Source organism: Salmo trutta, chromosome 24, assembly GCF_901001165.1.
Source record: "Salmo trutta chromosome 24, fSalTru1.1, whole genome shotgun sequence".
Lineage (NCBI taxonomy): Eukaryota > Metazoa > Chordata > Actinopteri > Salmoniformes > Salmonidae > Salmo > Salmo trutta.
In genome coordinates, this window is record NC_042980.1 from 3,570,122 (window position 1) to 3,640,509 (window position 70,388).

The 70,388-nt window shown below is 49.1% G+C and overlaps 12 non-coding genes and 8 pseudogenes across 12 annotated transcripts; all 20 read right to left on the reverse strand.

Annotated features, from left to right (window-relative positions):
* Positions 1-3,829: 3,829 nt before the first annotated feature.
* On the reverse strand, positions 3,830-3,946 carry LOC115161664 (U5 spliceosomal RNA). Its single transcript, XR_003869360.1, has one exon. It is a non-coding gene; the product is annotated as a U5 spliceosomal RNA (small nuclear RNA).
* A 672-nt stretch (positions 3,947-4,618) lies between these two features.
* On the reverse strand, positions 4,619-4,801 carry LOC115161582 (U2 spliceosomal RNA). Its single transcript, XR_003869297.1, has one exon. It is a non-coding gene; the product is annotated as a U2 spliceosomal RNA (small nuclear RNA).
* Positions 4,802-7,118: 2,317 nt separating this feature from the next.
* Positions 7,119-7,235, reverse strand: LOC115161665 (U5 spliceosomal RNA). Its single transcript, XR_003869361.1, has one exon. It is a non-coding gene; the product is annotated as a U5 spliceosomal RNA (small nuclear RNA).
* Positions 7,236-7,901: 666 nt separating this feature from the next.
* On the reverse strand, positions 7,902-8,081 carry LOC115161737 (uncharacterized; annotated as a pseudogene).
* Positions 8,082-13,811: 5,730 nt separating this feature from the next.
* LOC115161675 (U5 spliceosomal RNA) lies at positions 13,812-13,928 on the reverse strand. Its single transcript, XR_003869369.1, has one exon. It is a non-coding gene; the product is annotated as a U5 spliceosomal RNA (small nuclear RNA).
* Positions 13,929-14,584: 656 nt separating this feature from the next.
* Positions 14,585-14,767, reverse strand: LOC115161583 (U2 spliceosomal RNA). Its single transcript, XR_003869298.1, has one exon. It is a non-coding gene; the product is annotated as a U2 spliceosomal RNA (small nuclear RNA).
* Positions 14,768-17,082: 2,315 nt separating this feature from the next.
* On the reverse strand, positions 17,083-17,199 carry LOC115161666 (U5 spliceosomal RNA). Its single transcript, XR_003869362.1, has one exon. It is a non-coding gene; the product is annotated as a U5 spliceosomal RNA (small nuclear RNA).
* Positions 17,200-17,838: 639 nt separating this feature from the next.
* On the reverse strand, positions 17,839-18,015 carry LOC115161562 (uncharacterized; annotated as a pseudogene).
* A 5,688-nt stretch (positions 18,016-23,703) lies between these two features.
* Positions 23,704-23,820, reverse strand: LOC115161618 (U5 spliceosomal RNA). The gene has a single exon (XR_003869315.1). It is a non-coding gene; the product is annotated as a U5 spliceosomal RNA (small nuclear RNA).
* A 1,120-nt stretch (positions 23,821-24,940) lies between these two features.
* LOC115161569 (uncharacterized) lies at positions 24,941-25,119 on the reverse strand (annotated as a pseudogene).
* A 2,439-nt stretch (positions 25,120-27,558) lies between these two features.
* LOC115161667 (U5 spliceosomal RNA) lies at positions 27,559-27,675 on the reverse strand. The gene has a single exon (XR_003869363.1). It is a non-coding gene; the product is annotated as a U5 spliceosomal RNA (small nuclear RNA).
* A 671-nt stretch (positions 27,676-28,346) lies between these two features.
* Positions 28,347-28,527, reverse strand: LOC115161580 (uncharacterized; annotated as a pseudogene).
* A 5,742-nt stretch (positions 28,528-34,269) lies between these two features.
* Positions 34,270-34,386, reverse strand: LOC115161668 (U5 spliceosomal RNA). Its single transcript, XR_003869364.1, has one exon. It is a non-coding gene; the product is annotated as a U5 spliceosomal RNA (small nuclear RNA).
* A 578-nt stretch (positions 34,387-34,964) lies between these two features.
* LOC115161611 (uncharacterized) lies at positions 34,965-35,130 on the reverse strand (annotated as a pseudogene).
* Positions 35,131-39,326: 4,196 nt separating this feature from the next.
* On the reverse strand, positions 39,327-39,443 carry LOC115161617 (U5 spliceosomal RNA). Its single transcript, XR_003869314.1, has one exon. It is a non-coding gene; the product is annotated as a U5 spliceosomal RNA (small nuclear RNA).
* A 528-nt stretch (positions 39,444-39,971) lies between these two features.
* On the reverse strand, positions 39,972-40,151 carry LOC115161587 (uncharacterized; annotated as a pseudogene).
* Positions 40,152-42,564: 2,413 nt separating this feature from the next.
* On the reverse strand, positions 42,565-42,681 carry LOC115161669 (U5 spliceosomal RNA). Its single transcript, XR_003869365.1, has one exon. It is a non-coding gene; the product is annotated as a U5 spliceosomal RNA (small nuclear RNA).
* Positions 42,682-43,201: 520 nt separating this feature from the next.
* Positions 43,202-43,371, reverse strand: LOC115161575 (uncharacterized; annotated as a pseudogene).
* A 2,498-nt stretch (positions 43,372-45,869) lies between these two features.
* LOC115161670 (U5 spliceosomal RNA) lies at positions 45,870-45,986 on the reverse strand. The gene has a single exon (XR_003869366.1). It is a non-coding gene; the product is annotated as a U5 spliceosomal RNA (small nuclear RNA).
* Positions 45,987-46,573: 587 nt separating this feature from the next.
* Positions 46,574-46,748, reverse strand: LOC115161565 (uncharacterized; annotated as a pseudogene).
* Between the last annotated feature and the right edge of the window lie 23,640 nt (positions 46,749-70,388).

The window sequence follows — 70,388 nt, forward strand, 5'->3', positions numbered from 1 at the left end:
CCCCGCACGTCTGATCCTCATGGACGACGTAGGGAAGGGCTGTGCGCAACCGGTCTGCTAAAACCTTTGCAAGTAGCTTGTAATCTACGCACAGCATGGTCAACGGCCGCCAGTTGCCAAGGTCAGTTGCGTCCCCCTTCTTATAAAGAAGTGACAGCACCCCGACAACCATTGATCCCCCCGGGACCCCCGTCTCAAGGATGGCCTTCAAGACTTCGAGGACCACTGGTCCAAGTATACCCCAAAACTTGAGGTAAAACTCGGCCGGCAGCCCATCCATCCCAGGCACCTTCCCTTTTCCCATCCTCCTGAGAGCGCTCTCAACCTCCTCGAGGGAGATCTGAGCCTCCATCACATCTCTAATGTCCTCCGGCAATCGCCGGGACAAGTGTTCTAAAAACACATTTCCCTGCTCTACATCTATTACCCTCTCTTTAAATAAACCTCGGTAATGATCAGTTGTTACCCTGACCATTTCCTCCGGTTTTCTAACTATGCTACCATCTTCTTTCCTCACCCCATGCATTATCTTCCTACTCTGTCTGCCCTTAACCGACTTAAAGAACATAGCGGAACAAGTCTCATTATGTTCTAGAAAGCCATTATGCGCCCGCTCCAGGAAAGCTCGAGCCTTCCGCTCCTGCAGCTCCCTGAGCTGCGCCTTCAGGTCAGTGGATCTCTCCCAGTCAATCGACCCGCCAAGGTTGCCTGCCTCGTACTCGAGTTCGAGCAACCTTTGGATACGATCCACCTCCCTCCTTTCCTCCCTTTTTTTCCTCCTGCAATATCCTATTATAAAGGCCCTAATCCTTACCTTAACTAAATCCCACCACTCTAACACCCCCTCACACATGGACCGGAGGCCTTCAAGCCCCCGAAAGAAACCAAAAAAGGTGTCAACGAAAGCTTGCTCCTCCAGCACATCCCGATCTAATTTCCAGTACCCCCTACCGAAGAGGCAGACTGGCGACCCCACCTGCAGGAGCACCCCGTCGTGATCTGAAAAGAACACAGGCAACAGCCGCCCAGACAACTGACCCAAAGACCTGGATACAAAAATGTAGTCGAGCCTCCGCGCAACCCCCCGGGAGTTGCGCCATGTGGGACCAGCCATTGTCGGAGTAGTGTGCAGGCCTCCATCAACCAGACCATGGCAAGCCATTAGCCCGGTGATGGAGCCTGCACTACTATCCCTCACTAACCCTAAATCTATGTTAAAATCCCCACCTATCACCAAGTGCCTATTTGTAACACACAGGGGCGCCAGACAGTCCACCATCTCCCTCCTGGCTGCCGCCACCTGTGGCCCATACACCACCACTAACCTATACCTACTATCCCTAAAAGTGACATCCACCCCCAACACCCTCCCCTGCATTACAACAAAAGATCCCTCCACCTTCACCTCCCTATTCCCAAACAAAATCCCCACCCCTGTAGAATGCACCCCACCTATACCCCAAACTGACTCCCCCTTATCCCACTCCCTACTAAACCTGATGACATCCCCTCCATCCCTCAGGTGAACCTCCTGTAAAAAGCAAACATCAAAACCCACCCCCTCCAAAAAACTAAAAACCGCCCTCCTCTTAACAAAATCCCTCAAACCCCTTACATTTAAACTAAAAATATTAACAGAAAATGTCATTTAAAATTAAAAAACCCTACATCAACGACTTGAAAACCCCAAAATAACAAAACAACAGGAGACTCACCCGATGCTCCCCTGCTTCTTCTCATCCGGCGGGGACGTCTTCTCCTCTCCTGACGTCCCCCCGTCCTCCTCCATCTCTCCAACCCAGGATGCAGGCATGGTGTTAGGCCTTGGAGTGCCCTGCATCCTGGGTTCCCCACCAACACCCTCCGTTCCTCTCTCCCTGTAGGCTTCTGGACTGAGGTCGAGAGCAGGGGACCCCATCTCCCCAAGCAGGAGTTGAGATCCCCCCTCAGACTCCCAGCCCAGCGCCACGCCCTGGGAGTCACCCTCCACCAGACGTTGAGGGGCCGAGGAAAACAGCGAGGACAAGGCCTTTCCTCCCTCCCCCATCACACGCTTGGCCATCCCCTCCACACCCCCCTCCCTCTCACTGCATTCCGGGCCCCCCCTCTTCCCTTTCTTCTTTGGCGTTGGAGGCAGCGGAGAGACACCACTCCCCCTCTCCGCTAGCTCCTCCACCATTCCCCTCAACTCTTCAACGAGGGCGCTCGACATGCTGTCCCCCCACTCCTTCCCTCCTTCTGCTCCTTCTTCTGGTCCCGTCTTCACTTCTCCCTCCATTTCTGCCACCTTTCCCTCCTCCACCTCCTCTCTCTCCACCGTCCCAGTCTCCTTCTTCTCCGCTCCTCCACCTCCTTCCACCTCCTCTCCTTTTGTTCCGGCCTTCTCGGCTCCTCGCCTCTCTCCTCTCGTAGCCTCCTTCCTCCCGTCCTCTTTCTGTGCCATCCTTTCCCCTGTGCCATTACTGTCATCCGCTCCCTTTCGTTCTCTCCTCCCTCCATCCCCCGTTCCCCCTCCAGCTGCAGAGGCGTATGACCTTTGACGAGCCGGGCAATCACGCCACAGGTGTGCTGATGAACCACACCCGTGGCAAGCCTTGGGCTCGTCACAATCCTTGGCCTCGTGCTCTCCCGACCCACAGAACCTGCACTTTCTGGTGTTGCACGAGGCCAGGATATGACCGTAGGCCATACACCTCCTGCAGAATGGAGGCTGACGGGCATAAAACAATGTCCCCCTGTCAGCCCCCAGGGAGAACATTGCCGGGGGATGGAGGTAGCCACCCAATCCCTTCGGGTCCTCCCTGAGAAGGACCTGGAACCCTCTCCTTCCGTTCCAGAATCCCAGGGAGTCCCTGAGGTGCCTCGCTGAGGAGACGTTGTCAGCGTACCTCCCCAGAAAGGCCCTCACCTCCTCATCCTTCACATGCGGATTGTACATATTTACGGTGACCACCCTGAAATTGTTCTTAGCCAGGCTGGTCACCTCGTAATGGCACAGGGGCTTCTCTTTCCCAATCTCTCTCGCCTTCTTCAGTACTTCTTCGTGCTTCTCCTCCTTCTGCAGCGTCACGTCGTACGCTCCCTCCATTGGATTCGCTTGGAGGCATAGCACGTCCTTCACCTCCAACTTCAGGATCCCCATAAGAATGGTTCTCCCAAAAGTCTCTCTTTCAAACTGCTCCATCTCTTTGTTCCTCCAAGCGAATCGCACTGTGTTTGCCAAACCAATTCCTGGCATCCCCTTGCTAGAAGAGTTGCGTGCCATTTCCACCCTGGACAATGACACGCTTCTCAAAATCAAAAACAAAAAAACTCTCTTTTTAAAGAAGCCAAAAAAACCGGGACTGAGATGGAAAAGGATTTTCCCACTCCAAAAATGTTTTTTTACCGCTCTCTGTCTTCGACCTTCTGACTCAGCGAGCTCTGGGGCACCTCGGTACCAAGCTTGATCTGAGCCAAAAGGCCGAGAAGCGATAACCCACAAATTGACCCCTGCACCCGCCGGGCCCCCGGGGGTCTCGGCAGACCTCAGCGGTTTGGCAAAAGTTGTCTCCTCCCCACCCGACGCTTCCCTGGTGACAGGCGGGTGTTTTTTTTAACAAGTCGCTAATGCGTCTTTAAGTCACTAGCTCTTTAAGCCTAGTGCGACTATTTGTTCAAAGCCCGGAAAACACGTCAGTCGTCGTCGGGCTTGAACTCAATTGCCCGAGCGACTACTTTGAGTGGAAAAATACGCCGGTCGGTCGGTCGGTCAGCCGGCTTCAAGTCAAACGCCTGAGCAAAAAGTCTCGGCGTCATCTCTGTCAATTTCTCTTGAAACAAGATACCGGGCTCTGCCAGAAGCAAAGCCCTTCCAAAAATATGTTGAACTCGTAAGTGTTCCTCTCCACGGAAGTCTTTAGTAAAAGGCGAAAGGCTTGTGCGTAATGAAGAGAAACCAGAGTCGTATGGAAGTCAGAGGTCGGGGCCCGAGACACACACTGTGCACTCTAGGCCGGGTGCCCGCGGGTGGTTCCCGAACCCACTCTTCCAAGTTTGAGGGCTGTGGGTAAAAATTCACAGACAGACAGACAATCCTGGTGAAGTGATTGTATTTTTTGGGGGGGTCAAAAACAGAGACAGACAGACAGACAGACAGACAGACAGACAATCCTGGTGAAGTGATTGTATTTTTTGGGGGGTCAAAAACAGAGAGAGACAGACAGACAGACAGACAATCCTGGTGAAGTGATTGTATTTTTTGGGGGGTCAAAAACAGAGAGAGACAGACAGACAGACAGACAGACAGACAGACAGACAGACAGACAGACAGACAGACAATCCTGGTGAAGTGATTGTATTTTTTGGGGGGGTCAAAAACAGAGACAGACAGACAGACACACACACACACAGAGACACACACACACACACACACACACACACACACACACACACACACACAATCCTGGCCAATGTTTTTTTTTTTTTTTAAGTAAAATGGCGGGAAAACGGGGGACCCCATGAAGGGGGCTTCGCCCTTGTTTCAGTTTGGATGATTCTTCTTTTTTCATTCCTTCTCTTCTTCTGCTAGCTGTTTTACATAGCTTTGTGTATTTCTTTTTCCTTGACAATGAGAGAAAAGTGTTGCACCGTTCCCGGAGGTACTGCAATACCGGGTCGATGCGTGGAGCGGATGGAGCAAGCCCCATTTCCGACTCCCTGTTCGAAAAATCCATTTAATATGTAGTCCCCCGATGGGGGACATATCAGATATTAAACTGATAAGAACAGATTTAACAAAATATATTTATTACGTTCCAAACCAACCAAAATTTTCCACAAATCAATCAGTTCAAACACAAGTTCCAATAAACACAAAAATAGACATTTCAAAACTATTCACCAATAACCAAACCCAATACCCATATCAAATAACCAAAAAAAAACACTCACCCTTTACTCCCGACCGACGGGGACGCCTCCTCCACTCCTGACGCTCCACCGTCGGCCACCATCCCCTCTCCCCTGGAAACAAAAACACTACCCGGCACACCCACACTCTGTGCCTTGTGCCCCCCACTCAAATCCACCACTCCCCCCTCCTCCCGACTCCGGCCCGGGGACCCCCCGCCCCCAAACAGGGAGCTTAAGCCTCCCTCCATCACCCAATCCTGGGCCATGCTTGTTAGGTCCAGCTCCGACAGGGGTGTAAAGGAGAAGGAAGAGGGAGCCCACGAGGGCCCTGTAACCTCCCCCTCCCCTCCCCCCTGATCTGCCCTCCCCTCTTTTTTTCCACCCGTCCTCCTCGAGCGTTCCCCTTTTTTCGACCTTTTGGTTGGTGGAGTAAAAGGCAAAATGTTTTCATAAATTGCCTCTTTCTCCACCTCCACCTGTGCTCCCACCACTTCACAGTCCCCCCACTCCTTCACCCCCTCTCCCTCTAGTCTCGCCTCCGATGCCTTCTCTGTCTCCTTCCTCTCCGATGCCTTCTCATTCTCCATCTTCTCCGATTCCTTCTCTGTCTTCCTCTCTGATGCCTTCTCTATCTTCTTCTCTGCTGCCTTCTCTATCTTCCTCTCTGATGCCATCTCTGTCTCTCTCCTCTTCGATGTCTTCTTTGTCTCCTTCCTCTCCGTAGCCTTCTCTGTCTCCTTCCTCTCCACCGCTGTCTTCTCTGGTCCCTCCACACTCCTGACTCCTTCCTCCTCCTCTCCTTTGGCCTCCTGTGCTTCTGGTTGCACTATGACCATTTCTTCTTTGTCTTTTCTTTCTCCTGCTGCCGCTTTTTTCTCCTCTCCCCGTTGTGTGTCCGCTCCCTCCGTGCCTGTTTTCAGTTTTGGGTCTCCTCTTCTTCCCCCATCCCCGGCTCTCGCTCCCCCCCCAGCTGCAGATGCGTATGACCTCTGACGCTCCGGACATTCGCGCCACAGGTGCGTTAGCATACCACACCCGTGGCATGCCTTCGGCGCGTCACAGTCCCTCGCCTCGTGCTCCGCAGATCCACAATACCTGCACTTCTTTATGCTGCACGAGGCGAGGATGTGGCCGTAGGCCATACACCGCCTGCAGAACGGAGGCTGACGGGCATAATGCAACGTCCCCCGGTCAGCCCCCAGGGAGAACATAGCCGGAGGATGGAGGTAGCCTCCCAGGCCCCCTGGTTCTTCTCTAAGAAGGGCCTGATACCCTCTCTTCCCAGTCCAAAACCCGAGTGAGTCTTTGAGGAGCCTTCCTGAGGAGATGTTGTCCATATACCTCCCCAGGAAAGTCCTCACCTCTTCTTCCTTCACGTGAGGGTTGTACATAGTGACCGTCACAACTCTAAAATTGGTCTTCGCCAAGCTCGTCACAGCATAGTGGCACATAGGTCGTACGTTCACCAAATCCCTCACCTTCTGCATTGTCTCCTCATGCTGCTTCTCCGTATAGAACGTGACATCATACGCGCCCTCTAATGGATTCTCCTGGAGGCAGAAGACGTCCTTTACCCCAAGCTTGAGCAAACCCATCAGGATAGTTCTCCCGAACGTTTCCCTCCCGAATTGCTCCACCTCCTTATCTTTCCACGCAAATCTTGCCGTGTTGGCCAATCCAACCCCCGGAACAGACCTGTTCGGGATATCCTCCTCCATGTTCTTCGATTAAGAAAAAACTCTCTTCAAAAAAGAAGCCGCTCAAAATTAAAAAACTTTCCTCCCTCCTGCCTTCCTTCGACCTTCTGACTCAGCGGGCTTTGGGGCACCTCGGTACCAAGCTTGATCTGAGCCAAAAGGCCGAGAAGCGATAACCCACAAATTGACCCCTGCACCCGCCGGGCCCCCGGGGGTCTCGGCAGACCTCAGCGGTTTGGCAAAAGTTGTCTCCTCCCCACCCGACGCTTCCCTGGTGACAGGCGGGTGTTTTTTTTAACAAGTCGCTAATGCGTCTTTAAGTCACTAGCTCTTTAAGCCTAGTGCGACTATTTGTTCAAAGCCCGGAAAACACGTCAGTCGTCGTCGGGCTTGAACTCAATTGCCCGAGCGACTACTTTGAGTGGAAAAATACGCCGGTCGGTCGGTCGGTCAGCCGGCTTCAAGTCAAACGCCTGAGCAAAAAGTCTCGGCGTCATCTCTGTCAATTTCTCTTGAAACAAGATACCGGGCTCTGCCAGAAGCAAAGCCCTTCCAAAAATATGTTGAACTCGTAAGTGTTCCTCTCCACGGAAGTCTTTAGTAAAAGGCGAAAGGCTTGTGCGTAATGAAGAGAAACCAGAGTCGTATGGAAGTCAGAGGTCGGGGCCCGAGACACACACTGTGCACTCTAGGCCGGGTGCCCGCGGGTGGTTCCCGAACCCACTCTTCCAAGTTTGAGGGCTGTGGGTAAAAATTCACAGACAGACAGACAATCCTGGTGAAGTGATTGTATTTTTTGGGGGGGTCAAAAACAGAGACAGACAGACAGACAGACAGACAGACAGACAGACAGACAGACAGACAGACAGACAATCCTGGTGAAGTGATTGTATTTTTTGGGGGGTCAAAAACAGAGAGAGACAGACAGACAGACAGACAATCCTGGTGAAGTGATTGTATTTTTTGGGGGGTCAAAAACAGAGAGAGACAGACAGACAGACAGACAGACAGACAGACAGACAGACAGACAATCCTGGTGAAGTGATTGTATTTTTTGGGGGGGTCAAAAACAGAGACAGACAGACAGACACACACACACACAGAGACACACACACACACACACACACACACACAATCCTGGCCAATGTTTTTTTTTTTTTTAAAGTAAAATGGCGGGAAAACGGGGGACCCCATGAAGGGGGCTTCGCCCTTGTTTCAGTTTGGATGATTCTTCTTTTTTCATTCCTTCTCTTCTTCTGCTAGCTGTTTTACATAGCTTTGTGTATTTCTTTTTCCTTGACAATGAGAGAAAAGTGTTGCACCGTTCCCGGAGGTACTGCAATACCGGGTCGATGCGTGGAGCGGATGGAGCAAGCCCCATTTCCGACTCCCTGTTCGAAAAATCCATTTAATATGTAGTCCCCCGATGGGGGACATATCAGATATTAAACTGATAAGAACAGATTTTTTTTTTTTTTTAGAAAAAATAATTTATTACGTTCAATACCAATCATACTTTACAAAATCATATTTTCCTTTCAAACTCAAATAATGGTATTTTGATTTATAAAACACAACAAAAACCCCAAAACAAAACTCAGGGGAGCATCATCCCTCCCCGTCATCCTACACTCTAACTTTCCCTATCTCCCCGTCCCTAATCTAAAATAACCCCAGCCCTAATCCCCCCTTCCATCTCTCCCGGGCAGCATGCTGCCCCCACTTCCTCTCCTCCCTCTTCATCCTCCCCCTCAGATCTCCTTCCACCCTCCTCACTATGCCTTCCACCCCACAATCTCTCCCTGTCTTAACCATGTTCTGCCTGGCTTCCCACAGCCCCCGCTTAAAGAGGCTCATGAGAAGCCAGAGCAGAAACCTATCCCTATCCGTCCCCCTCGCTCTCCCTACTCCTCTCTCTAGCCTAGCCCATGTCAATACGAAATCACCTCTAACCCTTCCTAACAACACCCGTGCCTTCGCCCATACTACTCCGGCAATGGCACAGTCCCAAAAGACATGACGCACAGTCTCCTCCCTGCCACAAGAAGGTCTTGGGCAGGTGGGGGATCGCGCCAAGCTATGCCGGTACATGGTGGAGCGCACCGGCAAACACTTGTGGAGGCTCAACCAATTCAGGTCCTTGAGCCTGTTGTCCAGACCCCGCGCCTGCACTCCCTCCCAGACCACCGCCGGGATGCCCACTACAGGTGCTGGACTTACTGCCCGTCTGACCTCCTCGTACAGGTGCCTGTGATCTAAACCTACTCGGGCGACTTCAACCTCGGGGTGCGCACGCAGCCACTTGGCCGCATGGCCAAAGTGCCACGGCAGCTGTTCCGCCCGAGGACCCGTGTTAGACCACACCATTACGCTTCTCGCCTGATACGAGAAGAACACCCGCAGGAGGTAACCGGACGGGTGTAGTACTGGCTGAGCAAGCTCCGTCAACAGAAACGAAACAAAAATGGCGTCCAGCTTGAGGGGGAGATGTGGTACCCCCCTACCTCCCTCCCCGATGGGACAGATCATGCGTGCCCTGGCGACCCACTCGTACCTGCCACCCCACATGAACTGAAACACCAGCCTCACTAGATGCCTCCTCAAACAAGCCGGCAATGGATAGATGTACGCCAAGTACAATAGAGATGGCAATACATCCACCTTGAGAACCAGGACCTTGCCTAAAAAGGACAACGACCTAGCCCTCCACATCGCTAGCTTCTTCTGTACCACTGCGATGCCCATGTTCCAGTTCAGCGTCGCTGAGCCGGAGGTCTCAAAATGGACCCCGAGTATCCTCAGGGCCCCGTTACAGAGAGATAACCCTCCGGGCACATCCGTCCTACCACTCCATCTTCCGAAAAACTTAACGGAAGACTTCGCGTGGTTAAGAACCGCCCCCGACGCTCGGGTGAAGTCCCCAATAATGGCAAGGGACCTTGTCAGGCACGAGTCCTTGCAAAGCAGCAAGGATGTGTCGTCGGCGTACTGTGTCAACTTGACACGGAGACCGCCACTTCCAGGGATCAGCAAGCCCTCCACCCCTGTGTCTGCCCTAATGGCAGCCCCCAGAGGCTCCATGTACAGAACGAATAGGAGAGCTGAGAGCGGGCATCCCTGCCTGACCCCAGACGAGAGGTCAAAAACTTCACCTAAGTGACTGTTTACGCTAACTCGGCACCCCGCTCCGACATATAATGTACGGATCCATCCTATAAACTTCTCCCCAAATCCTAATCTACCTAACACCCTGAATAGAAAGGATCTATTCACGCGATCAAAGGCTTTCGCCTGATCAAGCGCTGCTACCATTAAAGGCAGCCCCCTATCTTCTACCCAAGCGATGGAGTCCCTGATCAACTGTAGGTTCCATCTGATCGAGCGACCCTCTACCCCGCACGTCTGATCCTCATGGACGACGTAGGGAAGGGCTGTGCGCAACCGGTCTGCTAAAACCTTTGCAAGTAGCTTGTAATCTACGCACAGCATGGTCAACGGCCGCCAGTTGCCAAGGTCAGTTGCTTCCCCCTTCTTATAAAGAAGTGACAGCACACCGACAACCATTGATCCCCCCGGGACCCCCGTCTCAAGGATGGCCTTCAAGACTTCGAGGACCACTGGTCCAAGTATACCCCAAAACTTGAGGTAAAACTCGGCCGGCAGCCCATCCATCCCAGGCACCTTCCCTTTTCCCATCCTCCTGAGAGCGCTCTCAACCTCCTCGAGGGAGATCTGAGCCTCCATCACATCTCTAATGTCCTCCGGCAATCGCCGGGACAAGTGTTCTAAAAACACATCTCCCTGCTCTACATCTATTACCCTCTCTTTAAATAAACCTCGGTAATGATCAGTTGTTACCCTGACCATTTCCTCCGGTTTTCTAACTATGCTACCATCTTCTTTCCTCACCCCATGCATTATCTTCCTACTCTGTCTGCCCTTAACCGACTTAAAGAACATAGCGGAACAAGTCTCATTATGTTCTAGAAAGCCATTATGCGCCCGCTCCAGGAAAGCTCGAGCCTTCCGCTCCTGCAGCTCCCTGAGCTGCGCCTTCAGGTCAGTGGATCTCTCCCAGTCAATCGACCCGCCGAGGTTGCCTGCCTCGTACTCGAGTTCGAGCAACCTTTGGATATGATCCACCTCCCTCCTTTCCTCCCTTTTTTTCCTCCTGCAATATCCTATTATAAAGGCCCTAATCCTTACCTTAACTAAATCCCACCACTCTAACACCCCCTTACACATGGACCGGAGGCCTTCAAGCCCCCGAAAGAAACCAAAAAAGGTGTCAACGAAAGCTTGCTCCTCCAGCACATCCCGATCTAATTTCCAGTACCCCCTACCGAAGAGGCAGACTGGCGACCCCACCTGCAGGAGCACCCCGTCGTGATCTGAAAAGAACACAGGCAACAGCCGCCCAGACAACTGACCCAAAGACCTGGATACAAAAATGTAGTCGAGCCTCCGCGCAACCCCCCGGGAGTTGCGCCATGTGGGACCAGCCATTGTCGGAGTAGTGTGCAGGCCTCCATCAACCAGACCATGGCAAGCCATTAGCCCGGTGATGGAGCCTGCACTACTATCCCTCACTAACCCTAAATCTATGTTAAAATCCCCACCTATCACCAAGTGCCTATTTGTAACACACAGGGGCGCCAGACAGTCCACCATCTCCCTCCTGTCTGCCGCCACCTGTGGCCCATACACCACCACTAACCTATACCTACTATCCCTAAAAGTGACATCCACCCCCAACACCCTCCCCTGCATTACAACAAAAGATCCCTCCACCTTCACCTCCCTATTCCCAAACAAAATCCCCACCCCTGTAGAATGCACCCCACCTATACCCCAAACTGACTCCCCCTTATCCCACTCCTTACTAAACCTGATGACATCCCCTCCATCCCTCAGGTGAACCTCCTGTAAAAAGCAAACATCAAAACCCACCCCCTCCAAAAAACTAAAAACCGCCCTCCTCTTAACAAAATCCCTCAAACCCCTTACATTTAAACTAAAAATATTAACAGAAAATGTCATTTAAAATTAAAACCCTACATCAACGAATTGAAACCCCAAAATAACAAAACAACAGGAGACTCACCCGATGCTCCCCTGCTTCTTCTCATCCGGCGGGGACGTCTTCTCCTCTCCTGACGTCCCCCCGTCCTCCATCTCTCCAACCCAGGATGCAGGCATGGTGTTAGGCCTTGGAGTGCCCTGCATCCTGGGTTCCCCACCAACACCCTCCGTTCCTCTCTCCCTGTAGGCTTCTGGACTGAGGTCGAGAGCAGGGGACCCCATCTCCCCAAGCAGGAGTTGAGATCCCCCCTCAGACTCCCAGCCCAGCGCCACGTCCTGGGAGTCACCCTCCACCAGACGTTGAGGGGCCGAGGAAAACAGCGAGGACAAGGCCTTTCCTCCCTCCCCCATCACACGCTTGGCCATCCCCTCCACACCCCCCTCCCTCTCACTGCATTCCGGGCCCCCCCTCTTCCCTTTCTTCTTTGTCGTTGGAGGCGTTGAAGGCAGCGGAGAGACACCACTCCCCCTCCCCGCCAGCTCCTCCACCATCCCCCTCATCTCTTCAATGAGGGCGCTCGACATACAGTCCCCCCACTCCTTCACTCCTCCTCTCTTCTCTGCTCCTTCTTCTGGTCCCATCTCCTCCATTTCCGTCACCGTTCCCTCCTCCACCTCCGCTCTCTCTACTGTCCCAGTCTCCTTCTTCTCCTCTCCTTCACCTCCTTCCACCTCCTTCCCCTCCTCTCCTTCTGTTCCGATCTTCTCTTCCGCTTTCCTCTCTCCTCTCGCAGCCTCCTTCCTCACCTCCTCTTCCCGTGCATCCTTTTCCCCTGTGCCATCACTTTCTTCCGGTCCCTTTCTTTCTCTTCTTCCCCCATCCCCCGTTCCCCCTCCAGCTGCAGACGCGTATGACCTTTGACGAGCCGGGCAATCACGCCACAGGTGTGTTGACGATCCACACCCGTGGCAAGCCTTGGGCTCGTCACAATCCTTGGCCTCGTGCTCTCCCGACCCACAGAACTTGCATTTTCTGGTGTTGCACGAGGCCAGGATATGACCGTAGGCCATACAACGCCTGCAGAACGGGGGCTGACGGGCATAAAACAATGTCCCCCTGTCAGCCCCCAGGGAGAACATTGCCGGGGGATGGAGGTAGCCACCCAAACCCTTCGGGGACTCCCTGAGAAGTACCTGGAACCCTCTCCTCCCGTTCCAGAATCCCAGGGAGTCCCTGAGGTGCCTCGCTGAGGAGACATTGTCTACGTATCTCCCCAGAAAGGCCCTCACCTCCTCATCCTTCACATGTGGGTTATACATAGTGACGGTGACCACCCTGAAATTGTTCTTAGCCAGGCTGGTCACCTCGTAATGGCACAGGGGTCCTTCTTTCCCAACCTCTCTTGCCTTCCTTAGTACCTCTTCATGCTTCTCCTCCTTGTGTAGTGTCACATCAAAAGCTCCCTCCATGGGATTTGCTTGGAGACATAACACGTCTTTCACATCCAATTTCAGGGTCCCCATTAGGATGGTTCTCCCGAATGTCTCTCTTCCGAACTGTTCCACTTCTTTATTCTTCCAAGCAAATCTCACCGTGTTTGCTATCCCGGTACCTGGCATCCCCTTGTTGGACGAGTAGCGTGCCATTTCCGTCCTGGAAAATGACACTCTTTTCAAAAAACAAAAATACTCTCTTTAAAAAGAAGCCCAAAAATAATTTTCCAAAATTGGAAAGGTTTTCCACTCAAAACCCGTATCGCCCTCCTACCTTCGACCTTTTGACTCAGCGAGCTCTGGGGCACCTCGGTACCAAGCTTGATCTGAGCCAAAAGGCCGAGAAGCGATAACCCACAAATTGACCCCTGCACCCGCCGGGCCCCCGGGGGTCTCGGCAGACCTCAGCGGTTTGGCAAAAGTTGTCTCCTCCCCACCCGACGCTTCCCTGGTGACAGGCGGGTGTTTTTTTTAACAAGTCGCTAATGCGTCTTTAAGTCACTAGCTCTTTAAGCCTAGTGCGACTATTTGTTCAAAGCCCGGAAAACACGTCAGTCGTCGTCGGGCTTGAACTCAATTGCCCGAGCGACTACTTTGAGTGGAAAAATACGCCGGTCGGTCGGTCGGTCAGCCGGCTTCAAGTCAAACGCCTGAGCAAAAAGTCTCGGCGTCATCTCTGTCAATTTCTCTTGAAACAAGATACCGGGCTCTGCCAGAGGCAAAGCCCTTCCAAAAATATGTTGAACTCGTAAGTGTTCCTCTCCACGGAAGTCTTTAGTAAAAGGCGAAAGGCTTGTGCGTAATGAAGAGAAACCAGAGTCGTATGGAAGTCAGAGGTCGGGGCCCGAGACACACACTGTGCACTCTAGGCCGGGTGCCCGCGGGTGGTTCCCGAACCCACTCTTCCAAGTTTGAGGGCTGTGGGTAAAAATTCACAGACAGACAGACAATCCTGGTGAAGTGATTGTATTTTTTGGGGGGGTCAAAAACAGAGACAGACAGACAGACAGACAGACAATCCTGGTGAAGTGATTGTATTTTTTGGGGGGTCAAAAACAGAGAGAGACAGACAGACAGACAGACAATCCTGGTGAAGTGATTGTATTTTTTGGGGGGTCAAAAACAGAGAGAGACAGACAGACAGACAGACAGACAGACAGACAGACAGACAGACAGACAATCCTGGTGAAGTGATTGTATTTTTTGGGGGGGTCAAAAACAGAGACAGACAGACAGACACACACACACACAGAGACACACACACACACACACACACACACACACACACACACACACACACAATCCTGGCCAATGTTTTTTTTTTTTTTTAAGTAAAATGGCGGGAAAACGGGGGACCCCATGAAGGGGGCTTCGCCCTTGTTTCAGTTTGGATGATTCTTCTTTTTTCATTCCTTCTCTTCTTCTGCTAGCTGTTTTACATAGCTTTGTGTATTTCTTTTTCCTTGACAATGAGAGAAAAGTGTTGCACCGTTCCCGGAGGTACTGCAATACCGGGTCGATGCGTGGAGCGGATGGAGCAAGCCCCATTTCCGACTCCCTGTTCGAAAAATCCATTTAATATGTAGTCCCCCGATGGGGGACATATCAGATATTAAACTGATAAGAACAGATTTAACAAAATATATTTATTACGTTCCAAACCAACCAAAATTTTCCACAAATCAATCAGTTCAAACACAAGTTCCAATAAACACAAAAATAGACATTTCAAAACTATTCACCAATAACCAAACCCAATACCCATATCAAATAACCAAAAAAAACACTCACCCTTTACTCCCGACCGACGGGGACGCCTCCTCCACTCCTGACGCTCCACCGTCGGCCACCATCCCCTCTCCCCTGGAAACAAAAACACTACCCGGCACACCCACACTCTGTGCCTTGTGCCCCCCACTCAAATCCACCACTCCCCCCTCCTCCCGACTCCGGCCCGGGGACCCCCCGCCCCCAAACAGGGAGCTTAAGCCTCCCTCCATCACCCAATCCTGGGCCATGCTTGTTAGGTCCAGCTCCGACAGGGGTGTAAAGGAGAAGGAAGAGGGAGCCCACGAGGGCCCTGCAACCTCCCCCTCCCCTCCCCCCTGATCTGCCCTCCCCTCTTTTTTTCCACCCGTCCTCCTCGAGCGTTCCCCTTTTTTCGACCTTTTGGTTGGTGGAGTAAAAGGCAAAATGTTTTCATAAATTGCCTCTTTCTCCACCTCCACCTGTGCTCCCACCACTTCACAGTCCCCCCACTCCTTCACCCCCTCTCCCTCTAGTCTCGCCTCCGATGCCTTCTCTGTCTCCTTCCTCTCCGATGCCTTCTCATTCTCCATCTTCTCCGATTCCTTCTCTGTCTTCCTCTCTGATGCCTTCTCTATCTTCTTCTCTGCTGCCTTCTCTATCTTCCTCTCTGATGCCATCTCTGTCTCTCTCCTCTTCGATGTCTTCTTTGTCTCCTTCCTCTCCGTAGCCTTCTCTGTCTCCTTCCTCTCCACCGCTGTCTTCTCTGGTCCCTCCACACTCCTGACTCCTTCCTCCTCCTCTCCTTTGGCCTCCTGTGCTTCTGGTTGCACTATGACCATTTCTTCTTTGTCTTTTCTTTCTCCTGCTGCCGCTTTTTTCTCCTCTCCCCGTTGTGTGTCCGCTCCCTCCGTGCCTGTTTTCAGTTTTGGGTCTCCTCTTCTTCCCCCATCCCCGGCTCTCGCTCCCCCCCCAGCTGCAGATGCGTATGACCTCTGACGCTCCGGACATTCGCGCCACAGGTGCGTTAGCATACCACACCCGTGGCATGCCTTCGGCGCGTCACAGTCCCTCGCCTCGTGCTCCGCAGATCCACAATACCTGCACTTCTTTATGCTGCACGAGGCGAGGATGTGGCCGTAGGCCATACACCGCCTGCAGAACGGAGGCTGACGGGCATAATGCAACGTCCCCCGGTCAGCCCCCAGGGAGAACATAGCCGGAGGATGGAGGTAGCCTCCCAGGCCCCCTGGTTCTTCTCTAAGAAGGGCCTGATACCCTCTCTTCCCAGTCCAAAACCCGAGTGAGTCTTTGAGGAGCCTTCCTGAGGAGATGTTGTCCATATACCTCCCCAGGAAAGTCCTCACCTCTTCTTCCTTCACGTGAGGGTTGTACATAGTGACCGTCACAACTCTAAAATTGGTCTTCGCCAAGCTCGTCACAGCATAGTGGCACATAGGTCGTACGTTCACCAAATCCCTCACCTTCTGCATTGTCTCCTCATGCTGCTTCTCCGTATAGAACGTGACATCATACGCGCCCTCTAATGGATTCTCCTGGAGGCAGAAGACATCCTTTACCCCAAGCTTGAGCAAACCCATCAGGATAGTTCTCCCGAACGTTTCCCTCCCAATTGCTCCACCTCCTTATCTTTCCACGCAAATCTTGCCGTGTTGGCCAATCCAACCCCCGGAACAGACCTGTTCGGGATATCCTCCTCCATGTTCTTCGATTAAGAAAAAACTCTCTTCAAAAAAGAAGCCGCTCAAAATTAAAAAACTTTCCTCCCTCCTGCCTTCCTTCGACCTTCTGACTCAGCGGGCTTTGGGGCACCTCGGTACCAAGCTTGATCTGAGCCAAAAGGCCGAGAAGCGATAACCCACAAATTGACCCCTGCACCCGCCGGGCCCCCGGGGGTCTCGGCAGACCTCAGCGGTTTGGCAAAAGTTGTCTCCTCCCCACCCGACGCTTCCCTGGTGACAGGCGGGTGTTTTTTTTAACAAGTCGCTAATGCGTCTTTAAGTCACTAGCTCTTTAAGCCTAGTGCGACTATTTGTTCAATGCCCGGAAAACACGTCAGTCGTCGTCGGGCTTGAACTCAATTGCCCGAGCGACTACTTTGAGTGGAAAAATACGCCGGTCGGTCGGTCGGTCAGCCGGCTTCAAGTCAAACGCCTGAGCAAAAAGTCTCGGCGTCATCTCTGTCAATTTCTCTTGAAACAAGATACCGGGCTCTGCCAGAAGCAAAGCCCTTCCAAAAATATGTTGAACTCGTAAGTGTTCCTCTCCACGGAAGTCTTTAGTAAAAGGCGAAAGGCTTGTGCGTAATGAAGAGAAACCAGAGTCGTATGGAAGTCAGAGGTCGGGGCCCGAGACACACACTGTGCACTCTAGGCCGGGTGCCCGCGGGTGGTTCCCGAACCCACTCTTCCAAGTTTGAGGGCTGTGGGTAAAAATTCACAGACAGACAGACAATCCTGGTGAAGTGATTGTATTTTTTGGGGGGGTCAAAAACAGAGACAGACAGACAGACAGACAGACAGACAGACAGACAGACAATCCTGGTGAAGTGATTGTATTTTTTGGGGGGTCAAAAACAGAGAGAGACAGACAGACAGACAGACAATCCTGGTGAAGTGATTGTATTTTTTGGGGGGTCAAAAACAGAGAGAGACAGACAGACAGACAGACAGACAGACAGACAGACAATCCTGGTGAAGTGATTGTATTTTTTGGGGGGGTCAAAAACAGAGACAGACAGACAGACACACACACACACAGAGACACACACACACACACACACACACACACACAATCCTGGCCAATGTTTTTTTTTTAAGTAAAATGGCGGGAAAACGGGGGACCCCATGAAGGGGGCTTCGCCCTTGTTTCAGTTTGGATGATTCTTCTTTTTTCATTCCTTCTCTTCTTCTGCTAGCTGTTTTACATAGCTTTGTGTATTTCTTTTTCCTTGACAATGAGAGAAAAGTGTTGCACCGTTCCCGGAGGTACTGCAATACCAGGTCGATGCGTGGAGCGGATGGAGCAAGCCCCATTTCCGACTCCCTGTTCGAAAAATCCATTTAATATGTAGTCCCCCGATGGGGGACATATCAGATATTAAACTGATAAGAACAGATTTTTTTTTTTTAGAAAAAATTATTTATTACAATCAATACCATTCATACCAAACAAATCAAAATTTTCATTCAAACTAAATTAATCATGGTATTTTTAGTTCTAAAAACAAACGAAAACCCAAAACAAAAACTCAGGGGAGCATCATCCCTCCCTGTCATCCTAAACCCTAACTTTCCCTCTCTTCCCTTCCCTAATCTAAAATAACCCCAGCCCTAATCCCCCCTTCCATCTCTCCCGGGCAGCATGCTGCCCCCACTTCCTTTCCTCCCTCTTCATTCTCCCTCTCAAATCTCCTTCCACCCTCCTCACTATCCCTTCCACCCCACAATCTTTCCCTGTCTTAACCATGTTCTGCCTGGCTTCCCACAGCCCCCGCTTAAAGAGGCTCATGAGAAGCCAGAGCAGAAACCTGTCCCTATCCGTCCCCCTCGCTCTCCCTACTCCTCTCTCTAACCTAGCCCACGTCAAAACAAAATCCCCTCTTACCCTTCCTAACAACACCCGTGCCTTTGCCCATACTACTCCGGCAATGGCACAGTCCCAAAAGACATGGCGCACAGTCTCCTCCCTGCCACAAGAAAGTCTTGGGCAGGTGGGGGATCGCGCCAAGCTATGCCGGTACATGGTGGAGCGTACCGGCAAACACTTGTGGAGGCTCAACCAATTCAGGTCCTTGAGCCTGTTGTCCAGACCCCGCGCCTGCACTCCCTCCCAGACCACCGCCGGGATGCCCACTACAGGTGCTGGACTTACTGCCCGTCTGACCTCCTCGTACAGGTGCCTGTGGTCTAAACCTACTCGGGCTACTTCAACCTCGGGGTGCGCACGCAGCCACTTGGCCGCATGGCCAAAGTGCCACGGCAGCTGTTCCGCCCGAGGACCCGTGTTAGACCACACCATTACGCTTCTCGCCTGATACGAGAAGAACACCCGCAGGAGGTAACCGGACGGGTGTAGTACTGGCTGAGCAAGCTCCGCCAACAGAAAAGAAACAAAAATTGCGTCCAGCTTGAGGGGGAGATGTGGTACCCCCCTACCTCCCTCCCCGATGGGACAGATCATGCGTGCCCTGGCGACCCACTCGTACCTGCCACCCCACATGAACTGAAACACCAGCCTCACTAGAGGCCTCCTCAGACAAGCCGGCAATGGGTAGATGTACGCCAAGTACAATAGAGATGGCAATACATCCACCTTTAGAACCAGGACCTTGCCTAAAAAGGACAAAGACCTAGCCCTCCACATCGCTAGCTTCCTCTGTACCACTGCAATGCGCATGTTCCAGTTCAGCGTCGCTGAGCCAGAGGTCTCAAAATGGACCCCGAGAATCCTCAGGGCCCCGTTACAGAGAGATAACCCTCCGGGCACATCCGTCCTACCACTCCATCTTCCGAAAAACTTAACGGAAGACTTCGCGTGGTTAAGAACCGCTCCCGACGCTCGGGTGAAGTCCCCAATGATGGCAAGGGACCTTGTCAGGCACGAGTCCTTGCAAAGCAGCAAGGAGGTGTCGTCGGCGTACTGTGTCAACTTGACACGGAGACCGCCACTTCCAGGTATCAGCAATCCCTCCACCCCTGTGTCTGCCCTAATGGCAGCCCCCAGAGGCTCCATGTACAGAACGAAGAGGAGAGCCCAGAGCGGGCATCCCTGCCTGACCCCAGACGAGAGGTCAAAAACGTCACCTAAGTGACTGTTAACGCTAACCCGGCACCCCGCTCCGACATATAAAGTACGGATCCATCCTATAAACTTTTCCCCAAATCCTAATCTACCTAACACCCTGAATAGAAAGGATCTATTCACGCGATCAAAGGCTTTCGCCTGATCTAGCGCTGCTACCATTAAAGGCAGCCCCCTATCTTCTACCCAAGCGATGGAGTCCCTAATCAACTGTAGGTTCCATCTGATCGAGCGACCCTCTACCCCGCACGTCTGATCCTCATGGACGACGTAGGGAAGGGCTGTGCGCAACCGGTCTGCTAAAACCTTTGCAAGTATCTTGTAATCTACGCACAGCATGGTCAACGGCCGCCAGTTGCCAAGGTCGGTTGCTTCCCCCTTCTTATAAAGAAGTGACAGCACACCGACAGCCATTGATCCCCCCGGGACCCCCGTCTCAAGGATGGCCTTCAAGACTTCGAGGACCACTGGTCCAAGTGTACCCCAAAACTTGAGGTAAAACTCGGCCGGCAGCCCATCCATCCCAGGCACCTTCCCTTTTCCCATCCTCCTGAGAGCGCTCTCAACCTCTTCGAGGGAGATCTGAGCCTCCATCACATCTCTAATGTCCTCCGGCAATCGCCGGGACAAGTGTTCTAAAAACACATTTCCCTGCTCTACATCTATTTCCCTTTCCTTAAATAAACCTCGGAAATGATCAGTTGTCACCCTGACCATTTCCTCCGGTTTTCTCACTATACTACCATCTTCTTTCCTCACCCCGTTCATTATCTTCCTACTCTGTCTGGCCCTAACCGACTTAAAGAACATAGCGGAACAAGTCTCATTGTGTTCTAAAAAGCCATTATGCGCACGCTCCAGGAAAGCTCGAGCCTTCCGCTCCTGCAGCTCCCTGAGCTGTGCCTTCAGGGCTGTGGATCTCTCCCAGTCAATCGACCCGCCGAGGTTGCCTGCCTCGTACTCGAGTTCAATCAACCTTTGGATACGATCCACCTCCCTCCTTTCCTCCCTTTTAGTCCTCTTACAATATCCTATTATAAAGGCCCTAATCCTTACCTTAACTAAATCCCACCACTCTAACACCCCCTCGCACATGGACCGGAGGCCTTCAAGCCTCCGAAAGAAACCAAAAAAGGCGTCGACGAAAGCTTGCTCCTCCAGCACATCCCGATCTAATTTCCAGTACCCCCTACCGAAGAGGCAGACTGGCGGCCCCACCTGCATGAGCACCCCGTCGTGATCCGAGAAGAACACAGGCAGCAGCCGCCCAGACAACTGACCCAAAGACCTAGATAGAAAAATGTAATCGAGCCTCCGCGCAACCCCCCGAGAGTTGCGCCATGTGGGACCAGCCATTGTCGGAGTAGTGTGCAGGCCTCCATCAACCAGGCCATGGCAAGCCATTAGCCCGGTGATGGCGCCTGCACTACTATCCCCCGCTAACCCTAAATCTATGTTAAAATCCCCTCCTATCACTAAGTGCCTATTTGTGACACACAGGGGCGCCAGACAGTCCACCATCTCCCTCCTGTCTGCCGCCACCTGTGGCCCATACACCACCACTAACCTGTACTTACTATCCCTTAAAGTGACATCCACCCCCAAAACCCTCCCCTGCATAACAACAAAAGTGCCCTCTACTCTAAACTCCCTATTCCCAAACAAAATCCCCACCCCCGTAGAGTGAACCCCACCTATACCCCAAATTGACTCCCCTTTATCCCACTCCCTACTAAACCTCACGACATCCCCTCCATCCCTCAGGTGAACCTCCTGTAAAAAACAAACATCAAAACCCACCCCCTCTAAAAAACTAAAAGCCGCCCTCCTTTTAACATAATCCCTCAAACCCCTTACATTTAAACTAAACAAAATTAACATAAGATATTATTTTTACAAAACACAACACAAAACTATTTCTTCTTTAAACTAAACCCCAAAACTATCAAAAAAACAGGAGGCTCACCTGATGCTCCCCTGCTCCTTCTCTTCCGGCGGGGACGTCTTCCCCTCTCCTGACGCCCCCCCGTCCTCCTCCATCTCCCCAACCCAGGATGCAGGTATGGTGTTCGGCCTTGGAGTGCTCTGCATCCTGGGTTCCCCACCAACACCCGTCATTTCTTCCTCCCTGTAACTTTCCGGGTTTAGAGTAGGGGACCCCATCCCCTCAAAGAGGAGTTGAGATCCCCCCCCAGACAGCCAGCTCTGAGCCTCTTCCTGGGAGTCACCATCCACCAATTGTTGAGGGGCTGAGGAAACCAGCAAGGAAACTTTTCCCTCCCCCATCCCTCGCTTGGCAACCCCATCCACCTCCCCCTCCCTTTCACTGCCTGTCGAGCACCCCCTCTTCTTCACTTTCTTCCTAGGAGTTGGAGGTAAAGGGGAGACACCCCCCTTCCCCGCCAACTCCTCCACCATTCCTCTCATCTCTTCGACGAGGGCGCTCGACATGCTGTCCCCCCACTCCCTCACCCCCCTTCCCTCCTCCTCCCCCTCCACAGCCCCTGCCACCGGCACCCCCTCCACCACCTCTCCCTCCATTGTTGCGGTGTCTCGCTCCTCCACTCCCTTGCTTCCTTCTGCTTCCTTTTGTTCTTCCGTTCCTTCTGCTGCCGCTCCTTTCTCCTCTTCTTTCCGTGCTGCCTTCCGCTCTGGGCCAGTGCCCTGGTCCTGAGATGGCCTTCCTTCCCCTCCTCTTCTTCCCCCATCCCCCGCTCCTGCTCCCCCCCCAGCTGCAGACGCGTATGACCTCCGACGAGCCGGGCACTCCCGCCACAGGTGTGCTGACGAGCCACACCCGTGGCACGCCTTCGGCTCGTCGCAGTCCCTCGCCTCGTGCTCCACCGATCCACAAATTCGGCACTTTCTTGTGCTGCACGAGGCGAGGATATGACCGTAGGCCATACAACGCCTGCAAAACGGGGGCTGACGTGCATAAAACAACGTCCCCCTGTCAGCCCCCAGGGAGAACATCGCAGGGGGATGGAGGTAGCCACCCTGTCCCTTTGGGTCCTCCCTGAGGAGGGCCTGGAATCCTCTCCTCCCATTCCAAAATCCTAGGGAGTCCCTGAGGAGCCTCTCTGAGGAGACCTTGTCCATGTACCTCCCCAAAAAGGCCCTCACTTCTTCCTCCTTAACATGCGGATTGTACATTGTAACCGTCACTACCCTGAAATTATTCCTGGCCAGGCTTGTTACTCCATAAAAGCACATCGGCCTTTCTCCTTCCAATGCCCTCACCCTCTTCAGGATTTCATCATGCTTCTCCTCTGTATAGCAGGTCACGTCATACGCCCTCTCCATCGGGTTGCCCTGGAGGCAAAGGACATCCTTCACCGACAGCTTTAGGCATCCCATCAGGATTGTTCTTCCAAAGGTTTCCCTCCCAAATTCTTCCACCTCCTGGTCCTTCCATGCAAATCTTAGCGTGTTTGCCAAACCTACTCCCGGTACCGACCTGTTCTTTATATTTTTCTCCATTTTTCCAGAAGAAAAAAAAAAGCTCTCTTAAAAGAAGCCAAATGGAAAATAAAGGATATCCAAAAAAACTGATTCCTGTAAACAAAAACTAAATTTCCTCCCTCCTGCCTTCCTTCGACCTTTTGGCTCAGCGGGCTCTGGGGCACCTCGGTACCAAGCTTGATCTGAGCCAAAAGGCCGAGAAGCGATAACCCACAAATTGACCCCTGCACCCGCCGGGCCCCCGGGGGTCTCGGCAGACCTCAGCGGTTTGGCAAAAGTTGTCTCCTCCCCACCCGACGCTTCCCTGGTGACAGGCGGGTGTTTTTTTTAACAAGTCGCTAATGCGTCTTTAAGTCACTAGCTCTTTAAGCCTAGTGCGACTATTTGTTCAAAGCCCGGAAAACACGTCAGTCGTCGTCGGGCTTGAACTCAATTGCCCGAGCGACTACTTTGAGTGGAAAAATACGCCGGTCGGTCGGTCGGTCGGTCAGCCGGCTTCAAGTCAAACGCCTGAGCAAAAAGTCTCGGCGTCATCTCTGTCAATTTCTCTTGAAACAAGATACCGGGCTCTGTCAGAAGCAAAGCCCTTCCAAAAATATGTTGAACTCGTAAGTGTTCCTCTCCACGGAAGTCTTTAGTAAAAGGCGAAAGGCTTGTGCGTAATGAAGAGAAACCAGAGTCGTATGGAAGTCAGAGGTCGGGGCCCGAGACACACACTGTGCACTCTAGGCCGGGTGCCCGCGGGTGGTTCCCGAACCCACTCTTCCAAGTTTGAGGGCTGTGGGTAAAAATTCACAGACAGACAGACAATCCTGGTGAAGTGATTGTATTTTTTGGGGGGGTCAAAAACAGAGACAGACAGACAGACAGACAGACAGACAGACAGACAGACAGACAGACAATCCTGGTTAAGTGATTGTTTTTTTGGGGGGGGTCAAAAACAGAGAGAGACAGACAGACAGACAGACAGACAGACAGACAGACAGACAATCCTGGTGAAGTGATTGTATTTTTTGGGGGGTCAAAAACAGAGAGAGACAGACAGACAGACAATCCTGGTGAAGTGATTGTATTTTTTGGGGGGGTCAAAAACAGAGAGAGACAGACAGACAGACAGACAGACAGACAGACAGACAGACAGACAGACAGACAGACAATCCTGGTGAAGTGATTGTATTTTTTGGGGGGTCAAAAACAGAGAGAGACAGACAGACAGACAATCCTGGTGAAGTGATTGTATTTTTTGGGGGGGTCAAAAACAGAGAGAGACAGACAGACAGACAGACAGACAGACAGACAGACAGACAGACAATCCTGGTGAAGTGATTGTATTTTTTGGGGGGTCAAAAACAGAGAGAGACAGACAGACAGACAATCCTGGTGAAGTGATTGTATTTTTTGGGGGGTCAAAAACAGAGAGAGACAGACAGACAGACAGACAATACTGGTGAAGTGATTGTATTTTTTGGGGGGTCAAAAACAGAGAGAGACAGACAGACAGACAGACAGACAGACAGACAGACAATCCTGGTGAAGTGATTGTATTTTTTGGGGGGGTCAAAAACAGAGACAGACAGACAGACACACACACACACAGAGACACACACACACACACACACACACACACAATCCTGGCCAATGTTTTTTTTTTTTAAGTAAAATGGCGGGAAAACGGGGGACCCCATGAAGGGGGCTTCGCCCTTGTTTCAGTTTGGATGATTCTTCTTTTTTCATTCCTTCTCTTCTTCTGCTAGCTGTTTTACATAGCTTTGTGTATTTCTTTTTCCTTGACAATGAGAGAAAAGTGTTGCACCGTTCCCGGAGGTACTGCAATACCGGGTCGATGCGTGGAGCGGATGGAGCAAGCCCCATTTCCGACTCCCTGTTCGAAAAATCCATTTAATATGTAGTCCCCCGATGGGGGACATATCAGATATTAAACTGATAAGAACAGATTTTTTTTTTTTTTTTCAAAATGTATTTATTACCATCAATTTGTCAAACAAATACCTTCAATAATTCAACCAAAATCAATTATATATCATAATCCAACCGTCAAACAAATACCTTCAATAATTCAGCAAAAATCAATTATATATCAAAGTCCAAATTAATATTTCAAAACCAATAATCGATAACCAAAACTATAAACAATTCAGGGAAGCATCTTCCCTCCCCTTCTACCACACAAACTTCCCATACGCACCCCAAAGAAAAAGTTCTCACCTGACCTACGAGGACGTCTTCTCCCCTCCTAAAACAACCTCTTCATCCACCATACCCTGCCCCTTAGATGCAGGACCGGCACCCGGCACCTTCGCACCCCGCATCATGTACTCCACCCCAAAATCCACCACCCTTCTCTCCGGGCTCTTGCCCGAGGACCCCGCATCCCCAAACAGAAAGCTTGGTCCCCCTTCCAATGCCCAACCCTGGGCCATGCCTGGGAGGTTTATTTCAGTCAGGGGTGTAGGTGAAGAGGGGGCCACCCAGGGCCCCGAACCTTCTTCCTCCCCCACCTCCAGCTTTTCCACCCTTATCTTCCTCCTCGGAGGAGGTCCCGGCAAGGGAGAAAACGTATCCCCCCCCGCTAGCTCCTGCTTAACCTCCCCCCTTCCTTTCCCCCTATTCTCCCCCTTCCTCCTCGTCCTTCTGTTTGGCGGAGACTTCGGCCTGACCCTATTCCCCCTCTTCGCCAGCCCCTCTACCAACCCTCTCATCTCCTCTACCCGGGCAGATGATACCTCACAATCCCCCCACTCCTTTACACCCTCTCCCCCCTCCACCTCTCCTTCCGGTCCCACCTCCGATGCCTTGTCAGTCCTCTGCTTCTCCACTGCTGTCCTTTCTGGGCTCTTCACCCTCCTGTGTCCGTCCTCCTCCTGCTCCTCCTCTCCTTCAACTGCTTCCTCTCCTCTCATCACCTCTCCCACCTCCACCTGCTCCTCCTCTCCTTCAACTGCTTCCTCTCCTCTTGGCTCCTTCTCCTCTTCTCCTTCGACCGCTCCTCTCGACCCCTTTCCCTCCACTTTCCTTGAAGTCCTCCCTCCTGTTCCAATTCCCACGTCCGCTCCTCCACCTCTGCTTCCCCCATCCCCCATACCTGCTCCCCCTCCCGCTGCAGACGCGTATGACCGCTGACGCGCCGGGCATTCACGCCACAGGTGCGTCAGCATGCCACACCCGTGGCATGCCTTCGGCGCGTCACAGTCCCTCGCCTCGTGCCCCGCAGATCCACAATACCTGCACTTCCTTGTGCTACACGAGGCGAGGATGTGACCGTAGGCCATACAACGCCTGCAGAACGGAGGCTGACGGGCATAATGCAATGTCCCCCGGTCAGCCCCCAGGGAGAACATAGCCGGAGGATGGAGGTAGCCTCCCAGACCTTTTGGGTCTTCTCGAAGGAGAGCCTGGTAGCTTCTCCTCCCCGTCCAAAAACCAAGCGTGTCCTTGAGGGGCCTTGCTGAGGAGATGTTGTCCATAAATCCCCCCAGGAAGGCCCTCACATCCTCTTCCTTCACATGTGGATTATACATATTAATAGTGACAACTCTAAAATTGTTCCTTGCCAGATTTGTCACGGCATAGTGACACATGGGCTTTTCCTTTTCCACTCTTCTTACTTTCTGCATTGTCTCCTCATGTTTTTCTTCCGTATGCAGCGTGACCTCGAAAGCTCCCTCCAACGGGTTGTCATGAAGGCAAAAGACATCTTCCACCTTCAGTTGGAGCACTCCCATTAGTAGGTTCCTTCCGAAGGTCTCCCTCCCGAAAGGCTCCATGTCCTTCTCCTTCCATGCAAACCGCACCGTATTGGCTAGTCCGATCACAGGGACCGAAGTTGGTGCTGTCCTCCGTGCCATCTTCTCCGGAAGAATGGCCTCCTCAATAGTCTCCGGCTTACTTCAAAAGAAAAACCGAGAAGAAAAAAACCTTTCCCAACCCGGGAAATAATTCTGCACCAAAAAACCTTACCGCCCTCCTATCTCCGACCTTTTGACTCAGCGAGCTCTGGGGCACCTCGGTACCAAGCTTGATCTGAGCCAAAAGGCCGAGAAGCGATAACCCACAAATTGACCCCTGCACCCGCCGGGCCCCCGGGGGTCTCGGCAGACCTCAGCGGTTTGGCAAAAGTTGTCTCCTCCCCACCCGACGCTTCCCTGGTGACAGGCGGGTGTTTTTTTTAACAAGTCGCTAATGCGTCTTTAAGTCACTAGCTCTTTAAGCCTAGTGCGACTATTTGTTCAAAGCCCGGAAAACACGTCAGTCGTCGTCGGGCTTGAACTCAATTGCCCGAGCGACTACTTTGAGTGGAAAAATACGCCGGTCGGTCGGTCGGTCAGCCGGCTTCAAGTCAAACGCCTGAGCAAAAAGTCTCGGCGTCATCTCTGTCAATTTCTCTTGAAACAAGATACCGGGCTCTGCCAGAAGCAAAGCCCTTCCAAAAATATGTTGAACTCGTAAGTGTTCCTCTCCACGGAAGTCTTTAGTAAAAGGCGAAAGGCTTGTGCGTAATGAAGAGAAACCAGAGTCGTATGGAAGTCAGAGGTCGGGGCCCGAGACACACACTGTGCACTCTAGGCCGGGTGCCCGCGGGTGGTTCCCGAACCCACTCTTCCAAGTTTGAGGGCTGTGGGTAAAAATTCACAGACAGACAGACAATCCTGGTGAAGTGATTGTATTTTTTGGGGGGGTCAAAAACAGAGACAGACAGACAGACAGACAGACAGACAGACAGACAGACAGACAGACAGACAGACAGACAGACAGACAATCCTGGTGAAGTGATTGTATTTTTTGGGGGGTCAAAAACAGAGAGAGACAGACAGACAGACAGACAGACAATACTGGTGAAGTGATTGTATTTTTTGGGGGGTCAAAAACAGAGAGAGACAGACAGACAGACAGACAGACAGACAGACAGACAATCCTGGTGAAGTGATTGTATTTTTTGGGGGGGTCAAAAACAGAGACAGACAGACAGACACACACACACAGAGACACACACACACACACACACACACACACACAATCCTGGCCAATGTTTTTTTTTTTTAAGTAAAATGGCGGGAAAACGGGGGACCCCATGAAGGGGGCTTCGCCCTTGTTTCAGTTTGGATGATTCTTCTTTTTTCATTCCTTCTCTTCTTCTGCTAGCTGTTTTACATAGCTTTGTGTATTTCTTTTTCCTTGACAATGAGAGAAAAGTGTTGCACCGTTCCCGGAGGTACTGCAATACCGGGTCGATGCGTGGAGCGGATGGAGCAAGCCCCATTTCCGACTCCCTGTTCGAAAAATCCATTTAATATGTAGTCCCCCGATGGGGGACATATCAGATATTAAACTGATAAGAACAGATTTTTTTTTTTTTTTGAAAATAATTTATTACTTTCTATGCCATTCATTCATTACAAATCATACCTTTCATACAAAACAAACAATGGCATTTTAAATCATAACACGACCCAAAAACCAAAACAAAACTCAGGGGAGCATCATCCCTCCCCTTCATCCTAAACACTAACTTTCCCTATCTTCCCTTCCCTAATCTAAAATAACCCCAGCCCTAATCCCCCCTTCCATCTCTCCCGGGCAGCATGCTGCCCCCACTTCCTCTCCTCCCTCTTCATCCTCCCTCTCAAATCTCCTTCCACCCTCCTCACTATCCCTTCCACCCCACAATCTCTCCCTGTCTTAACCATGTTCTGCCTGGCTTCCCACAGCCCCCGCTTAAAGAGGCTCATGAGAAGCCAGAGCAGAAACCTATCCCTATCCGTCCCCCTCGCTCTCCCTACACCTCTCTCTAACCTAGCCCACGTCAAAACAAAATCCCCTCTAACCCTTCCTAACAACACCCGTGCCTTTGCCCATACTACTCCGGCAATGGCACAGTCCCAAAAGACATGGCGCACAGTCTCCTCCCTGCCACAAGAAGGTCTTGGGCAGGCCACAAGAAGGTCTTGGGCAGGTGGGGGATCGCGCCAAGCTATGCCGGTACATGGTGGAGCGTACCGGCAAACACTTGTGGAGGCTCAACCAATTCAGGTCCTTGAGCCTGTTGTCCAGGCCCCGCGCCTGCACTCCCTCCCAGACCACTGCCGGGATGCCCACTACAGGTGCTGGACTTACTGCCCGTCTGACCTCCTCGTACAGGTGCCTGTGATCTAAACCTACTCGGGCGACTTCAACCTCGGGGTGCGCACGCAGCCACTTGGCCGCATGGCCAAAGTGCCACGGCAGCTGTTCCGCCCGAGGACCCGTGTTAGACCACACCATTACGCTTCTCGCCTGATACGAGAAGAACACCCGCAGGAGGTAACCGGACGGGTGTAGTACTGGCTGAGCGAGCTCCGCCAACAGAAAAGAAACAAAAATGGCGTCCAGCTTGAGGGGGAGATGTGGTACCCCCCTACCTCCCTCCCCGATGGGACAGATCATGCGTGCCCTGGCGACCCACTCGTACCTGCCACCCCACATGAACTGAAACACCAGCCTCACTAGAGGCCTCCTCAGACAAGCCGGCAATGGGTAGATGTACGCCAAGTACAATAGAGATGGCAATACATCCACCTTTAGAACCAGGACCTTGCCTAAAAAGGACAAAGACCTAGATCTCCACATCGCTAGCTTCCTCTGTACCACTGCAATGCGCATGTTCCAGTTCAGCGTCGCTGAGCCGGAGGTCTCAAAATGGACCCCGAGAATCTTCAGGGCCCCGTTACAGAGAGATAACCCTCCGGGCACATCCGTCCTACCACTCCATCTTCCGAAAAACTTAACGGAAGACTTCGCGTGGTTAAGAACCGCTCCCGACGCTCGGGTGAAGTCCCCAATGATGGCAAGGGACCTTGTCAGGCACGAGTCCTTGCAAAGCAGCAAGGAGGTGTCGTCGGCGTACTGTGTCAACTTGACACGGAGACCGCCACTTCCAGGTATCAGCAGACCCTCCACCCCTGTGTCTGCCCTAATGGCAGCCCCCAGAGGCTCCATGTACAGAACGAAGAGGAGAGCCGAGAGCGGGCATCCCTGCCTGACCCCAGACGAGAGGTCAAAAACGTCACCTAAGTGACTGTTAACGCTAACCCGGCACCCCGCTCCGACATATAAAGTACGGATCCATCCTATAAACTTTTCCCCAAATCCTAATCTACCTAACACCCTGAATAGAAAGGATCTATTCACGCGATCAAAGGCTTTCGCCTGATCTAGCGCTGCTACCATTAAAGGCAGCCCCCTATCTTCTACCCAAGCGATGGAGTCCCTGATCAACTGTAGGTTCCATCTGATCGAGCGACCCTCTACCCCGCACGTCTGATCCTCATGGACGACGTAGTGAAGGGCTGTGCGCAACCGGTCTGCTAAAACCTTTGCAAGTATCTTGTAATCTACGCACAGCATGGTCAACGGCCGCCAGTTGCCAAGGTCGGTTGCTTCCCCCTTCTTATAAAGAAGTGACAGCACACCGACAGCCATTGATCCCCCCGGGACCCCCGTCTCAAGGATGGCCTTCAAGACTTCGAGGACCACCGGTCCAAGTACACCCCAAAACTTGAGGTAAAACTCGGCCGGCAGCCCATCCATCCCAGGCACCTTCCCTTTTCCCATCCTCCTGAGAGCGCTCTCAACCTCTTCGAGGGAGATCTGAGCCTCCATCACATCTCTAATGTCCTCCGGCAATCGCCGGGACAAGTGTTCTAAAAACACATTTCCCTGCTCTACATCTATTTCCCTTTCCTTAAATCAACCTCGGAAATGATCAGTTGTCACCCTGACCATTTCCTCCGGTTTTCTCACTATACTACCATCTTCTTTCCTCACCCCGTTCATTATCTTCCTACTCTGTCTGGCCCTAACCGACTTAAAGAACATAGCGGAACAAGTCTCATTATGTTCTAAAAAGCCATTATGCGCACGCTCCAGGAAAGCTCGAGCCTTCCGCTCCTGCAGCTCCCTGAGCTGTGCCTTCAGGGCTGTGGATCTCTCCCAGTCAATCGACCCGCCGAGGTTGCCTGCTTCGTACTCGAGTTCAATCAACCTTTGGATACGATCCACCTCCCTCCTTTCCTCCCTTTTAGTCCTCTTACAATATCCTATTATAAAGGCCCTAATCCTTACCTTAACTAAATCCCACCACTCCAGCACCCCCTCGCACATGGACCGGAGGCCTTCAAGCCTCCGAAAGAAACCAAAAAAGGCGTCGACGAAAGCTTGCTCCTCCAGCACATCCCGATCTAATTTCCAGTACCCCCTACCGAAGAGGCAGACTGGCGGCCCCACCTGCAGTAGCACCCCGTCGTGATCCGAGAAGAACACAGGCAACAGCCGCCCAGACAACTGACCCAAAGACCTAGATAGAAAAATGTAATCGAGCCTCCGCGCAACCCCCCGAGAGTTGCGCCATGTTGGGCCAGCCATTGTCGGAGTAGTGTGCAGGCCTCCATCAACCAGGCCATGGCAAGCCATTAGCCCGGTGATGGCGCCTGCACTGCTATCCCCCGCTAACCCTAAATCTATGTTAAAATCACCTCCTATCACCAAGTGCCTATTTGTAACACACAGGGGCGCCAGACAGTCCACCATCTCCCTCCTGCCTGCCGCCTCCTGTGGCCCGTATACCACCACTAATCTAAATTTACAATCCCTTAACGTGACATCCACCCCCAAAACCCTCCCCTGCATAACCACAAAAGAGCCCTCCACCTTTACCTCCCTGTGCCCACACAAAATCCCTACCCCCGATGAATGCACCCCCCCTATGCCCCAAACTGACTCCCCCTTGTCCCACTCCCTCCTGAACCTACTAACATCCCCTCCATCCCTCAGGTGAACCTCCTGCAAAAAACAAAAATCAAACCCCACACCCTCCAAATAACTAAATACCGCCCTCCTCTTAACACAATCCCTTAATCCCCTAACATTTAAACTAACAAACGTAAAATTAGTCCCCATGAATTAAAATGAAAACAAAAAATGCCTTCTCCATTAAACTACTAACCCCATACAGAAAGACCCATAAAACAGGAGGCTCACCCGATGCTCCCCTGCTCCATCTCCTCCAGCTGGGACGTCTTCTCCTCTGACACCCCTCCGTTCTCCTCCATCTCCTCAATTCCCTCAATCCAGGATGCAGGTATGGTGTTAGGCACCTGAGTGCCCTGCATCCCGGATTGTCCATCCAATTCCTCCAAGCTACCCTCTGTTGGACCTAGGACGGCGAACCCCATGTCCCCCAGCAGGTAACTATGTCCCCCCCCCTTTTCCCAACCCCTATCTGTGTCTGGGGGGTCCAACTCCACCAGTAGTGGGCCCGAGGGAGAAACCAATGAGGACATCATCTTCTCTCCCTCACCCATCAATCGCTTGGCCCCCCCCCCCCCCTCACACCCTCCGCCGTTCGGGCTATCCCTCTTCTTCAACCTCTTCTTCAAAGATGGAGGTATAGTGGAAGCACTTTCAACGCTCGTCGCCAGTTCCTCCACCATCCCCCTCATTTCTTCAACCAGGGCACTCGACATCTTGCTTTCCCCCCATTCCTTCACTCTTTCTCCCTTCTCCGCTTCTTCCTCTGTCCCCGTCTCCACTTGTCCCTCCGTTCCCGTCACCGTTTCCTCCTCCACCTCCTCTCTCTCCACTGTCCCCGTCTCCTTTTTCTCCGTTCCTTCACCTCCTTCCGCCTCCTTCCCCTTCTCTCCTTCTGTTCTGATCTTCTCTTCCGCTTTCTTCTCTCCTCTCGCAGCCTTCTTCCTCACCTCCTCTTCCCGTGCATCCTTTTCCCCTGTGCCATTACTGTCATCCGGGCCCTTTCTTTCTCTTCTCCCCCCATCCCCCGTTCCCCCTCCAGCTGCAGAGGCGTACGACCTCTGACGAGCCGGGCAATCACGCCACAGGTGTGCAGACGAGCCGCACCCGTGGCATGCCTTCGGCTCGTCACAATCTTTGGCCTCGTGCTCTCCCGACCCACAGAACCTGCATTTTCTGGTGTTGCACGAGGCCAAGACATGACCGTAGGCCATACACCTCCTGCAGAACGGAGGCTGACGGGCATAAAACAATGTCCCCCTGTCAGCCCCCAGGGAGAACATCGCCGGAGGATGGAGGTAGCCACCCAAACCCTTCGGGTCCTCCCTGAGAAGTGCCTGGAACCCTCTCCTCCCGTTCCAGAATCCCAGGGAGTCCCTGAGGTACCTTGCTGAGGAGACATTTTCCATATATCTCCCCAGAAAGGCCCTCACCTCCTCATCCTTTACATGTGGATTGTACATGTGGACGGTGACCACCCTGAAATTGTTCCTAGCCAGGCTGGTCACCTCGTAATGGCACAGGGGTCCTTCTCCTTTCTCTGCCCTCACCTTCTTCATGACTCCATCGTGCTTCTCCTCCAAATGAAACGTAACGTCGTACGCCTTCTCCATTGGGTTCCCTTGGAGACAGAGAACATCCTTCACCTGTAGTTTCAGGCACCCCATCAGAATGTTCCTCCCGAACGTCTCCCTCCCCCACGGCTCCATCTCCTTGTCCGTCCAGGAAAACCTCACGGTGTTGGCCAGACCAATCCCTGGTACCTGCCTGATTGGCTTTTGCTGTGCCATCTCTTCCACAATGAATGCTCTCTTATAAAGAAGCCAAAGAAAATTGAAAACCGAGGACTTCGATTCCCACCAAAAAGGACACAAAAAATTTTCCTCCCTCCTGCCTTCCTTCGACCTTCTGACTCAGCGGGCTTTGGGGCACCCCGGTACCAAGCTTGATCTGAGCCAAAAGGCCGAGAAGCGATAACCCACAAATTGACCCCTGCACCCGCCGGGCCCCCGGGGGTCTCGGCAGACCTCAGCGGTTTGGCAAAAGTTGTCTCCTCCCCACCCGACGCTTCCCTGGTGACAGGCGGGTGTTTTTTTTAACAAGTCGCTAATGCGTCTTTAAGTCACTAGCTCTTTAAGCCTAGTGCGACTATTTGTTCAAAGCCCGGAAAACACGTCAGTCGTCGTCGGGCTTGAACTCAATTGCCCGAGCGACTACTTTGAGTGGAAAAATACGCCGGTCGGTCGGTCGGTCAGCCGGCTTCAAGTCAAACGCCTGAGCAAAAAGTCTCGGCGTCATCTCTGTCAATTTCTCTTGAAACAAGATACCGGGCTCTGCCAGAAGCAAAGCCCTTCCAAAAATATGTTGAACTCGTAAGTGTTCCTCTCCACGGAAGTCTTTAGTAAAAGGCGAAAGGCTTGTGCGTAATGAAGAGAAACCAGAGTCGTATGGAAGTCAGAGGTCGGGGCCCGAGACACACACTGTGCACTCTAGGCCGGGTGCCCGCGGGTGGTTCCCGAACCCACTCTTCCAAGTTTGAGGGCTGTGGGTAAAAATTCACAGACAGACAGACAATCCTGGTGAAGTGATTGTATTTTTTGGGGGGGTCAAAAACAGAGACAGACAGACAGACAGACAGACAGACAGACAGACAATCCTGGTGAAGTGATTGTATTTTTTGGGGGGGTCAAAAACAGAGACAGACAGACAGACACACACACACACAGAGACACACACACACACACACACACAGAGACACACACACACACACACAGACACACACACACACACACACACAGACAGAGACACACACACACACACACACACACACACACACACACACACAATCCTGGCCAATGTTTTTTTTTTTTTTTTTAAGTAAAATGGCGGGAAAACGGGGGACCCCATGAAGGGGGCTTCGCCCTTGTTTCAGTTTGGATGATTCTTCTTTTTTCATTCCTTCTCTTCTTCTGCTAGCTGTTTTACATAGCTTTGTGTATTTCTTTTTCCTTGACAATGAGAGAGAAGTGTTGCACCGTTCCCGGAGGTACTGCAATACCGGGTCGATGCGTGGAGCGGATGGAGCAAGCCCCATTTCCGACTCCCTGTTCGAAAAATCCATTTAATATGTAGTCCCCCGATGGGGGACATATCAGATATTGAACAGATTTTTTTCTTTTGGAAAAGTTTTATTGATGCATTTTCCTTTAAAACAGCTCACATTTTTTATTCATTTTTACACATAAAAACGGCATAAAGTGCATAAAAACCAGCATTACATTACAATTATTGTTTTTTTAGAAAAGGTACAAGTTGTTCATTTAAAACAATAAGACCAATCATGCATAAAAGTACCCTTTTTTGTAAAAACCAATCTGATAAAAGCCATTTAAAATGTGTATTAATGATTTAACAAAGTAAAACATTTTTTAAGACATGGAAAGCCTGTCAAGAAGTCCCTTTGTTAAAAAGCTGTCTTTGGTCCTTTGTACAGGAACGGGGTGAGTCCTTATCAAAAAAGCTTCCTCATGCTCTTCCGAATTGACTCCGCACCCATCCGTCAGGGCCCAGAGGAGACCCCTCCCCTAGGCACGTCGCCCTAGGCTCCGCAGAGCTGTCAGGCCGTGGCCGCCGGGACCTCAGGTGTTGTGGGGGACCCTTCGCTTGGGGTCGAGGCCCCCTTTCGATCGTACCACCCCAGGGCTTCCGTGGCTACCAAAGCCACTGCCTGGGGGGTGGTCTCTACCTGTTTTCCTACCAGCAGGTTGCGGGAGGACCACAATGCGTCCTTCAGACACGTGAGGGTGGGCCAGAGTTTTGTGAAGGCCTTTGGTGAAATAGGCCTTCGGCCCACCCCATACAGCACGAGCTGCGGCGTTAGGTCCTCCCCTGCTGGCAGACGTGGGGAGATCAGGGGGCCTGCTTCCTTCCACAGGTCCCTTGCAGCTCTGCACTCCCAGAGCAAGTGCCTCACCGACTCTTCTTGGCCGCAGCCTGGTCGGGGGCACGCGGATGTCCTCGCCATGCCCCGGGAGTGCATAACGGCCCCGACCGGGAGGATCTCATGGGCGACCATCCAGGACAGGTCACGATGCCAATTCAGCAGAGCAGGATGGGCTACGTTGTGCCAAACCGTTGTGGGCTCACCTATAGCGAGCCCGCGCACTGGACACACCGGTTCCCGTTCCTGCACAAGAGAGAAAAGAGAGCGGTGTTTAGTTAAAACTCTGACAGGCTCCTTTTCCAGTTTAAAATGTCTTAAAAATGTTTTGAGCTGAACATAGTGTGTGGGGAGCAGGAAAGAGACTGGGGCTCGCAGGTCGACTGGGATCAGCCTCAGGGATCTGAGGTAAGACCCCAGCCAGAACCGTGCGAAGGCCTGGGTCTTGTTGCTGGCCGGGGAGGTGGCGATAGTCAGATGTAACGCTGTGTAGCGGCTGCCCAGTAACAAGTAGAGGTCAGGCAAGCCTTTCCCCCCCTGAACCTGGGCCTCTTCACCACCTCCCTCCTCAGCCTCTCCCACTTGCTTCCCCTCAGGAAATAAAACAGCATCCGGTCCAGAGCTAAAAGAGTTGTTCGTGGGGGGATAAAAACAGAACTGATTAATAAAAGCACAGGTAAAATCACAGCCTTGATGATTAAAACCTTGCCCTCAAAAGTCAGCCGTCTCAGTCCCCAAAAACCCAGTCTCTGTCTTACGGTCCCTAAAATCCCGGTCCAATTGCCACTACCTCCTCCCTCCCTGTCAAATTTTACCCCCAGAACCCTTATGTCCGTCATTTTGACTGTCAGTGGTAGTCTGGTCAAGTCTGAGTCTGCCCACGGTCCGAAGAATTGGGCCTCTGTCTTGTTCCTATTCAGTCTCGCCCCAGAGGTTTGTCCGTACCAGTCAGTCCTGTCCAGGGTCCTGTCGACAGATAAAAGGTCGGTGCATAAAATGTTGACGTCGTCCATGTAAAAAACGCACTTGGCCGTCATCCCCCCACTCCCCGGGATACTCACCCCACTGATCCGTTGGTCCCTTCTCAAGACCTGCGCCAGTGGTTCGATGCAAGCAACAAACAGGAGGGGAGATAAAGGACATCCCTGACGGACGCCGCAGTGTACTCCCACTGCTCTTGACAAATGCCCATTTACAAGGATTCTGCTGGTGATGTCCCCATACAGCAATCCCACCCAAGCTAGAAACCTTTCTGGGAACCCCATTTTTTGCAGTACCTTGAAGAGGTACTGGTGCGAGACCCGATCAAAAGCTTTCTCAAAATCTAAATTTAGGACTATAAGCCGCATATTTCTGTCTCTCGCATAACAGATAGCATCTCTGATCAGTACTAGGCTGTCCGTGATCTTCCTTCCCGGAATGGCACAGGCTTGATCCGGGTGGATCACCTCCCCTAAAACAGAAGACATTCTGAGTGTTAAAACCTTGGTAAAAAGTTTACAGTCAAAGTTTAAAAGGGTAATCGGTCTCCAGTTTGTCAGGTCACTCCTGTCATTTTTCTTATGTAAAAGGGTCACGATTCCTACTCTAAAACTGTCAGGTAGTCTGTCGAGTTGTTCGAAGTCAGTAAAAACAGTCAGAAGTTCGTCGGCTAAAACATCCCAAAAGGTCAGATAAAACTCCAAAGGGAGGCCGTCCTCCCCCGGTGATTTACCCCTCTTAAAATGTCTCAGTCCTTCGTCGAGTTCAGTCATTGTCAGATCTTTCGTTAGGTCGTCCGTGCTGGGTATAGTCCTGTCAATGTATGTTAAAACGTCCTCCATAATTTCCTCACATAAATCTTTTACCCCGAACAGTTCCCCATAAAACTCCTAGACCACTTATTTTATTCCCTCTGTGTCTGTTTTTAAAACCCCATCTTTATCTTTTAACCCTGTCATTATCCTACCCTTGCTAACTATCTTCTTAAAAAAGTACCTAGTGCACTTCTCCCCCTAATCTAATTCCCTTTCCTTACTTCTTAAAATAACCCCCTTGCTCTTATATTCTGCTAAAAATGCCATGCTGCTGACATTGTGAAGGCCCACTCCCTTTAACCCAACACCAGTGAAAAGAAAAACAAAAATAGGGGGGGGAGTGTAAACACCCGAGGAAGCTGGCAGGTCCAGCTATGCTAGGCTAACAGGGCCTACCAACACCACGGGACACAAAAACAAACTAACACAGCACCCAGGTGAACTTATCAACAATGGGAAAGACGCAGGGGAAAAATAAAAGGTACACCTAACAAAACAATTAACAAGGGCTAGGAGGCTAGCAGGCCGCACCAGCAGGTCAGACTAAACTAACAAGCTGGTAGGCCAGGAACTAAAACCTCCCAGCTGACAAAGAGAAACAAAAGGAAATTTGAACGGGGGAAGGAGGCTAAAGAAGAATATAGATGGGGGGGGGGGGGACAGGAAAAACGAGACAAATACAGCCAAACCTGAGGAGGCTAGCAGGCCAGTCAACCAAGCTAAGTAAACAGGCCAGCCAGCAAGAGTCCCACAAGTGGCAACAAAAACCAACAAACAAATACTAGGACCAAGGAAAGTTCGGGGTATAGAAAAAAACAATTTGAAGAGTAGGGATGGGTAAATGGGGGCTACAAAACAACGGAAGGAAACAAACAATGCCTGCCAAACCAAAGGGGCCTGGAGGCTAGCAGGCCAGTCCAGCTAAGCAAAACAGGCCGGCTAGAAAGCAAGCCAACCCAGCTAGCAAACACTACAAACAAACGAAAAACAAGGGGGTTAAAACTAAGGGGAAGCTAAAGATATACAGGGATGGGGAAACACGAGGAACACAAACTACTTCTTTTTTTTTTTTTAATTTTTTTTAAGTGAATTAACACAAAACACAACAACAAACTAACATACAAAAATACAAGAAGTAATTAAATTAAACCTTGACTCACCCTACAGGTGCTGATGCACCTGTAGTCCACCACCACCAACACCCAAAATGAGAAACAAATTATTAAATAATAACAGAGAAAAACAATTTGTGATCACCAAAGCCCAAATCTTCGCTTGATCTTAGCCAAAAGGCCGAGAAGCGATAACCCACAAATTGACCCCTGCACCCGCCGGGCCCCCGGGGGTCTCGACAGACCTCAGCGGTTTGGCAAAAGTTGTCTCCTCCCCACCCGACGCTTCCCTGGTGACAGGCGGGTGTTTTTTTTAACAAGTCGCTAATGCGTCTTTAAGTCACTAGCTCTTTAAGCCTAGTGCGACTATTTGTTCAAAACACGTCAGTCGTCGTCGGGCTTGAACTCAATTGCCCGAGCGACTACTTTGAGTGGAAAAATATGCCGGTCGGTCGGTCGGTCAGCCGGCTTCAAGTCAAACGCCTGAGCAAAAAGTCTCGGCGTCATCTCTGTCAATTTCTCTTGAAACAAGATACCGGGCTCTGCCAGAAGCAAAGCCCTTCCAAAAATATGTTGAACTCGTAAGTGTTCCTCTCCACGGAAGTCTTTAGTAAAAGGCGAAAGGCTTGTGCGTAATGAAGAGAAACCAGAGTTGTATGGAAATCAGAGGTCGGGGCCCGAGACACACACTGTGCACTCTAGGCCGGGTGCCCGCGGGTGGTTCCCGAACCCACTCTTCCAAGTTTGAGGGCTGTGGGTAAAAATTCACAGACAGACCAGACAGACAGACAATCCTGGTGAAGTGATTGTATTTTTTGGGGGGGTCAAAGACAGACAGACAGACAGACAGACAGACAATCCTGGTGAAGTGATTGTATTTTTGGGGGGGTCAAAAACAGACAGACACACAGACACACACACACAGAGACACACACACAGACACAGACACACACACACACACACACAGAGACACACACACACACACAGAGACACACACACACACACACACAATCCTGGCCAATGTTTTTTTTTTAAAGTAAAATGGCGGGAAAACGGGGGACCCCATGAAGGGGGCTTCGCCCTTGTTTCAGTTTGGATGATTCTTCTTTTTTCATTCCTTCTCTTCTTCTGCTAGCTGTTTTACATAGCTTTGTGTATTTCTTTTTCCTTGACAATGAGAGAAAAGTGTTGCACCGTTCCCGGAGGTACTGCAATACCGGGTCGATGCGTGGAGCGGACTGAGCAAGCCCCATTTCCGACTCCCTGTTCGAAAAATCCATTTAATATGAAGTCCCCCGATGGGGGACGTATCAGATATTAAACTGATAAGAACAGATTTTTTTTTTTTTTTTATAAAATATATTTATTACGTTCCATGCCTTTCAATACAAAATCACATATCAATCAAAATCATAACTAGGCATTTTAAACTACAACACAAACGCTCAAACCGCAAAACAAAGACACGGGGAAGTGTCTTCCCTCCCATTCCCACCTTAAAACCAAAACCCATACCCACATCAAATAAATAAAACAACTCACCCTATACTCCCGACCGACGGGGATGCCTCCTCCACTCCTGACGCTCCTCCGTCGGCCACCATCCCCCCTCCCCTGGATACTTCAACATCGCCCTGCTCGCTCTCACCCTGCGTCCTGTGCCCCACGCTCAAATCTACCCCCCTGCCCTCCTCCTTACTCCGGCCCGAGGACCCCATGCCCCTAAACAGGGAGCTTAAGCCTCCCTCCATCGCCCAATCCTGGGCCATACTTGTGAGGTCCAGCTCAGACAGGGGTGTAAAAGAGAAGGAAGAGGGAGCCCACGAGGGCCCTGCAACCTCTCCATCCCCTCCCCCCTGATCTGCCCTCCCCCCTCTTTTTCCACCCTTCCTCCTCGAGCGCTCCCCCCTTTTTGACCTCTTGAGTGGTGGAGTAAATGGCAAAACGTTTTCATAAATCCCCTCTCCCACCAGTTCAGTGTCCGCCCAAACCTTCACCCCCTCTCCTTTTGGTCCCGCCTCCGATGCCTTCTCTGTCTCCTTCCTCTCCGATGCCTTCTCTGTCTCCTTCCTCTCTGATCCCTTCTCTATCTTCCTCTCTGATGCCTTCTCTGTCTCTCTCCTCTTCGATGTCTTCTTTGTCTCCTTCCTCTCCGATGCCTTCCCTGTCTCCTTCCTTTCTATCTCTTTCTTCTCCACCACCGTCTTCCCAGTCTCCTCCCTCTCTGTTGCCTTCTCCGTCTCCTTCCTCTCCACCGCCGTCTTCTCTGGCCCCTCCACTCTCCTGTCTCCTTCCTCCTCCTGCTCTCCTTCAGCCTCCTGCCCTTCCGTTTCCACTGTGCTGTTGTCTTCTTTTTCTTTTTCTCCTCCCGCTTCCGTTTTCTCCTCCTCTTCCACCCGTGTGTCCGCTCTCTCTGTTCTAGTACTCTGTTCTTGGTCCCTCCTTCTACCCCCATCCCCGGCTCTCGCTCCCCCCCCAGCTGCAGACGCGTATGACCGCTGACGCGCCGGGCATTCACGCCACAGGTGCGTCAGCATGCCACACCCGTGACATGCCCTCGGCGCGTCACAGTCCCTCGCCTCGTGCTCCGCAGATCCACAATATCTGCACTTCTTTATGCTGCACGAGGCGAGGATATGACCATAGGCCATACAACGCCTGCAGAACGGAGGCTGACGGGCATAATGCAACGTCCCCCTGTCAGCCCCCAGGGAGAACATCGCCGGAGGATGGAGGTATCCACTCAATCCTTCTGGGTCCTCTCTTAGGAGGGCCTGGAACCCCCTCCTCCCAGTCCAAAAGCCCAGGGAATCTTTGAGGTGCCTTCCTGAGGAGACACTATCCATGTATCTCCCCAGAAAGGCACTCACCTCCTCATCCTTAACGTAAGGGTTGTAAATATTTACATTTACAACCCGGAAATTACTCCTCGCCAAGCTGGTTACAACGTAGAGCGACATTGGCCTCTCCGCTTCCACTTCTCTCACTTTTCTCAAAATGTCATCGTGCTTCCCTTCTGTGTGCAGTGCCAACTCATACGCTCCTTCCAATGGATTGTCTTGAAGGCAGAACACATCCTCCACCTTCAGTCCCAGGATCCCAATCACAATGTTCCTCCCAAATGCATCTCTGTCAAACGGCTCCATCGTCTTATCCCTCCAAGCAAAGCGTATCGTATTCGCCTGGCCTGTCCTAGGGACCGGCCTCCATGAAGGACTTTGCGCCATCTCCGCAAGGAGCTTGGCGCACTCTACTCAGCTCTCGCTCTCTTCAAAACAGAAAAAACTGAAAAGAGAGGCAAATAAAACCGACCGTGAAACAAACCAAAACAAACTTTCCTCCCTCCTGCCTTCCTTCGATCTTTTGGCTCAGCGGGCTCTGGGGCACCTCGGTACCAAGCTTGATCTGAGCCAAAAGGCCGAGAAGCGATAACCCACAAATTGACCCCTGCACCCGCCGGGCCCCCGGGGGTCTCGGCAGACCTCAGCGGTTTGGCAAAAGTTGTCTCCTCCCCACCCGACGCTTCCCTGGTGACAGGCGGGTGTTTTTTTTAACAAGTCGCTAATGCGTCTTTAAGTCACTAGCTCTTTAAGCCTAGTGCGACTATTTGTTCAAAGCCCGGAAAACACGTCAGTCGTCGTCGGGCTTGAACTCAATTGCCCGAGCGACTACTTTGAGTGGAAAAATACGCCGGTCGGTCAGCCGGCTTCAAGTCAAACGCCTGAGCAAAAAGTCTCGGCGTCATCTCTGTCAATTTCTCTTGAAACAAGATACCGGGCTCTGCCAGAAGCAAAGCCCTTCCAAAAATATGTTGAACTCGTAAGTGTTCCTCTCCACGGAAGTCTTTAGTAAAAGGCGAAAGGCTTGTGCGTAATGAAGAGAAACCAGAGTCGTATGGAAGTCAGAGGTCGGGGCCCGAGACACACACTGTGCACTCTAGGCTGGGTGCCCGCGGGTGGTTCCCGAACCCACTCTTCCAAGTTTGAGGGCTGTGGGTAAAAATTCACAGACAGACAGACAGACAATCCTGGTGAAGTGATTGTATTTTTTTGGGGGGGTCAAAAACAGAGACAGACAGACAGACAATCCTGGTGAAGTGATTGTATTTTTGGGGGGGGTCAAAAACAGACAGACAGACACACACACACACACACAGAGACACACACACACAGAGACACACACACACACACACACACACACACAGAGAGACACAGACACACACAGAGACACACACACACACAATCCTGGCCAATGTTTTTTTTTTAAGTAAAATGGCGGGAAAACGGGGGACCCCATGAAGGGGGCTTCGCCCTTGTTTCAGTTTGGATGATTCTTCTTTTTTCATTCCTTCTCTTCTTCTGCTAGCTGTTTTACATAGCTTTGTGTATTTCTTTTTCCTTGACAATGAGAGAAAAGTGTTGCACCGTTCCCGGAGGTACTGCAATACCGGGTCGATGCGTGGAGCGGACGGAGCAAGCCCCATTTCCGACTCCCTGTTCGAAAAATCCATTTAATATGTAGTCCCCCGATGGGGGACGTATCAGATATTAAACTGATAAGAACAGATGATGATTCAAAGTTTTATTCTTCCTTTCATACATCCAAATTGAGAACAATTCACACATTTATAACATACCAAACATTTCCATAACAAAAAAGCCACTGTTTCTCAATACGTTTTGCCTCTACATCTTAACATACCCCATAATCTAATTCACAGTTGAAAAATTATCAGGTCAAATATATTTTCCAAACCGTCTTACATTTTCCCATTTTCTATTTATGGTACAATTACCATCTCTCACAAACAAAAATCTTCCATTTTACAATCAATTCAAATGTAAATTATCAACAAACAAAAAAATTGGCATTTCAAAACTATTAAGCAATAAGCAAACCCAAAAACAAATAATCCTGGGAGCTTCCTCCCTCCCCTTCCCACCTCCGGACTACCCATAATCACCTCAAAGGAAAATCAAACTCACCCAATATTCCCCTTCTCTATCCCGACCAACAGGGACGCCTCCTCCGCACCTGATTCTCCCCCGTCGGCCATCATCCCCCCCTCCCCTGGATGCAGTAGCAAAGCCTGGCACACGCGCTCCCTGCGTCATGTGTCCACGCTCAAGTCTACCAAAATGCCCTCCTCCGGACTCTTGGCAGGGGACCTCGTGCCCCCAAACAGGTAACCTAAACCTCCCTCTATCGCCCAATCCTGGGCCATGCCTGGGAGGTCCAGCTCAGACAGGGGTGTAAAGGAAAAGGAAGAGGGTGCCCATGAGGGCCCTGCAACCTCTCCCCCCTGCTCTGCCCCCCCCCTTCTCTGCCCTTCCCCCCTTTTACCACCCCTCCTCTTCCTGCAGTCCGAGCGCTCCCTCTTCCTCGACTTCTTGTTTGGTGGAGAAAGCAGCCCGGGGTTATTACTTTCGGCAGGCAGTCCCCCCGGCATCCCACTCAACCCCTCTACCCGTATTCTCACCACTTCACTGTCCCCCCACTCCTTCACGCCCTCTCCTTCTGGTCCCGCCTCCGATGCCTTTTCTGTCTCCTTCCTCTCCGATGCCTTCTCTTTCTCCTTCCTTTCCACCGCTCCCTCCTCCACTTCCTCTTTCTCTTCTGTCTCCATCTCCTTCTCCGCTCCCTCACCACCTTCCGTCTCCTTCGCTCCTTCTGTACCGGCCTTCTTTTCTCCTCTCAAAGCCTCATTCATCCTCTCCACCGCCCTTGCAATCTTTTCCCCTGTGCCATTACATTCTTCAGGACCCTCTCTTCCTCTTCCTCCTCTTCCCCCCTCCCCCGCTCTCCCTCCAGCTGCAGACGCATATGACTTTTGACGGGCCAGGCAATCCCGCCACAGGTGTGCAGAAGAGCCACACCCGTGGCAAACCTTTGGCTCGTCACAATCCTTAGTCTCGTGCTCACCCGACCCACAGAATCTGCATCTCATTGTGTTACACGAGGCCAGGATATGACCGTAAGCCATACACCGCCTGCAGAAAGGAGGCTGACGGGCATAAAACAAAGTCCCCCTGTCAGCCCCCAGGGAGAACATCGCCGGGGGATGGAGGTAGCCACCCAATCCCCTCGGGTCCTCCCTGAGAAGCACCTGGAAACCTCTCCTCCCGTTCCAGAATCCCAGGGAGTCCTTGAGGTACCTCGCTGAGGAGACGTTGTCCACGTATCTCCCCAGAAAGGCCCTCACTTCTTCATCTGTCACATGTGGATTGTACATTTTCACGATGACCACCCTGAAGTTGTTTTTTTGCCAGGCTGGTCACCTCATAATGGCACAGGGGTCTCTCCTTTCCCACCTCTCTCGCCCTCTTCATCACCTCCTCGTGCTTCTCTTCCTTGTGGAAGGTCACCTCGAAAGCCTTCTCCCTCGAATTGTCTTGAAGGCACAAGACATCCTTCACCTCCAATTTCAGGGTCTTCATCAAGACGTCTCTCCCGAACGTTTCCCTCCCAAACTGTTCCATCTCGTCTTCTCTCCAGGCGAATCTCACTGTGTTCGCCATTCCGATCCCAGGCACCACCTTGCTTGATGAGTTGCATGCCATCTCCTCCCGACAAAGAGCTCTGTATAGCAGAAGCTGATGAAAAAAATTCCACCTAAACACAACAAACTTTCCTCCCTCCTGCCTTCCTTCGACCTTCTGACTCAGCGGGCTTTGGGGCACCTCGGTACCAAGCTTGATCTGAGCCAAAAGGCCGAGAAGCGATAACCCACAAATTGACCCCTGCACCCGCCGGGCCCCCGGGGGTCTCGGCAGACCTCAGAGGTTTGGCAACAGTTGTCTCCTCCCCACCCGACGCTTCCCTGGTGACAGGCGGGTGTTTTTTTTAACAAGTCGCTAATGTGTCTTTAAGTCACTAGCTCTTTAAGCCTAGTGCGACTATTTGTTCAAAGCCCGGAAAACACGTCAGTCGTCATCGGGCTTGAACTCAATTACCCGAGCGACTACTTTGAGTGGAAAAATACGCCGGTCGGTCGGTCGGTCGGTCAGCCGGCTTCAAGTCAAACGCCTGAGCAAAAAGTCTCGGCGTCATCTCTGTCAATTTCTCTTGAAACAAGATACCGGGCTCTGCCAGAAGCAAAGCCCTTCCAAAAATATGTTGAACTCGTAAGTGTTCCTCTCCACGGAAGTCTTTAGTAAAAGGCGAAAGGCTTGTGCGTAATGAAGAGAAACCAGAGTCGTATGGAAGTCAGAGGTCGGGGCCCGAGACACACACTGTGCACTCTAGGCCGGGTGCCCGCGGGTGGTTCCCGAACCCACTCTTCCAAGTTTGAGGGCTGTGGGTAAAAATTCACAGACAGACAGACAGACAGACAATCCTGGTGAAGTGATTGTATTTTTTGGGGGGGTCAAAAACAGAGACAGACAGACAATCCTGGTGAAGTGATTGTATTTTTTGGGGGGGTCAAAAACAGAGACAGACAATCCTGGTGAAGTGATTGTATTTTTTGGGGGGGGTCAAAAACAGACACACACACACACACACACACACACACAGAGACACACACACACACACACACACACACACACACACAGAGACACACACACACACACAGAGACACACACACACACACAGAGACACACACACACACACTCACAATCCTGGCCAATTTTTTTTTAAGTAAAATGGCGGGAAAACGGGGGACCCCATGAAGGGGGCTTCGCCCTTGTTTCAGTTTGGATGATTCTTCTTTTTTCATTCCTTCTCTTCTTCTGCTAGCTGTTTTACATAGCTTTGTGTATTTCTTTTTCCTTGACAATGAGAGAAAAGTGTTGCACCGTTCCCGGAGGTACTGCAATACCGGGTCGATGCGTGGAGCGGACGGAGCAAGCCCCATTTCCGACTCCCTGTTCGAAAAATCCATTTAATATGTAGTCCCCCGATGGGGGACGTATCAGATATTAAACTGATAAGAACAGATTTTTTTTTTTGAAAAAATAATTTATTACGTTCAATACCATTCATTCTTTACAAAATCATATATTTCTTTCAAACTCAAATAATGGTATTTAATTTATAAAACAAAACAAATACCCCAAAACAAAACTCAGGGGAGCATCGTCCCTCCCCGTCATCCTACACACTAACTTTCCCTATCTCCCCGTCCCTAATCAAAAATAACCCCAGCCCTAATCCCCCCTTCCACCTCTCCCGGGCAGCGTGCTGCCCCCACTTCCTCTCCTCCCTCTTCATCCTCCCTCTCAAATCTCCTTCCACCCTCCTCACTATCCCTTCCACCCCCCAATCTCTCCCTGTCTTGACCATGTTCTGCCTGGCTTCCTACAGCCCCCGCTTAAAGAGGCTCATGAGAAGCCAGAGCAGAAACCTATCCCTATCCGTCCCCCTCGCTCTCCCTACACCTCTCTCTAGCCTAGCCCAAGTCAACACAAAATCTCCTCTTAACCTTCCTAACAACACCCGTGCCTTCGCCCATACTACTCCGGCAATGGCACAGTCCCAAAAGACATGGCGCAAAGTCTCCTCCCCGCCACAAGAAGGTCTTGGGCAGGTGGGGGATCGCGCCAAGCTATGCCGGTACATGGTGGAGCGTACCGGCAAACACTTGTGGAGGCTCAACCAATTCAGGTCCTTGAGCCTGTTGTCCAGACCCTGCGCCTGCACTCCTTCCCAGACCACTGCCGGGATGCCCACTACAGGTGCTGGACTTACTGCCCTCTGACCTCCTCGTACAGGTGCCTGTGATCTAAACCTACTCGGGCAACTTCAACCTCGGGGTGCGCACGCAGCCACTTGGCCGCATGGCCAAAGTGCCACGGCAGCTGTTCTGCCCGAGGACCCGTGTTAGACCACACCATTACGCTTCTCGCCTGATACGAGAAGAACACCCGCAGGAGGTAACCGGACGGGTGTAGTACTGGCTGAGCAAGCTCCGTCAACAGAAAAGAAACAAAAATGGCGTCTAGCTTGAGGGGGAGATGTGGTACCCCCCCTTACCTCCCTCCCCGATGGGACAGATCATGCGTGCCCTGGCGACCCACTCGTACCTGCCACCCCACATGAACTGAAACACCAGCCTCACTAGATGCCTCCTCAGACAAGCCGGCAATGGATAGATGTACGCCAAGTACAATAGAGATGGCAATACATCCACCTTGAGAACCAGGACCTTGCCGAAAAAGGACAACGACCTAGCCCTCCACATCGCTAGCTTCTTCTGTACCACTGCGATGCCCCTGTTCCAGTTCAGCGTCGCTGAGCTGGAGGTCTCAAAATGGACCCCGAGTATCCTCAGGGCCCCGTTACAGAGAGATAACCCTCCGGGCACATCCGTCCTACCACTCCATCTTCCGAAAAACTTAACAGAAGACTTCGCGTGGTTAAGAACCGCCCCCGACGCTCGGGTGAAGTCCCCAATAATGGCAAGGGACCTTGTCAGGCACGAGTCCTTGCAAAGCAGCAAGGATGTGTCGTCGGCGTACTGTGTCAACTTGACACGGAGACCGCCACTTCCAGGGATCAGCAAGCCCTCCACCCCTGTGTCTGCCCTAATGGCAGCCCCCAGAGGCTCCATGTACAGAACGAAGAGAAGAGCCGAGAGCGGGCATCCCTGCCTGACCCCAGACGAGAGGTCAAAAACGTCACCGTTAACGCTAACCTGCCACCCCGCTCCGACATATAAAGTACGGATCCATCCTATAAACTTTTCCCCAAATCCTAATCTTCCTAACACCCTGAAAAGAAAGGATCTATTCACGCCATCAAAGGCTTTCGCCTGATCAAGCGCTGCTACCATTAAGGTAGAGACTTCTTATTCAGGATTCTGTTTATGTCTACCCCGAAGACAACGTGTGTTGAGTAAGAACTTCCTGTGACAACGGGAAGTGGTTAAAACAGCCTAGAGCTATTGTCATATGGTCAACCTGCATATAGTGAAAATCACGCAACTCAACCAATTCTTAAGGTAGAGACTTCTTATTCAGGATTCTGTTTATGTCTACCCCAAAGACAACGTGTGTTGAGTAAGAACTTCCTGTGACAACCGGAAGTGGTTAAAACCACCCAAGAGCTATTGTCATATAACCTGCACATAGTGAAAATCACGCAACTCAACCATCTGTTACTCAGTCAATTCTTAAGGTAGAGACTTCTTATTCAGGATTCTGTTTATGCCTACCCCAAAGACAACGTGTGTCTATTCTTTTTGCAAAAAAACAAACACACACACACACAATTTGGCCATAGGTACATATTGTGGGGCTTAGAGGCTTATACCGCCTTCAATAGTTACTTTCGTTCAAACGATTCAAGAACCGTCAGACCTAGAGCTCCGAAATTTTAGAAACCTGTTCTAGAGCTCAAGTCGATAGTGCACGGTGATTTATGGGGCTCTAGAAGGTTCTCTGACCGAGAAACCGCCTCGTACATTTGCAATATTTTCAATTCATTTTGAATATCACGGACATGGCGACATGTCCCAGAGTCGCAAGACTAGGTGCATTGAAACCGCCTCAGCCCATAGAGACGGACCCCAATGTCTCTGTCCGATAGCTCATTCAGGGACCCCGTAGTAACGCCCTGAAAAAGTGGATTTTCAGCACCAATTAAGGCCATTGCTCGGGCACCGAATGACCTATTGAGCCAAAACTTGGGATTCGGGGTCGCCTCACATAGGCCTACACATAATGTCAGAGCTGGACCCGCAGCTATAACGTAACTATGTATTTTATGTTTTTTTATGGTTAAAATTGAAAGCACTGTGAATTATGGGCCTTCTCTGACATATGTGATAGTTGGCTTCTATACGAGTTGGAAAAAGTGGATTTGGTGTCAGATGCTATCAGTTTGGTGTCAAAATGACATCTAATTGACTGATGGACGCTGACTGCTGGGTGACGAGCAATGGAGAGGAACCACAGTCACTGCCCGGCCATCCCGAGTTCATCGAGCCAGTCAATAATGCATTTCTGCAGTATTTTTGAGCATGCCTAAATTCGTGATGCTAAATGCCCATTGAATCATATTGCAAACGTAACGCGCAATATTGCAAATGTAACGCGCATTTGCAATATGATTCAACAGCAAAAAATATCACCAAAGTTGACATGATGAAATCAACACAACGAGTGATGGAGAGGAACCACAGTCACTGCACGGCCATCCCGAGATCATCGGGCCAGTCAATTATGCATTCTGAGCATGTCAAATTCGTTAAAAATGTTAAAAGCAACAGAGTCCCACTTCTCCCTCATCATACATGACAAGTAGACCATCTGCGTTGATCCATGGCTTAACATAGGGCTATATATCATTTGGGCAGTATAAATGCCATTTGGACCATGGTTCACTGACTTTTGGGTTTGGAAACCGACTTCCTATGATCGTACATGGCAAACGGACAAACATCCTGATTTGGCACATTCAATACTTTCATACATGTATAATTGACAAAAAAAGAATTGGACATTTCATTTGCACATTTCTAATGGCATTTGGCAAAAAAAGAAAAAAATATGTCACTTTTGACTTCCTATGAAATCATATTCCAAATGCACAAAACATATGCCTTATGCACAAGCAAAAAGAACCCAAAAAACGACGTCAATAAAAAACGTCAGAAGCATGTTCATACAGCTCTTATACATGTGTAATTGACATAACAATCGAAAAAAATACGAAAAACGGTCCAGAAACCACTTTTTTACAAGGTGCTAAGTTTTAAAAAAAAAATCGTTTTATCAAAATCTGAGACTTGGGTAAGAATTGGGTATCATTTGCTGTATGAAAATCCAAGGTGGAGCACGCTCGCCATCTAAAGGAAATTTGGGGTGTTACAATTGGCAATTGCCATCGGAAAATTGCCATATGATTGGCCCGGAGATGGGCCGCTTTGGGTGGTTTTTGCAATCGTGTGTATGATTCGTGCTATGCCAATATGTTGCCATGTTATTTTGTCCAAATCAAGGGGGTATTCCCTTACTTGTTCCTCTGCCCCCAATCTCGCATACGGGATCCTCCAAAACTGCCTTTGTGGGTCCGTACGTACAGTTGAATTCGGAAGTTTACATACACTTAGGTCAGAGTCATTAAGCCTCATTTTTCAACCACTCCACAAATGTCTTGTTAACAAACTACAGTTTTGGCAAGTCGGTTAGGACATCTACTTTCTGCATGACACAAGTAATTTTTCCAACAATAGTTTAAATCAAATCAAATCAAATTTATTTATATAGCCCTTCATACATCAGCTGAAATCTCAAAGTGCTGTACAGAAACCCAGCCTAAAACCCCAAACAGCAAGCAATGCATGTGAAAGAAGCACGGTGGCTGGGAAAAACTCCCTAGGAAAAACTCCTGAGAAAGGCCAAAAACCTAGGAAGAAACCTAGAGAGGAACCAGGCTATGAGGGGTGGATATTATAACGGAACATGGTCAAGATGTTAAAATGTTCGTAAATGACCAGCATGGTCAAATAATAATAATCATAGTAATTGTCGAGGGTGCAACAAGCACGTCCGGTGAACAGGTCAGGGTTCCGTAGCCGCAGACAGAACAGTTGAAACTGGAGCAGCAGCATGGCCAGGTGGACTGGGGACAGCAAGGAGTCATCATGCCAGGTAGTCCTGAGGCATGGTCCTAGGGCTCAGGTCCTCCGAGAGAAAGAGAGAAAGAGAGAATTAGAGAGAGCATATTTACATTCACACAGGACACCGGATAAGACAAGAGAATACTCCAGATGTAACAGACTGACCCTAGCCCCCCGGCACAAACTACTGCAGCATAAATACTGGAGGCTGAGACAGGAGGGATCAGAAGACACTGTGGCCCCATCCGATGATACCCCCGGACAGGGCCAAACAGGCAGGATATAACCCCACCCACTTTGCCAAAGCACAGCCCCCACACCACTAGAGGGATATCTACAACCACCAACTTACCGTCCGAAGACAAGGCCGAGTATAGCCCACAAAGATCTCCGCCACGGCACAACCCAAGGGGGGGGCGCCAACCCAGACAGGAAGACCACGTCAGTGGCTCAACCTACTCAAGTGACGCACCCCTCCCATGGACGGCATGGAAGAACACCAGTAAGTCAGTGACTCAGCCCCTGTAAAAGGGTTAGAGGCAGAGAATCCCAGTGGGAAGAGGGGAACCGACAAGGCAGAGACAGCAAGGGCGGTTCGTTGCTCCAGCCTTTCCGTTCACCTTCACACTCCTGGGCCAGACTATACTTAATCATAGGACCTACTGAAGAGATAAGTCTTCAGTAAAGACTTAAAGGTTGAGACTGAGTCTGCGTCTCTCACATGGGTAGGCAGACCATTCCATAAAAATGGAGCTCTATAGGAGAAAGCCCTACCTCCAGCCGTTTGCTTAGAAATTCTAGGGACAATTAGGAGGCCTGCGTCTTGTGACCGTAGCGTACGTGTAGGTATGTACGGCAGGACCAAATCGGAAAGATAGGTAGGAGCAAGCCCATGTAATGCTTTGTAGGTTAGCAGTAAAACCTTTAAATCAGCCCTTGCCTTAACAGGAAGCCAGTGTAGGGAGGCTAGCACTGGAGTAATATGATCAAATTTTTTGGTTCTAGTCAGGATTCTAGCAGCCGTATTTAGCACTAACTGAAGTTTGTTTAGTGCTTTATCCGGGTAGCCGGAAAGTAGAGCATTGCAGTAGTCGAGCCTAGAAGTAACAAAAGCATGGATTAATTTTTCTGCGTCATTTTTGGACAGAAAGTTTCTGATTTTTGCAATGTTACGTAGATGGAAAAAAGCTGTCCTTGAAGCAGTCTTGATATGTTCTTCAAAAGAGAGATCAGGGTCCAGAGTAACGCCGAGGTCCTTCAGTTTTATTTGAGACGACTGTACAACCATCCAGATTAATTGTCAGATTCAACAGAAGATCTCTTTGTTTCTTGGGACCTAGGACAAGCATCTCTGTTTTGTCCGAGTTTAAAAGTAGAAAATTTGCAGCCATCCACTTCCTTATGTCTGAAACACAGGCTTCTAGCGAGGGCAATTTTGGGGCTTCACCATGTTTCATTGAAATGTACAGCTGTGTGTCGTCCGCATAGCAGTGAAATTTAACATTATGTTTTCGAATGACATCCCCAAGAGGTAAATTATATAGTGAAAACAATAGTGGTCCTAGAACGGAACCTTGAGGAACACCGAAATTTACAATTGATTTGTCAGAGGACGAACCATTCACAGAGACAAACTGATATCTTTCCGACAGATAAGATCTAAACCAGGCCAGAACTTGTCCATGTAGACCAATTTGGGTTTCCAATCTCTCCAAAAGAATGTGGTGATCGATGGTATCAAAAGCGGCACTAAGATCTAGGAGCATGAGGACAGATGCAGAGCCTCGGTCTGACGTCATTAAAAGGTCATTTACCACCTTCACAAGTGCAGTCTCAGTGCTATGATGGGGTCTAAAACCAGACTGAAGCGTTTCGTATACATTGTTTGTCTTCAGGAAGGCAGTGAGTTGCTGCGCAACAACTTTTTCTAAAATTTTTGAGAGGAATGGAAGATTCGATATAGGCCGATAGTTTTTTATAATTTCTGGGTCAAGATTCGGCTTTTTCAAGAGAGGCTTTATTACTGCCACTTTTAGTGAGCTTGGTACACATCCGGTGGATAGAGAGCCGTTTATTATGTTCAACATAGGAGGGCCAAGCACAGGAAGCAGCTCTTTCAGTAGTTTAGTTGGAATAGGGTCCAGTATGCAGCTTGAGGGTTTGGAGGCCATGATTATTTTCATCATTATGTCGAGAGATATAGTACTAAAACACTTTATCTCCCTTGATCCTAGGTCCTGGCAGAGTTGTGCAGACTCAGGACAATGGAGCCCTGGAGGAATACCCAGATTTAAAGAGGAGTCCGTAATTTGCTTTCTAATGATCATGATCTTTTCCTCAAAGAAGTTCATAAATTTATTACTGCTGAAGTGAAAGCCATCCTCCATTTGCGAATGCTGCTTTTTAGTTAGCTTTGCGACAGTGTCAAAAAGAAATTTCGGATTGTTCTTATTTTCCTCAATTAAGTTGGAAAAATAGGATGATCGTGCAGCAGTGAGGGCTCTTCGATACTGCACGGTACTGTCTTTCCAAGCTAGTCGGAAGACTTCCAGTTTAGTGTGGCGCCATTTCCGTTCCAATTTTCTGGAAGCTTGCTTCAGAGCTCGTGTATTTTCTGTATACCAGGGAGCTAGTTTCTTATGACAGATGTTTTAAATTTTTAGGGGTGCAACTGCATCTAGGGTATTGCGCAAGGTTAAATTGAGTTCCTCGGTTAGGTGGTTAACCTCTCTAGGGTATGTGGGACGAAATCGTCCCACCTACGTAACAGCCACTGAAATCCAGTGGCGCGATTTTTGAATCGTTAGAAATACTATTACTTCAATTTCTCAAACATATGACTATTTTACAGCTATTTAAAGACAAGAATCTCGTTAATCTAACCCCACTGTCCGATTTCAAAAAGGCTTTACAACGAAAGCAAAACATTAGATTATGTCAGCAAAGTGCCCAGCCAGAAAAAATCAGACACCCATTTTTCAAGCTAGCATATCATGTCACATAAACCCAAACCACAGCTAAATGCAGCACTAACCTTTGATGATCTTCATCAGATGACACACCTAGGACATTGTGTTATACAATACATGCATGTCTGTTCAATAAAGTTCATATTTATATCAAAAACCAGCTTTTTACATTAGCATGTGACGTTCAGAAAAAGCATAACCCCCGCAAACTTCCGGGGAATTTACTAACAGTTTGCTAAATCACTCACGATAAACGTTCACAAAAAGCATAACAATTATTTTAAGAATTATAGATACATTGCTCCTCTATGCACTCGATATGTCCGATTTTAAAATAGCTTTTCGGATGAAGCACATTTTGCAATAATCTAAGTACATAGCCCGGCATTACAGGGCTAGCTATTTAGATACCCACCCAGGTCAGCATCCACCAAAATCACATTTCCTATAAGAAAAATGTTCTTACCTTGCTTGTTCTTCATCAGAATACACTGCCAGGACTTCTACTTCAATAACAAATGTTGGTTTGGTCCCAAATAATCCATCGTTATATACAAACAGCGACATTTTGTTCGTGAGTTCTAGACACTATCAGAATGCTTCTTCACGGTCCCGCGCATGGCGCATTGGCGTGTCAAAAATGTCTAAATATTCCATTACCGTACTTCGAAGCATGTCAACCGCTGTTTAAAACCAATTTTTATGCCATTTATCTCGTAGATAAGTGATAATATTCCGACCGGGTGTATGCATTGAGCCTAAACAGCCGAATAAAATTTCTCCTCAGGAGCGACTCGTGCACGCGCCTCATTCAAAGGTCCTCTGAGTCGACACTTACAAAAGGTGATAATGTGTTTCAGCCTGAGACTCCCTCGTAAACCTTCAGTTATTTCCCGGGCTCTGAGAGCCTATCGGAGCCCTGGGAATTGTCACGTTACAGCTAAGATCCTTACTTTTCAATAAAAAGATGTAAGACGCACGACTCCTTGTCAGACAGGGTACTTCCTGCTTGAAACCTTGTCAGGGTTTTGCCTGCCATAGGAGTTCTGTTATACTCACAGACACCATTCAAACAGTTTTAGAAAATTCAGAGTGTTTTCTATCCAAACCTGAACAATAATATGCATATTCTAGCTTCTGAGTTGGTGTAGGAGGCAGTTAAAAATGGGAACATATTTTTTCCAAAATTCTCAATACTGCCCCCTAGCCCAAACAGGTTAACTGATTCTTGTCCTCTGACGTCCTTGGGTAGGCAGAGGGAGTCTGGAAGGGCATCAAGGAATCTTTGGGTTGTCTGAGAATTTATAGCACGACTTTTAATCTTCCTTGGTTGGGGTCTGAGCAGATTATTTATTGCAATTGTAAACGCAATAAAATGGTGGTCCGATAATCCAGGATTATGAGGAAAAACATTAAGATCCACAACATTTATTCCATGGGACAAAACTAGGTCCAGAGTATGACTGTGGCAGTGAGTAGGTCCAGAGACATGTTGGACAAAACCCACTGAGTCGATGATGGCTCCGAAAGCCTTTTGGAGTGGGTCTGTGGACTTTTCCATGTGAATGTTAAAGTCACCAAAAATTAGAATATTATCTGCTATGACTACAAGATCCGATAGGAATTCAGGGAACTCGGTAAGGAACACTGCATATGGCCCAAGAGGCCTGTAAACAGTAGCTATAAAAAGTGATTGAGTAGGCTGCATAGATTTCATGACTAGAAGCTCAAAAGAAGAAAACGTCATTGTTTTTTTTTTTGTAAATTGAAATTTGCTATCGTAAATGTTAGCAACACCTCCGCCTTTGCCGGATGCACGGGGTATGGTCACTAGTGTAACCAGGGGGTGAGGCCTCATTTAACACAGTAAATTCATCAGGCTTAAGCCATGTTTCAGTCAGGCCAATCACATCAAGATTATGATCAGTGATTAGTTCATTGACTATAACTGCCTTGGAAGTGAGGGATCTAACATTAAGTAACCCAATTTTGAGATGTGAAGTATCACAATCTCTTTCAATAATGGCAGGAATGGAGGAGGTCTTTATACTAGTAAGATTACTGAAGCGAACACCGCCATTTTTAATTTTGCCCAACCTAGATCGAGGCACAGACACGGTCTCAATGGGGAAAGCTGAGCTGACTACGCTAACTGTGCTAGTGGCAGACTCCACTAAGCTGGCAGGCTGGCTAACAGCCTGTTGCCTGGCCTGCAACCTATTTCATTGTGGAGCTAGAGGAGTTAGAGCCCTGTCTATGTTCGTAGATAAGATGAGAGCACCCCTCCAGCTAGGATGGAGTCCGTCACTCCTCAGCAGGCCAGGCTTGGTCCTGTTTGTGGGTGAATCCCAGAAAGAGGGCCAGTTATCTACAAATTCTATCTTTTGGGAGGGGCAGAAAACAGTTTTCATCCAGCGATTGAGTTGTGAGACTCTGCTGTAGAGCTCATCACTCCCCCTAACTGGGAGGGGGCCAGAGACAATTAATCGATGCCGACACATCTTTCTAGCTGATTTACATGCTGAAGCTATGTTGCGCTTGGTGACCTCTGACTGTTTCATCCTAACATCGTTGGTGCCGACGTGGATAACAATATCTCTATACTCTCTACACTCGCCAGTTTTAGCTTTAGCCAGCACCGTCTTTAGATTAGCCTTAACGTCGGTAGCCCTGCCCCCTGGTAAACAGTGTATGATCGCTGGATGATTAGTTTTAAGTCTAATACTGCGGGTAATGGAGTCGCCAATGACTAGGGTTTTCAATTTGTCAGAGCTAATGGTGAGAGGCTTCGGCGTCTCAGACCCCACAACGGGAGGAGCAGAGACCAGAGAAGTCTCGGCCTCCGACTCCGACTCGCTTAACGGGGAGAACCGGTTGAAAGTTTCTGTCGGCTGAATAAGCGACACCGGTTGAGCATTCCTACAGCGTTTCCCTCCAGACGCCATGAGAAAGATGTCCGGCTGCGGGGACCGTGCGAGGGGGTTTATACTAACGTTACTATCTGTACTTGCTGGTGGCACAGACGCTGTTTCATCCTTTCCTACACTGAAATGACCCTTGCCTAACGATTGCGTCTGAAGCTGGACTTGCAGCACAGCTATCCTTGCCGTAAGGCGATCGTTCTCCTGTATATTATGAGTACAACGACTGCAATTAGAAGGCATCATGTTAATGTTACTTAGCTTCGTCTGTTTGAAGTCCTGACGAACCATGTCCAGATAAAACCTCCGGGGTAGGAAAGTTGAATGAAAAAAAAGTTGAGTGAGGGAAAAAGTAAAAACCGTCAGGTAGCAAAGTAAAAACGGCAACAAAAACGCACAGCAGCGTAAACAAGTCTGCAAGTTATTACCTCAATTACCTCGACTAACCGGTTTACAGACAGATTATTTCACTTATAATTCACTGTACCACAATTCCAGTGGGTCAGAAGTTTACATACACTACGTTGACTGTAGCTTTAAGCGGCTTGGAAAATTCCAGAAAATTATGACTTTAGAAGATTCTGATATGCTAATTGACATCGTTTGAGTCAATTGGTGGTGTACCTGTGGATGTATTTCAAGGCCTACTTACAATATTTGCTTGACATCATGGGAAAATTAAAAGAAATCAGCCAAGAACTCAGAAACAAAATTGTAGACCTCCACAAGTCTGGTTCATCCTTGCGAGCAATTTCCAAATGCCTGAAGGTACCACGTTCATCTGTAAAAACACCATGGGACCACGCAGCCGAGATGAACGTGCTTTGGTGCGAAAAGTGCAAATCAATCCCAGATTCTGTAGGAAACAGGTACAAAATCATCTATATCCACAGTAAAACGAGTCCTATATCAACCTAACCTGAAAGGCCGCTCAGCAAGGAAGAAGCCACCACTCCAAAACAGCCATAAAAAAGCTAGACTATGGTTTGCAACTGCACATGGGGACAAAGATTGTAATTTTTTGAGAATTGTCCTCTGGTCTGAAGAAACAAAAATAGAACAGTTTGGCCATAATGACGATCGTTATCTTTGGAGGAAAAAAGGGGGAGGCTTGCAAGCCCAAAGAACACCATCCCAACTGTGAAGCACGGGGGTGGCAGCATCATGTTGTGGGGGTGCTTTGCTGCTTTAGGAATTGGTGCACTTCACAAAATAGATGGCGTCATGAAGAGGAAAATTACTTGGATATATTGAAGCAACAGCTGAAGACATCAGTCAGGAAGTTAAAGCTTGGTCAGAAATGGGTCTTCCAAATGGACAATGACCCCAAGTATAGTTCCAAAGTTGTGGCAAAATGGCTTAAGGACAACAAAGTCAAGGTATTGGAGTGGCCATCACAAAGCCCTCCCCATAATCCTATATAAAATTTGTGGGCAGAACTGAAAAAGCATGTGCGAGCAAGGAGGCCTACAAACCTGACTCAGTTGCACCAGCTCTGTCAGGAGAAATGGGCCAAAATGTACCCAACTTTGTGGGCAGCTTGTGAAAGGCTACCCAAGTTAAACAATTTAAAGGCAATGCTACCAAATACTAATTGAGTGTATGTACACTTCTGACCCACTGGGAATGTGATGAAAGAAATAAAAGCTGAAATGAATCTATTTTTTCTGACATTTCACATTCTTAAAATAAAGTGGTGATCCTAACTGACCAAAGACAGGCTAGGATTAGGATTAAATGTCAGAAAGTGAAAAACTGGGTTTACATATATTTGCCTAAGTTGTATGTAAACTTCCAACTTCAACTGTACTCATTTGCCAAAACAGCAGCTTCAGATGCAGTCCGTATGATGGAAACAAACATCATACTCCTACTCATGGTGAGCGTTATGTCAATATTAATGAGACTAAGACATATGGAAAAGTTAGACCAGACAGTAAGCCTACTTTAGGCTGTTATTTTATACCTTCAAGAGACACTCGACTGACAGTATGATGGATGGAGTAAGAAAGCGGTGGATGGATTTGCTTTATTTTAATAATGGTAGGGAGAGGACGTGTGGGGTTGCTATTTTAATTAAGCGGGATAGTGTGCAGCATATTAGGGAAGTGCACACGGGTGAGGGTAGGCTTTTGAATGTTTATGCACCTGAGATTGACCGAGCCGTGATTTTTCAGTCACTTGAGCAACATTGTGTGGGTAACTGTATATTGGTTGGGGGATTTTAACGTTCGTTTGACTAAACTGGACACGTCAAGGAGTACATTGTTGTGCTCTGATCCGTCTAGGCTAGTCTTGCTGGGGGTAATGAAGGATCATTGAGTGATGTATGTCAGGGTATACATCCAGGTGAGAGCTTTCTCAAGGAGGCAGGTTGTTTTAAAACGGTCTCAGGCAAAGCCGCATTGATTATTGTTTAGCGGCTGTAAATGTGGTGCAATATGTTCACAAGATTTGGTATGATTTACATTTTTTAAGTGATCACCCCTCTCTTGGGTTCCTGCTGGGTCACAGTGTGCCTACTAGAGGGGGTGGTGTACAGTGTTTGAATGCTGAGCTACTAAAAGAAGAAAAATATATTGATATGAACGCCGATTGTATTAAATGTGTTTTTTGGGATTGTGGTGTGAGGGTCTAAACGAGAAGATTAGAGGGTTGACTATTCAAGACAGAGGAATTTTCTTTTAAAAGAGGGAGCGTATAGCTTTGAATTAACGGCTTGACATTGAGCTGGAAAAAGTTGACACGGTGGAGGGTTATGATGTGGCAGGCTTTATGGAACCTCAGGCTGCTGTACATAACTTTGAAAAGAGTGTATGTATGGGGGCAATGATGGCGATCATGGCTGTAGTGAGGTTTTAGGTTTTATTGATGCTAAATTATCTGATGCTGAACGAAAAATGTTGACATAGATATGACGTTGATGGAGATACGGGAGGCTGTCTTGGCCAGTAATAGGAATAAAAGTCCGGGATCAGATGGGCTGAAAAGTGAGTTTTATCATCGATTTGTGGATATTTTAGCACCTGTATTCTTGGACGTGTATGTGTACATGGGACGGGCACAGGTAGTTCCAGAATCATTGTCCACAAGATTGTTAAATATTATAAAACAAATGGAGTAGGGAGAAGCTGGAAAATTTTAGGCCTTTAAGTTTACGGAATACTGATAAGATTTTGGCAAGGGTTTTCGCTAACTGTGTTAATAAAGTGATGGGAGTATCATATCTGATTCAGACGTACAGTGTTCCTGGGAGGGATATTACTTGTACAATAAGGGATGTTGTTCAACATATGACTGAGGGAAGCATAGTGCTTAGCCTAGATTTGAACAAGAAAACTAACTTGTGAAAGTAGGCATGTAATGTAAATACATGGATGAAGGTAAAATGTGTGTAAGTGTTAAAGGTGCACCTAATCAAAAACAACCAGATCATAAAATAAAATGGTGCTTGTGGAGAGAGAGATGCAGGACTGGGAATCAGGACCTTTTATCACCTAGTTGATCCCAAACCCAGGTGCAACTTGTCACCTTAATAACGACCCAATCAGCTCCTCCTGTCCCCAATGTGCAAATATAAACACAAACAGAGGAGGAGGCAGGGAAACCGAGGGGGTGTAACACCCCATCCAATGAAAATCAGGAACTAACAAAGACCTGAAAACAAAACCCACAACCACACCAATACACCTGGTCAAAAACCATAATAATAAAGGTTCAGATACAAAATACTATAAAAACCATAAAGGTAAGAGGCCCACCGGATGCCCATGGTACCAACCCAACCAAATCACCTGACCCCATCCAACCTCAGAAACCACGGTACCTGGAAGCAATTTAAGAGAAAGAAATGGAGACCAAGTGACAGGAGAGTAGAAGCCAGAGCAACAGGAAGGACAAAATAAACCCTGTACAGACCACCAACCAAAAATGAAAACAAATAACGAAGGCGTCCGAAGATCGACTAAATCGGTGCACGGGAAAGCGCATCAGCCACCACATTATCCACACTTTTTACATGTCGTACATCCAAATGGAACGCCTGCAGGAACAAACACCAGCGCATAATCCTGCGATTTGGGCAAAGCATGGTGTGCAGGAAAGTAAGTGGGTTGTGGTCAGTGTAAAGCACAATAGTGACCACACATATGCTGCAACGCCCAGATTAAAGCAAGGGCCTCCTTCTCCCCCACTGAATAATTAAACTGTTTGTTATTTCTCCCGAAAGTTTAACAGCTAACAGGATGTTCAACACCCCCATCTGCTTGAAGCAACACTACACCTGCCCCTAAGTTACTGGCATCCACATAAAGGCTGAAGGCAGTTCCAATCATGGGGCTGCCAACACAGGGTCAGAGCTAAGAAGCAGTTTCACATTTTCAAAAGCACTCTGACAGCAGGAAGACCAGATTAATTCCAAGATGGCGTAGCAGGCAGACGTCTTTGTCTTTTTGTGTGCCTTGTATATATCTTTTTAAAATATTTTCTTAAACCTCAACTTCTAAATACTCTCCTGCAACCCTCCTCACCCAATGTTGCGTGGATCTGTTTTTTTCTAAAGTATTTCTATTTACTTCGGATCTGGAATCCCTCAACTGAAGCTAGCCAGCTAATTTATCCACCTACCTGCTATTAGTCAGCAAACCACTGCTAGCGGTCATCAGATAAACTTTAGCTCGGAAAGCTCTCGCCAGTTCGTACAACGTAACTCAAACCAGAGCATAACGGACCTATTTTTTTTCTCTCTATATCCACGGATTCCTACCGCAAACTCTCAACATTTTCATCTGGACCTTCGCAACTAGCTAATTGCAATCCCGGGGGAATACTCCTGGCTAGCGTTTCCATCCCGGAGCAAGCACCAATTAGCCTGAAGCTAGCCCGGCTTGGGCTCCTGGGCTACCACTGAAGCTACAATATCCAGACCTCTTCTACTGCCGGTACGGGGCACGGAACCCCGCCGATCCACTACGACTGGAATACCGGCATAATCTGCCCGAGGATTCCAACAGGCCCCTCAGGCGCAATGTCCGCTGAAGACCAGCAGCTACTTGGAACCCTACTAATCCGCACGAAGAGGCAAAAACAGTCTTACCTCCATCGCGACATCCCCCAAAGGCCCTTCTGCTAACTTGCTAGCCCTGGTCAACTAACTGCTAGCTTGTTAGCACCGGCCTGCTGACTGTCTGAATCTCCGTGTCCCCAGCCAGCCCAACCACTCACTGGACCCATATGTTCACTTGGCTATGCATGCCTCTCTCTAATATCAATATGCCTCGTCCATTACTGTCCTGGTTAGTGATAACTGTCTTATTTCACTGTAGAGCCCCTAGTCCTGATCAATATGCCTTAACCAACCATGTTGTTCCACCTCCTACATATGCAATGACATCATCTGGTTTAAAAGTCTCTAGAGACTATATCTCTCTCATCATTACTCAATGCCTAGGTTTACCTCCAATGCACTCACATCCTACCTTACCTTTGTCTGTACACTATGCCTTGAATCTATGCTATTGTTCCTAGAAACCTGCTCCTTTTACTCTCTGTTCCGAACGTGCTAGACGGCCAGTTCGTATAGCCTTTAGCCATACCCTTATCCTACTTCTCCTCTGTTCCTCTAGTGATGTGGAGGTTAATCCAGGTCCTGCAGTGCCTAGCTCCACTCCCACTCCCCAGGTGCTCTCATTTGTTGACTTCTGTAACCGTAAAAGCCTTGGTTTCATGCATGTTAACATTAGAAGCCTACTCCCTAAGTTTGTTTTATTCACTGCTTTAGCACACTCTGCCAACCTGGATGTCCTAGCTGTGTCTGAATCCTGGCTTAGGAAAACCACCAAAAACCCTGAAATCTCCATCCCTAAATACACTGCTCAAAAAAATAAAGGGAACACTTAAACAACAATGTAACTCCAAGTCAATCACACTTCTGTGAAATCAAACTGTCCACTTAGGAAGCAACACTGATTGACAATAAATTTCACATGCTGTTGTGCAAATGGAATAGACAACAGGTGGAAATTATAGGCAATTAGCAAGACGCCCCCAATAAAGGAGTGGTTCTGCAGGTGGTGACCACTTCTCAGTTCCTATGCTTCCTGGCTGATGTTTTGGTCACTTTTGAATGCTGGCGGTGCTTTCACTCTAGTGGTAGCATGAGACGGAGTCTACAACCCACACAAGTGGCTCAGGTAGTGCAGCTCATCCAGGATGGCACATCAATGCGAGCTGTGGCAAGAAGGTTTGCTGTGTCTGTCAGCGTAGTGTCCAGAGCATGGAGGCGCTACCAGGAGACAGGCCAGTACATCAGGAGACGTGGAGGAGGCCGTAGGAGGGCAACAACCCAGCAGCAGGACCGCTACCTCCGCTTTTGTGCAAGGAGGAGCAGGAGGAGCACTGCCAGAGCCCTGCAAAATGACCTTCAGCAGGCCACAAATAAGCATGTGTCTGCTCAAACAGTCAGAAACAGACTCCATGAGGGTGGTATGAGGGCCCGAGGTCCACAGGTGGGGATTGTGCTTACAGCCCAACACCGTGCAGGACGTTTGGCATTTGCCAGAGAACACCAAGATTGGCAAATTTGCCACTGGCGCCGTGTGCGCTTCAGATGAAAGCAGGTTCACACTGAGCACACGTGACAGACGTGACAGAGTCTGGAGAACATTCTGCTGCCTGCAACATCCTCCAGCATGACCGGTTTGGCGTGGCATTTCTTTGGGGGGCCGCACAGCCCTCCACGTGCTCGCCAGAGGTAGCCTGATTGCCATTAGGTACCGAGATGAGATCCTCAGACCCCTTGTGAGACCATATGCTGGTGCGGTTGGCCCTGGGTTCCTCCTAATGCAAGACAATGCTAGACCTCATGTGGCTGGAGTGTGTCAGCAGTTCCTGCAAGAGGAAGGCATTGATGCTATGGACTGGCCCGCCCGTTCCCCAGATCTGAATCCAATTGAGCACATCTGGGACATCATGTCTCGCTCCATCCACCAACGCCACGTTGCACCACAGACTGTCCAGGAGTTGGCGGATGCTTTAGTCCAGGTCTGGCAGGAGATCCCTCAGGAGACCATCCGCCACCTCATCAGGAGCATGCCCAGGCGTTGTAGGGAGGTCATACAGGCACGTGGAGGCCACACACACTACTGAGCCTCATTTTGACTTGTTTTAAGGACATTACATCAAAGTTGGATCAGCCTGTAGTGTGGTTTTCCACTTTAATTTTGAGTGTGACTCCAAATCCAGACCTCCATGGGTTGATAAATTGGATTTCCATTGATTATTTTTGTGTGATTTTGTTGTCAGCACATTCAACTATGTAAAGAAAAAAGTATTTAATAAGATTATTTATTTCATTCAGATCTAGGATGTGTTGTTTAAGTGTTCCCTTTCTTTTTTTGAGCAGTGTATATGATTTTGTACCTGTTTCCTACAGCATCTTCACAAGGTAATTTGCTGTTGTTCTGGGATTGATTTGCACTTTTCGCACCAAAGTACGTTCATCTCGGTTGCGTGGTCCCATGGTGTTTATACAGATGAACGTGGTACCTTCAGGCATTTGGAAATTGCTCCCAAGGATGAACCAGACTTGTGGAGGTCTACAATTTTGTTTCTGAGTTCTTGGCTGATTTCTTTTGATTTTCCCATGATGTCAAGCAAAGAGGCACTGAGATTGAAGGCGGGCCTTGAAATACATCCACAGGTACACCACCAATTGACTCAAATGATGTCAATTAGCTTATCAGAATCTTCTAAAGCCATGGCATAATTTTCTGGAATTTTCCAAGCCGCTTCAAGCTACAGTCAACGTAGTGTATGTAAACTTCTGACCCACTGGATATGTGATACAGTGAAATAATCTGTCTGTAAACAATTGTTGGATATATTGTGTCATGCACAAAGTAGATGTCCTAAACGATAGTTTGTTAACAAGACATTTGTGGAGTGGTTGAAAAACGAGTTAATGACTCCAACCTAAGTGTATGTAAACTTCCGACTTCAACTGTACGTACTGACCCACAAAGGCAGTTTTGGAGGATCCCGTATGCGAGATTGGGGGCAGAGGACAGTTCAAGTGGATTTCGGTGAGCAAATTCCTTTGGTTCTGGTAATGACGCATTTCCATCTAGATCCGAACATGGTTCATGTGGACAGAATGATGTAAGTAAAATCTGGAATTATTGTCAAGGTAAAGGCCACTGGAAGAATGAATGTCCTGTTCTTGGTAAAAGGTCAGCAGATTGGCCATCACAAATGTAAAACCTGTTGCGTTAGCTGGGCCTGTTCCTCATGTTAATCCTGTTGTGCAAGCTCAAGAATTGTCCAAACATTTTTAGTACTAATTATTCGCCATTTGTCACAGAGGGTTATGTTTCACTATTGGGAAGTGATGTGCCAGTAAAGATTCTGTGAGACACTGGTGCCTCTGAATTGTTTGTTTTGGAGTCTGTTCTTCCTTTTTCTTTGTAAACAGATACAGGAACCAGTGTCCTGATTCAAGGGATAGGTTTGAATACATTGTCTGTACCCTTGCACAAAGTCAAACTTATATCTGACCTAGTGCAAGGTGAAGTTTCCCTTGGGGTGTGTCCCTTTCTGCCCATTAATGGTGTTAATGTGATTTTGGTAACAACTTTGCCTGTAGTGATGTACCTCCTCTGGTGGTATCTCATACCCCATCCCATGTAGGGATTATCGATGAAAACGTACAGTGAATCCTGGAGGTATTCTCTGCATGCGTTGCTGACACTACGGTCAAAACGGAATTTACAAAACACGTAACCGAACAGTTAGGCAATGGATTATCCATGTCCTGTAGTGATCTTGTGATGGAGCAGTCCGCTGATCCTACCTTAAGGTTTATTTGATCAAGTACTTCCGGTTTAGGTAAGGAGTGTTGCCCAGGGTTACAACGTTCAAGATCAGTTGTTGATGAGGAAATGGACACCTCACAGCAAAACTTGTGGGTGATGCTATTGTTCAGATCGTTGTTCCTTTTAAGCTTTGATCTAGTTTTGAAAACAACTCATGATGTTTCTGATCAGTTAGGGGTTAGTAAAACCTATGATCCAATTGTACGTCATTTTTATTGGCCTCGTTTAAAGACATTTCCGCTTACATCAAAACATGTCATGTTGGTCAGCTGACTGGGAAGCCTAATCAGATGTTAAGACCCGTCCCGCTACAACCTTTTACTGTTACAGGCCAGCCATTTTAGCATTTGCTTATTGATTCTGTTGGACCCCCACATGTTTACTGTGGTGTCAGGCTATGAGATCCTGCAGCCTATCCACTTCGCAACATTACCACTAAATCGGTTGTGAAGGCTTTGTCACCGTTCATCTACATTTTTGGAATACCTCAGTTGATTCAGAGCCATCAGGGTTCCAACTTCACTTCGCACATATTTTTACAAGTCTTGTGACAATTGTGTTTAAAACATAATCAGGCCAGTGCTTATCATGTGCTGAGTCAAGGGGCCCTTCAGTGTTTATCAGACTTTGAAGTCACTGTTACGTGTGTACTGCACTGAATTAAAACGTGACTGGGAAGAGGGGTTACACTGGTTGCTACTCGCTGTTAAATTAGTATCACGAGAGCACTAGTTCCAGTCCTAATGACCTTGTTTTTGGTCATACTGTGCATGGCCCTCTTGCTGTATTAAAGAAGGATTGGAAGGTGGTTGAGGCTCCCCCAAATTTGTTGTCATATGTTAGTGTTTCTGTTGTATGTAGCTTGTGAAATGGCTAAAGAAAAACTAGCTTCCACTCAGGTCAGGATGAAAAGGTTTTGAGCTGAGCCGCGACAATTTAGTCCAGGGGACCAGCTTCTGGCTCTGCTGCCCATTTGTTGGTTCTCCTTTTCAGGCCAAATTCAGCGGCCCATACACTGTGGTTCGCCAATTGTCCGATCTGAACTATCTGATTGCAGAAAGGCGAATCAGCTCTGCTATGTCAATTTGTTAAAGCCCTATTATGCTCGTTTGTCTTCTGAGTTGACTAAAGCAGAACTATGTGCTAAAAATGACGTGGTTAGTCCTGTTCTTTTCGTGGAATCCGTTGATCTGAGGTCAGTCAAATCACCTTCACATGCAGTGTGATGAACAGGGGGTGCCGGGCCCTGATGGTGGTATTTTGCAGGGTAGGTTGAATTCAGAGTCCCTTGCAAACTTGGAGAGTTTGTTGGGTCACCTGTCTCATTGTCAAGCAGAGTTAACTGATTTGATCACTGATTTTCAGTATTGTTTTGCTGACACATAGATATGGTAGGAGAAAATCCAAAGGAAAACCAACCTGAATATAATTTTTTTGAGAGCCCATGCTCTGACAATGGAAAGCATAGGGGCATTTCCAGCATGACTTCCGCTAGGTGTCAAGTCTTTGTTCAAGGCTTCAGGCTTGTAACTTGAATAACGAGTAATAAATATGAGTTTTAGTACAACTACACTAGTTTGGAAATCCTTGTTTACACGTGCTTTGAAGAGGAAGCGAACATACTTCTTTCTGTATGAAATATTAGAGTTTAGTTACATGTTAGGGTACCTGAGGACTAAATTCAAACGTGTTTAGCCGCAGATTTTAGGAATCCTTTCTCTGCATGTTGAACGAGTGGATTACTCAAATCGATGGCGCCAACTAAATCAAATTGTTGGGATATGAAGAAGGATTTTATCTAACAAAACGACACTACATGTTATAGCTGGGACCCGTTGGATGACAAATCAGAGGAAGATTTTCAAAAAGTGAATATTTAATTGCTATTTGTGATTATGTGAAACCTGTGGCGGTGGAAAAATATGTTGATGTGGGGCGCCGTCCTCAAACAATCGCATCGCATGGCATGCTTTCGCTATAAAGCCTACTGTAAATAGGACAGTGCAGTTACATTTTTGTTAATCTAAGCTTTCAACCAATATAAGACACTTGTATGTACCTAAATGTTTAATATCCATAATTTAAGATTATTTATTTGAATTGTGAGCCCTTCAGTTTCAGCGGAAGTTGTCTAGCCTTAAGAAGTTAAGTACATGCTGGTTAATGATACCGGTGTACCATCATTCTCCAGTTGGGCCTCCCCGTGTCTCTTGGTGAGCAAGCCAGATGGTTCTCTTAGATTATTCATTATCCACTCCCACGGATGGAAGATTGTGTTTACCAGGTTGGCTGCCCGGTTTTTCAGCAAGTTTAATTTGCTGAAGGGTTACTGGCTTTTATTATTCCTTCAGGTCTTTTCTCCTATACGGTCAGGAGTTTATGCCTACGCAACGCTCCTGCTACGATTCAGCATCTTATGAATAGGGTGATCTCTGGCCTTGAAGGCTGTGCTGTTTTTATAGTGTCACTTGGGTGCGCTATCTGGTGCAGATACAGACTCTGTTTGAATGTTTGACTGAGACCTGTCTCCCTGTGAACTTAGGCAAATGTGAGTTTTCCCAGGCAACAGTGACCTACCTCGGCAGAGTATTCGGGCAGGGTCGTGTTCTCGCAGGTGCGGGCTAAAGTGGTCGCTATCGATCTGTTTCCACCGCCCACCACCACAGAGGAGCTGCAACGCTTTCTAGGTATAGTTGGGTATTATTGGGGTTTTGCTTCAACTTCTCCACGGTTGTAGCACCTCTGACTGATCTGTTGAAGAAGAGGGCTGTGTCATGACGTTGCCCTCTCTCTGGGAACAGGGAGCACAGTTGACCCAAGGCCCTGTCAAGGCGGTCGTAAATTCCAAAGGAAATGTCCTGCCTAACAGGCCCAGTTGAGACAGAGAGGGGTTTCATAGAGAGACAAAGGACATTCTTCCAACTCACTGAATTGGGGAACCGAACGACATTTATTTTCTGGAGAAGGTATAAAAGATTGGTGAAGAATCCAGCTACGAACTGGTCCACTTGGTACAATTTTGTGATACTCAGAAGAAACAATATAGCCATATTACCATAATACTGTTTATATAATAGCCTCAGCTATGGGACTTGCATCTAAATGGTTGTATAAAATGTATTAATAAGGATTAAGCTATTTGGAATACGTTGAGATGCTATGTACTGATGTTAATGTGAGAGAATGTATCTGTTTAAAGCTTAAATCAGTCATTGGCACGCCCCCCAGGGACACAGACAGGACCAGGCGTCATGTGACAAGTCTGTTCTATGTTCACGTATAAAACCCCGACCCTGATTTTCTTACATCAGACCAGCTTACCTCAGAAGAGAGAGCCAAGGTTTGACCATCCAATTCCTCTACTGAAAGTGAACTATACCACGTGGCTAAACTTTTAGACTATCGATACCGACAGAATAATAACAAGTCTTTGATATTAATTAAGTCTGCAGCTGGAAATTATTTCTTTGAACGCAAAAAACGACGAAACATCCATTCTATAACGACATTAATGAATGTCCCTTTGAAAGATCCATTCTAACAGAGAGAGAACGCGGACAGAACTCTCCAACAAGGTTCCCGACACACACTGAGCGTAAATATATATTGATTGCAATTGTTCCCGAATGAGTGAGCGTTCATGTGCAAAGGATTAGCATATCAATTGTTAATATTAATAAACTCTGTGTGCCTTCTCAGCTCCTTTATGACCCTTTGTTTTAACAAGACACCAGCCATGCCTGTTTAGCCCACTAGGGCACATTACTCTCCCAATTCTTTGTGACGATAATTACTGTTTGTAGGCTTTCTGTGAATTACTTAGTTGAGTAAATAAATGATTTTAAGACAATTGATGTATGGATGACTTTTAGCAAAGGCTGAAATCATGCAGATACAACAATTTACGACATTTGGAATGAGACTGGACGCGAGGTAAAATACACGATTTAAACCAGAAGATAATCGGCCTATAATATAATATATAATGTTATAATATAGGAAAGTTATATTAGGAAAAATATAACTTTGTAATCTGAAAATGTTCCTTGGTGCCCCGATATCCTAGTTATATACAATTAAACGATTAATCAGTTTAATCGTGTGATAATAATTACAGGGAGTTATTTGATAAACATGTATTCAAGTTAATGGTGCCCAAAGACACGACAGCTGATTTTAATCTGGTCTTCCTGCTGTCAGAGTGCTTTTGAAAATGTGAAACTGCTCCTTAGCTTTGACCCTGTGTTGGCTGCCCCTTGATTGGAACTGCCTTCAGCC